The 72089-nt window shown below is 30.0% G+C and overlaps 1 protein-coding gene across 2 annotated transcripts; it reads right to left on the minus strand.

Annotated features, from left to right (window-relative positions):
• Positions 1–15689: 15689 nt before the first annotated feature.
• LOC120779797 (protein CREBRF homolog) lies at positions 15690–55739 on the minus strand. Of its 2 annotated transcripts, none has more exons than XM_040112176.1 (7): positions 55174–55739; positions 18778–20563; positions 18146–18704; positions 17860–18080; positions 17486–17741; positions 17294–17419; positions 15690–16198 (listed from the first exon to the last, which is right to left on the minus strand). In XM_040112176.1, exons 2-7 carry the CDS (start codon positions 20287–20289, stop codon positions 16092–16094), a joined length of 2781 nt encoding a protein of 926 aa, XP_039968110.1. In that variant the 5' UTR covers positions 20290–20563; positions 55174–55739; the 3' UTR covers positions 15690–16091. The 2 variants fall into 2 exon arrangements, with proteins under 2 accessions (XP_039968110.1, XP_039968113.1); XM_040112179.1 differs by lacking the exon at positions 55174–55739 and adding an exon at positions 43207–43231.
• Between the last annotated feature and the right edge of the window lie 16350 nt (positions 55740–72089).

Here is a 72089-nt window from a genome sequence, read left to right on the forward strand (position 1 = left end):
TTTGTATAGAATTTTCCAGAATATTGTAAAAATATTTCCTTTTTGCATAGAAAGTTAATGGATAATTTGAATTTTTTTTTTTTTTTTTTATAGAATTTTTCCAGAAAATTTGAAAAATGTTTGCTTTTTGTATAGAACTTTTCCAGAAAATTTGAAAATGTTTCGTTTTTATATAGACAGTTTCAAAATAATTTGAAAATTTTTTGCTTTTTGTAAAGAATGTTTCAAGATAATGGAAAAATATTTGCTTTTTGAATGGAATTTTACCAGAAAATTGTCAAAATGTTTGCTTTTTGTATAGAAACTTTCAAGATAATTTGAAAAATTATTGTTTTTTGGATGGAATTTTTCCAGAAAATTTGAAAATGTTTGATTTTTATATAGAAAGTTTCAAGATAATTTGAAAAATTTTTGCTTTTGTAAATATAAAACCCTTCTAGATAATTTGAAAAATTTATTTATTTTTTTCAAATACATTATAAACAAAAATTTTTTTAAAGAAAATAATAACAATATAAATAAAAATGCCCTTCAAGTTTTCCGTTTGTATCTTTTACTTTTTTATTTTTTAATTTTTTTTCATTACAATTTTTATCATCAATACATCAAACACCATGAAATTTTTAAATGTGTTTCGATATCCACCTAGAATGTTTTAATTACATACATACATATATGCTTGTGTATATGAAATTACATATATATGCTTATTAATATGTTTGTATGTTTATATAAATATATTTTTTCATGATTTTTAAGCATTATTTGTTATAACTGTTTACTCGTAGCTATTTTTATATAGCAAAGCACATTATCAAATTGGCTGCTTTCTATTTTGTAGCGTACAAAATTAAAAAGAAAATAAAATAAGTTATTTCTAGTGATGCCATAGTTTTAGAAAAACGCTTATATGAAATATTCGTAATGTGAATTTTTGTGCTTGCAAACATAAATTGCTGGACTTGAATACATTACATATGAATAAATGAATAAGCTTAAAGCTGTATTAATAATTATTTTTTTCGCAATTTCGTTTTTATTTAAATTATTTTGCATTCCATTTTTGAAATTAATTTCTTAAAAATAAATTCGTAAAATATTTATTATTTTGAAATATTGGAAATTTGTAATTTTTAACACATTTTTTGCTTTTTTAAGTATTGTTGTTGCAGTTGCTTATAAAAAATATATTATCAAGCTGAATTATAATTATTTTCCAAATATATCCTAAATATATATTTTTTATTCGTTAAACATCTTATAGTTTTTAGTTGTTATTTTTATTTTGTACCACAGTTCTCAAATATTTTTTCATTGCGTACAATATCTTTGTAATTAAACAAAAGCTTTTTGTTCTGAAACAAAAGCGTTCATATGTATATACATATAATATATTTCTGAAATGAAACACAGTTTATTTTTGTCTTACTTAGGTTTGAACCCATATTTTCACAGATTTTTGCGTTTCAAATATATGTAGCTTAGTTTTTTTAACTAAAATACTTTTCACCAAATTCTTAATATAATTTTTTTATTCATTAGAGAATTTTTTGTATTTTGATTTATAGTATTCAAATAAATAATAATTTTTAGTTTTGGAATTAAATTAAAAACAAAAAATTAATTTGGCAAAGTTTAGAAATTTTTTCGAATATTTCTGCTGTTTTTTGTAAAACCATAAAAAAATTAATTTTATCAAAATTTTGAAATTTTTTCGAATATAGGTGCTTTTTTTTGTAAAATTATTAAAAATCAATTTCAGCAAAGTTTTGAAATTTCTTCGAAATATTTGCAAAGTTTCGAAATTATTTCGAATAGGTTTGCTGTTTTTGTAAAACTATAAAAAAAAACTCAATTTTGGCAAAGTTTCGATTTTTTTCGAATATTTCTGCTGTTTTTTGTTAAACCAGTAAAAATTTTGAAATTTTTCGAATATACGTGTTTTGTTTCTGTAAAACTATAAAAAATCAATTTTGGCATGGTTTTGAAATTTCTTCGAAATATTTGCAAAGTTTCGAAATAATTTCGAATAGGTTTGCTGTTTTTGTAAAACTATAAAAAAATTAATTTTGACAAAGTTTCGATTTTTTTCGAATATTTCTGCTGTTTTTTGTAAAGCGATTAAAAAATTAATTTGATTAAAATTTTGAAAACTTTACGAATATGCAACGTGCTTTTTTTGTAAAACTATAAAAAATCAATTTCAGCAAAGTTTTGAAATTTCTTCGAAATTTTTGCAAAGTTTCGAAATTATTTCGAATAGTTTTACGGTTTTTGAAAAACTATAAAAAAAACTCAATTTTGGCAAAGTTTCGATTTTTTTCGAATATTTCTGCTGTTTTTTGTTAAACCAGTAAAAATTTAATATGATAAAAATTTAGAAATTTTTCGAATATACGTGTTTTGTTTCTGTAAAAATATAAAAAATCAATTTTGGCATGGTTTTGAAATTTCTTCGAAATTTTTGCAAAGTTTCGAAATAATTTCGAATAGGTTTGCTGTTTTTGTAAAACTATAAAAAAATTAATTTTGGCAAATTTTAGAAATTTTTATGAATATATTATATTTTCAATATTGTAACACTGTAAAAAAAAACAACAATTTTGGCAAAGTTTTGAAATTTCGAATATTTTTGCTGTTTTTTGTAAAACTATAAAAAAAATAAATTTTATCAATTTTGAAATTTCTTCGAATATATTTTCTGTTTTATAAAATTATAAAGAAATCAATTTCTGTTTGGAAATTTAACAAACATGTTGCTTTAAAAATAAGTTGAAATATTGACAATATCTAAGTCGCATATATTTTTTGGGAAATTTTTAATTTTTTGTAAAACAAAAAAAAATAAAAATTTTGACAAAGTTTTCGAATTTGATATTTATAACCAATACATTAAAATAACAATTATTATACAAACATATAGCCTGAAAAATAAATTGACAAATAATAAATATGTTTTTTAGATACAAAATATTTTTTTTAGATAATGTGAAATTTTTTTATAACTTTTTTTCAAGCTTTCCGTTGTTTTTCTGAAGAAACAATTTCAAAACTTTGTATAAGTTCATATTTTCAAAAAAATATAGAAAAATTTAAATATGTTTTTTCTTAAAATTATTAAAATATGTTTTTTTTAATAAAAATTGATTTTTTTTTTCTTTAAAAATATAGTTTGGCAACATTTTGAAATTTTTTTTTTAAATAATTTGCTTTTTTTTTGTAAAAGCTGAATTATTATGCAAATAAAAATATATAACTGTAAATATTTTTTGTGTTTAAATTTTTAAATTTTCAAGAAAATTTACACAGTTTTTAAAAAAATTATTAATTATCATGCAAAAAAAATATATGCCTGCTTTTTTATCATATTTTTTTTTGTTATAATGATGAATAACAAGGATATACAAGGACAAGGATATAGAATGGCATATTTCAAACAATTTTTTTTTTTATTGAGAAAAGCTGAGCACACGGTGCAAAAAATCAAATTTGCCTTTATAAATAATTGCAATCCTTTTTTAAATGTTTTGCTTTTGCCTTTTTTGGATACCATATAATATTTTAGTTTTATTTTATATAATCAACAACTATGAAAAAATGTTTGCCAGCGATGATTTTTTTTTACACTGAAACACTTTATTTTATTTGCTTGCTTATGTATATAATGTTTTTATTTTATAGTGATTTTTAATGCTAAAATTTATTTCATATATTATGAAAGTAAGACTTGTTGTTCAGTTCTATTTAGTACCGTTAAGTGTCTGCTTTGGCGAAGTGCATGTGCTACTTCACCTCTCGATAATCAAATTTTCAATTCAATTCTTTTTCATGTATTTTTTTTTTATTTGTTCTTTTCAAGGTACTTGGAATTATTGTTAGTCCCTTCACTTATTTTTTGTTTTTGTGTTTATAAAACAATGGACACTATGTTTCAGGCTTTTGGTTTTCGAAAATTTGTTGTCTCCTAAATTAAGTTGCATAAATTGTTTACATTTTTGGATATTTCAAAAGGTTTTGCGAGTCTGCAGCAAGTGCTGTACAATTTGCTTTAATTCTAAACTTTTTTTTGCATTTTTTTTATATTTTTATGCAAAAATATTTTTTTTTAAGTTTTTTGCAAAAATTATTTTTTTTTAAGTTTTTTTGCAAAAATTATTTTTTTAAGTTTTTTTCAAATATTTAAGTTTTTTACAAAAACAAAATTTTTTATTTATTATTGTAATTAAATATTGAATATTCTTCATTGCAATATTAAATTTCAATTTCCATTTTGTTGCTTTGCTGCTCTTTTATTAAAGGCTTTTTAATAATCTTTGTCTTCTTCTTCGTTTTTGGCTTGTGTGAAGTTGAGCTCTTGAATTTGATATTATAATCCCCAAATATCGACTTATTCATATTTTTATGCCAGCTTACATGGCTTCTATGCATGTACACACATACATATGTGTATATAGTTAGATTCTCCAGCATGCAAATCATAAATTATTTCTCTTATTATGTAAGCAGTTATTTCTGTTTTTCGTTTGTATTTCAAGTCACCTTGATATTCTTAGTATACAAGTACATGTATGTTTGTATTCACATATATAAAATTTTAAATTTCTTCAATTTTTCACAACTTAAATAATAACTGCATGTACATACATACGTACATATGTATATTTAGGTCACACATTTTTGTATATATGTTGCATTTTTGTTAAAGTTCTACTGAGGTAGTTCTTTTCGCTTACACATTTGTTTGCTTTTGTTTTTGGTTTTTCATTTTATCTTATTTTACTTCAGCGCTGCACGGTTGCCTGTTGTTGTTGCTTTCTACTTGTCTGCTTTCTAATATTTAAAATGCTATAAACAATTTTTTTCAATTTCTTATGTTTTTATTATTCTTGGTTTCTTATTATTCTCCATTTTCGCTTGATTTAATGAAGCACACTAATTTAAAGCACATTTAACATACTATGAATTATACTTTTAAGTTCAATTTCCCTTTCGAAATTTAAAAATAACCTTAAATATCTAAATATATATACTTTTTTTGAAGTCCTTAATTTTATTTTTAAATTTCATATTGTTATTCATTGTTTTTACTTCCTTAATTCAGGTTCAATATATTGTTGAGGAACTTACGTGCATGGTTTAAATTCTACTGGCTTAAAAATTAAAGAAAACATTTTATTAAAAATTTAACAAAAAAAAACATATCTTATGAGGCTTCTTATGTCAAAAAATATAGATATTTATCAGCGAAACAATTTTTAAAATTTGTGAGAAATTTTATGCTCATTAGTAATACTGCAATTGACTGCAACAACCGTTAGTGAAATTTATAAAACAAGTGTATGAAAAATATAAAAAAATGAATATAAAAAAATATATTTAAAAAAAATATATAAAAAAATACATAAAAAATATAAAAAGACAATTCATAAAGAAAATAAAATTAAATAAAAAAATAAAACAAAATTATAAAAATATTAAAAAATTATAAAAATATAAAAAAATTAAAAAAAATGTTAGAGAAAATTTAAAAAAAATTGTTAGAAACTCAAAAAAATCTACAATATTCCTCCTTTATTAATTTTAATTTTTATTCCTTAATCAAATTTGTGCTATAACTAGCGATTTTTGAAATTAATATTGAATTAAATAAAATTAGTTTTTAAGAAAATAAAATATATTTTTTAATAGTAAAATTTGAAATAATCGGTAAATTCAATTATAAATAATTTTTACTATAATTAGTATCTCTTAATAATTAAAAACAAGAAATAATTTCTGTTTAATTATTTTTTATTAGTTTTATTAGATTTAAAATTCAATAAAAAAATTCCGTATAATATTTATTTCGGCATATTTTTAACCAAAGCCAAACCGAAAATTTAATTGCTATAACGACTAAATTTAAACAAAAGTTAAATAACAAATATATTGCCTGAAAAATTCATTTAAAAATATTGATTTTAAACATTTTTTTTAATAATATTAAATAAATAATAACTGAAATTTTAAATTATTTTTTCGAGTAGAAAAACCTTTTTGGAAATATTGAATTTGTTAATTTTTTATAAAATACTCCTTTTTTTAACATTTAACAAATTCTTCATATCCAAATAACATTTATTCCTCCGAAATTATAATTTTTCATATAAAACTACTACTTAAAAATGTTTAATTTTAAATTTTTTTCAAATAAAATTTTTAACTTTTTTATTTTAATTTAAGTTTTAAAAGGGAAAGTAGAATTTTTTAAATTTTTTATTTGCAAAGCTTTGGAAAATATTTACGTATTCGAAAAATTTAATTTTATTGAACAGAGATTTTATTATTTCGAATAAAAAAAAAATCGTTTGAAAATGTTGAATTTTTTCATTTTTTTATTAAAAAATTTTAATTTTTTTAATAAAAAAATTCATTTGCAAACATTGAATTTGTTTAATTTATTATTTGCAGAAGTTTGAAAAATTAGTACTTATCCGAAATATCAAATTTTATTGTTTCGAATAAAAAAAATTGTATGTAGAAATATTCAATTTGTTAATATTTTTTATAAAAACTATTTTTTTTAATTGTTAAATTTTTATACTATTATTCGAGTCAAAAACTTTTGTTTTTGGAAATATTGATTTTAAATTTTTTTAAGAAAAATATTTTTTACTTTTTTAAAATGTTGAAATTTTAAATTTTTTTATTTTCAAAACTTTAAATATATTTTACATATCCGAAAAAAAAATTTTATTGCTTCGAATAAAAGTAATTTATTTATGAATGTTGAATTTTTTTGTTTATATAAAAACAATTTCATTTGAAGATACATACATACATACATATGTAATTTTTTTATAATTATTTTTTTTTGATTTAAAATTTAATATTTGGAGATATTAAATTTTTAAATTTTTTTTATTAAAAATATTTTTACCTTTTTAAAAATAAATTAAAATTATTTAAAAAAAAAAGATTTTAAAATTTTGAATTTTTTATATTTTTTTGGAATTTATTTGAAAATGTTGAATTTTTATAATTATTTTTTCTAATTAAAAAATTTATGTTGAAAATATTGATTTTTTAATTTTTTTGTATAAAATTTATTTTAACTTTCCGATAAAAAATTAAAAATTATTTCGAACAAACAAAATTTTTTAATAAACATATTTAGTATTCGTTATATTTTTTACAATAAATATATTTTTACATGAAATGTTATTATTACGAATAAAAAAATTTTATTTGAAAATGTTGAATTTTTCAAATTATTTTTTCAAAGTAAAAAACTTTATTTGCGAATAAAGAATTTGTTAAATTTTTTATTTGCAAAAATTTTTACCAATCTGAAACTGAAAAATATTTTTTTATATACATACATATGTATGTATGTACATACATATGTATGTACACACATAAAGGTTTTTGATTTTTCCAAAAAAAAAATAAAACTTATTTTGAATAAAATAAATTTGTTGATAAAAATTTAATTAAACATTTTTCTTAGTAATAAAAATGAAATTTTAATATTTCGAATTTTTTTTTTTGAAGAGATTGACCTTTTAGTTTTTTAGTAAAAAATTTTATTTCAAAATTAGGATTTTTTTACGTATTTTTCAAAACTTTGAAAAATTTTGACACATCCGAAATAATGAAATTTTATTACTTGACATAAATTTTTTTTTTATATATTGAGTTTTTGAATTTTTTTTATATAAAATTGTTTTATTTAAAAATGTTGAATTTTTTATTGACAACTTTAAAAAAATTTTAGGCATGCGATAATGTAGAAAAATATAAAGTATTTTTTTTTCAAAAGTGTTATAAAATTTTTGTGTAAAAAAAACTTCCATCCGCAAAAAAATAAATACTTAAGGAAAATCAAATGTATATGTATATATTTTTTGAAATAGTTTTAAATTTTTGTGCCAAAATTAATTTTTATTAATTGAAAAAATCAGCAAAACTAATGAGAGCTACATACTATGTATATGTATACATACATATGTATATATCAAATATATTTTTTCTATTGCATTTTTTTGTTGCATTACGCCTGTTGGTTTTTATATGATTTAATGCAAAAGGAGCCTCATCATCAATTCAATTTCAATTTTATTACGTTAATTTCTGCTTGCTGATAATTTTCAAGCCAATTTGTTTCTTTGTTTCACTAAATTATGCTTTTTTGCTGCTACTTGTACTTTAGTTGCGGTTTTAGGTTATGTTAGGACCATACGAATTGCCGACCTCTTTATATGCCATAAATTAGCCTGTCAAGTTTTTTTTGCAAATATATTTTTAATATATATTTTTTAATATACATATGTATATGTATATTACTTATATATATGTATTTGTTTCTTATTCCTTATCTTAGTTTCAATCTCTTAAGCCTAGATGCCTTACTTAACCCCCACCACACCTGACCTTTATAGCCTCCACTTTTGTAGTTGACGAATTTGAAAATTCCTATCACTTTTCATTTGTATGTTGTGTGTTCTTATTACATATTCTCCACACATCTCATCACTATACGTTTCCTCTCCTTTCATATTCTTTCGCATATTCCATATGCGTTTGCTTGCCAATTGTTAATTCGAAAACTAAAGCTACTTTGATAAATTTGAAAATCCTAAATCTTAAATATTAAATTTCTAAACATAATGCTTATCTTATTTGTTCAAAATGTATGCTCTCTTATAAACTAATTCCTCTTTCTTTTTTATGCTTTTGAACACTCTCTTATACACTAGTAAATTTCTCTCTTCTGTTTATTCAAAAATGTGTTTCTTCATAAATTCATAAATTTGTTAGCATAACTACTTTAAAGACAACATACATTTGTAAGTGTAGCCTAAGAACCCCTAGAATTCTACAAAGTATTATAATTTTATTTTTCTTCCTTCGCTCTTTAGGCGTGTTCAACTTTTTTCGGCTTTCGTTCGAGTGTGCTCTCTTTGTTTAGTGCTATCCCTGTGCGAAATTCTGTACTTATTAGTTGCCCTTGGGCTTTACGGCGTCTCATAACTTACCACCTGCATTGCAAAAAGGTAGTTATATAACTAAAAAAATAACTTAAATAAAAACATAGAAGCATTGAGCTTCTGGCTTTTGAGTCATGCGTGCAAATGTCCGCATTCTCGTCTTCTCACTATTCATGCACGAACAACAACAATACTTTTGCTCTAATGACAAGTAATACTATACTTAATTAAGCCAATTGAGCCACGTGCTCATCTTAGCTCTAGCGTTGATAAATTTAATTGCAGTTTTCTACTGTGTTCCTACAGGGTATATGAACAAAGAGGTTGTGCAGTTCAAAAATAAAATTTTCGAATTTTTTTCCAATAATTGCAGCTGTGTTAACTCACACTGATACTGTTGCATACTTTCAGGCGCAGCAAGTAAAATATACTACTAATTTTTAAAACAAATTATTTATTTTTATTTTAATTTTTGACTCTTTTTTTTTTAAATCTTAGAACGAACTCTAAAGCTTACTTAAACCCAAAACAAACTTTAGCCAACTAATTTTGATATTAAACTGAACACAAAGCGTTATCTAACAATTAGAGGTACTTAAATGTTGCAAAGCAAGAAGTCCAGTTCGAAATAAAAATTATTTAAAGAATTATATTTTAGAAAAGAAAGTTATTTAATGAACGACAACAACATCAATGAAGTTGATGTAACAGTTGAAAGCAGCAATCTAAAAACCTGGTAACTGAAGTGGAATATAAATTGAATATAAATTCGGGCCTCTTACCGTTAGCTTTGCCAGAGTTGAGGAAAAATTATTTTTTATGACATTTAGCGTAAATAATGTTAAAACTTATCGTGCATATTGCACTCGAAATAAATAAAATAAATACGAATTGAAAATTTTGCAGCTAGTTTTAGGTGTCTTACAAAGCCATGAAGAGATATGATTTCACAACTTTTAGAAAAGTATTTGAGACATTATTTATATAAACGAAACAAAATTTACCAAACATTCCATCTTGCCAATAATTAACGGTAATTAAAGATATAACAGTTATTTTTCAATTTTTTTTGTTTTTCAACATTTTTTTTTTTTGATTACTACAGTAGTACGTTGCTACTTTTGAACTGGACTTCTTTTATATTTTTGTACTAAAAATTCCAAATCACAAATGAGCTGCTACAAAACGCAAATTTAGCATAATTTATGTACAAAACTACTTTAATTTTTTTTATAAAACTAACTAATAAGAGAGTTTGTAGAACAATCAAAGAGCGACCTGCAAAGAGCAAAGTGAGTAGGAACGTCTACTAAATGCGGAAAATTATTTATGTAATTAACATTGTATATAGTTGTAGAGGGTATAATAACGAAATTATTTGAGAATATTTTCAAAAAACTACGTATTTTATAAAAATAAAATTGTATAAAAAAAAAAAAAAAAACAAATATTTTTATAAAAAAATTGATAGAAGAAAACATTAAAATTTTAAAAATATAAATATTTTATAAAAAAAATTTATAGAAAAAAGATTTTTTACAATTTTTTTTTTCATAGAAAAAATTAAAATAAAATTTTTTTATCAAAATTTGTGACTACAGAGTGTAGGAAACAACTTTTTTCAACTATAGTTAGCAACTAAAGTGTTTAAACGCCCAAATCCATAAAAGAGAGAACAGCAAAGCGTAACTAAAAGTAAATAAAAGCACTGAAAGTAATAAAACTCAATAGCATCTAAGTTGTTTTTATGTTTCATATTTTAAAAGTATTTTTTCATCGCATTAAATTACTAAAATTAAAATTTCTATGTATATATAGCGCATGTACTCGTGTTTATGTATGTGTATCGGCATGTAAAGTTAAATTATATATGTATATAGATGTATGTACATATATATGTAGCTACGTATGTACCTATTACAGTAAGATAAAATATATTTTTATTTATACATACAAACTTTTGTCGTTTACTATAATTTTTTACTTCTTTTTTATTTTTAATTTTTTGTATAATATGAAACCCGTTATAATTTTTTGTTGTTCGGCTGTTTGGTTGCTTGATTGATTATTTGATTACTGTTATATACATATATGCATATAAATATTTTTTCTTGCTGCTGTTGCTTTGTAGACAATTCAAATAATAAAAATGAAATTTATATTAACTTTATTTAAATAATTTATTATATTATTTTAAATAATAAATTATTTTAAAATATTTTTATTATATTAAATAATATATAGTATAATTTAATTAAAGTCAATAAAATTTTTTATTAAAAATAATATAAAAAGTATTGAAGTAAAAAATAAAAATAAAGCAGTATATAAAAATTATTTAAATAATAAAATATATTTGCTTATCGAATGACCTTTTCTTCTAAAAAGTTTTAATTTTGTTAAAAATTTATATTGTTTCCATGAAAAATCATATTCTGCTTGAACATTTTTAAATTACTTTGAGATAAAAAAAAATTTATTTATATAAATAATTAAAGAATGTAAAAATGTTTAGTTTTTGCTGTTTTTTGTTTAAAAAATATAGTACACAAAAAATAAAAAAATAAAAAGTAAAATTATTAAATAATATAACGTAAAGCATTTAAATGGTGCTGTAAAAACAAAAACAAACAAAAAACTCTTGAAACAAAATAATAAAAAAAAAAAATAAAAACAAAATAAAAAAAAATAAAAACATAATAAAAAAAAAAAATAAATAAAAAAATAAATAAAAAAAATAAAGTAAAATAAAAAAAATAAAACAAAATTAAAAATTAAATATGTAAAAAATATAACAATATTAAAAAATATTAAAAATATAATTTGAATATATTAAAGGGAAATACATAAAACTATTTCGAAAATTACAAAAAACTAAGATTTTAAATTTATAAAATAAAAATAATTAAAAACGTTATTAAATTTTTAAAGCAACTAAATTATTTAAAATTTATAAAATGGTACCTTTTTCAAACTAACAAATTTACAAAAAAATATTAAATAAAAAAATCAACAAAGCGGTTGAGTAAAAAAAAGAAACCGATTAAAAAAATAAAATAAATAAATAAAACAAAAATATTTAAACACGCTATTAAATTTAAAAAACAAATAAATTATTTAAAGAAAGAATTGTAATTTCTTCAAACTTAAAATGTTAAAAAATAAAAAGAAAAATTAATAAATTTTAAAAACTAAAAAAACGAATAATATAACATTGCAAAATAATAATGATATTCAATTTGAAAACATTAAATACCTTTTTAAAATATATTTGTTAAGAAAATTACATAAAAGATAATAATTAATATTAAAATTCAATTAAAAAAAGATGTTAAAATAAAAAATCGTTATATCTTCAAAATAAAATAATTATTAGAAAAAAATAAAAATTAAATTGTTTCAGCAAATTAAAAAACAAAATATATAGTGGGTAGTGTGAAAAGCATATTTTTTAAATTTCAATGTTTCAAAACACCATTTTAACTAATTTCAACAATTTAAAAACCCAAAAAGCAAAAAAAAATAGTTGATATTATGAATATATAATAAGTGATTTTAAAACTAATTTTTCTGCTTTTTCTTTGCCACACCTTCTTTACAAATAATGTAGTCAAACTACTAAACATTAAAAAAATAAAATAAAGTAAAATGCATTTCAACCATATTAAAAAGTAGCTTCTGCATAAAAATATTTTTTTATACATACATATGTATAAACTGTTTTATTTTAAAATTTTTTATTTAATTTAAAAATATTATATTTCATTTATAAAACATTCAAATGCCTAACCCACAACAGCAACAGTGTACATATGTAAAATCTGGCGCTGATCAGCTACACTCAGGCACAAATTTGCACAAATTTCTAACAAATATTATTAAAAATTGCTTGAAATAACATATTTAAGTAGATATATGCATATATACACAAAAATATATATGCATACATATAACACGAAACAAGTATTTTGCAGCGCAGATAAATGTAGTGCTTTTATTTTATTGAAAAAGTTTAGAAATTCGCGCACGAGTGTTCCTCTTCAGCGGCAGAAATTAAAAACATATATATTTTAGTAGTTTGCTTAAGTTTTTTTAATATTTATATATTTTTTTATATTTTTATTTAGTTATATAATTTATTTCAGCAATGCATTTAGTTATAAAAGTGAGTTTTCATAAAAGACAATAAAGTATTTCGCAATATTTGCTAATTTTCACTGACAATTTTTGCTGCTTGTATTTATTTTATTTGTTTTTGTTTTTGTTATTTACTTTTCTTTTTTTGTATGTGCCGTATTGCAATATATTTGTTTGTCGTCTTCGTATATTTGTTTATTTCCCTTTTTTGTTTGCTGCTAAACGCTTGCTATAATTTAATTCACATTTAATTGAAAGCAATTGCGTTAATTAAACAAAATTGTTGTTGTTTTTCAATGCAAGATTTACAGCAGATGCGCACTTGTCGCTATTTATGTGTGCTTATGTAAAATATGTATAAATTTTAAAACTTTTAAATTACATTAAATTAAGCAGAACTCAGCCAGTATCAGCTTGTAAATAAAACTTATAAATAATATTTAATTAAAATTAATATTTCATTAAAATTAGGCATAATTTTTTCTTTATTATTATTTATTTTCGAAGTATGTATATATGTATGTTTAAAGAATATAATTGTAAAATTAATTAGCATAATTAGAATTATATCACCCTGTATATGTTGAAGTTCATAAAACTTATAGTTAATTATAGCATTTGTATATTATGTATACATGTTTTATATATATGTAAATATGTATGCGTGTTTGTATAGGTGCATTTACAATTAACTGCTAGTTACGTATAAACTAAAGCAACCAAATACCCATAATTATATAATGCAAACAATTACATAATGTTACCTAAAATGCAAAATAACGTAACAACACTTTTCAAAAGTTGGCAGGCGAAGGAAAAACGATGTAATAGTAACAACTCACATTGAAGCAAAATTTGAGTTTTGGTTATATAAGTTATTTATATATTGGTTATATCTGACAGTGAGAAGTTAAAATTTTATGATACATGATGCAATAGAAACCACACAAATTTAAACAAAATTTGAGTTTCGGTTATAAAGTGGGTATATATTGGTTATGAAATGGTTATATATTGGTTATGAAATGGTTATATATTGGTTATAAAATGGTTATGTATTGGTTATAAAATGGTTATGTATTGGTTATATCTGACAGCGTAAGCTGAAAATGGCATTGTGAGCTATAAAAAACTCAATTGCTATTTTTTCATGATACGTTGTTTTGCATTTTAGTTGACGATGTGCATATTCAACGGTAAATGGCTTGTTTGCATTTTTCAATATTTTTGCTTATTTATTATTTAAAAAAAAAAATTTTTTTTTGGTAATTAACATGCATATTTATAATGCAAGTCTTTATTAAATTATGAAGGTAGCATTGTTATAATAAATTTTTAATATTAATATATCTGCATATTTATTAAAAAAACAGCCAACTCTTTTAGCAAGAGTTTTTCGGCTTTGCATCGTGCGTTCGTGTTTAAGTTCGCTACAAGTTGCGTGCAATAAAAATTAAGGTACATGTAGGTGTTTTCAACAAAATCAAGATTTTTTCGCAACAAAATCGAAATTTTTTCTCAATAAAATCAAGTAACATGATGTTCAAAACACAACTATTAATGCATAAAAATACACTCATAGCTGAAATGAGCGCTAAATTACATAACAATAATATTTATTCATTGAAAAATGAAACACAATAAATAAAAGCTAAGAAATTATGCATTTTGCGCAATATTTTCAAAAAAGTTTTTTTACATTACTTTCGGCATTTCTGCTGTTTTTCACACACGGCGTCACATACATGCGTGTGCATGCGTGTGTTTATGGTACAAACAAAAAACTTAAACGCAAAACAGTAGCAGCCAAACTAAACTTAAAAATTTTTCATCAAATAATTCATTATATTTGTTAATGATAATATGTTTATGTGTGTGTTTCATTTATAAAATACAACTATTATTAGAAAAAAACGCTTAATATATAACATGCTCTATATATATGTATATATAATGTGTACATATGTACGTATATGTATAGTTATGTATTTAAAAATATGTTTTAACAACTAAGTGCACGGCTCATAGCAGCGCATGCGTTTGAGTGCGCTTTCACGGCGCCACTGCACAATTGGTTTCGTTGACGTTCAGGCGCCTAAAAGTGCACCAACACATTGTTAAATGTGTGTGCGTGTGTTTGCAACAAATTTCTTACGTTTCTTTGCTTATCACTAGCTTGAATTCATACTTCCATGCCTAACTCACTAAATTTTTATATCGAAAATAGTAGTTTATTTCTATATATACATACATATATGTATGTTTGTTTGTATATATAGGTATGTGTGTTAAAAATTTCTGCAATCATTTGCACGTGAAAGCAAAACTTAAAAAATCCTTAAAGCCTAGGCATTTATACATATGTATGTATATAAACATAACGTTAGTTTGTAAGCCAACAAGAACATTTATATATATGCTTCCATGTAGTTATATAGTATATATATAAGTATGTTTGCATGTGTGGCTCATATTTAATTATATAACGCGCCAGACAGCAACAACAACCGCTTATATTGTTTTACATCCGCTCATTAACCATTACTTTTCACCGCATAACATTAGCACTTAAAAGCTAGGTTATATATATGTATATGTAAATATATATGTATTTATATAACTGTGGCCTCTTTCGTTTACATTTAACAACTTTTTTTACATAAAAACATGCTTTCTGCGTATTCCTTGTTATCAGTTATGCTCTACCAGCTGATAATCTTCTTTGTAACACAATTTTTCCGTAACCGCCGTAAATTCTTCACTTCATTCGCCGGTAAGCATTCACACTTCACTTTCACCGTTGTTTGTGTGCAACTGTTAACTCTTCTACTCCTCGGCTACAGTTGTCATTACAATATGCTTGCTTTCGTTTTTACTCTCCTCACTCTTCATCATATCGCCTTTCATTTTCACTTTTGAGCCTCCAATATTTATCCTTAATAGCTATTCACATCTTCGATTTTTCACTTCTCGTTTCTCACGCTTCTATGAGTGTTTTAGATCCTCGAGACCGCCGTTTGGTACGCCGCTCTTCACATTCTCCAGCACTTTGTTCACGAAGTCAGTGGTATCGCCAGCTATACGCAGACCAGCTGGAAGAGTGAAAGGGAACTATTTAGTATAACAACGAAAATATGGTAACGACCCTAAAATTAGTCAGTTAAGTAACTAATGATTCCAAGTTAAGTCTAGAAAGTAGTCACTATGATCTTTGCTTCAATTCGCACAACAGCCGGTTTTGCGTTGATCTAACCTGTTGTTGTTATTTTTGTTGTAACGGGTACCTAATCCCGATAGAATAGTAAGGATTAGATAAGTTGACATCGACGTCATCCAACGGTAGGCCCAGGAAACGTGCATTTCGACGGGGTTGGACCATAGGGAGAAGGGTGTCAGATGTTTGGGGTTAGCAGGACATGCAAAGAGGTGTCTATTGTCATGCGGGGGCTCATTGCACGCAGGACATATATATGCCAGGATCTATTCTGGATAAATAAGACTTTAACCTGCTACAGTATCCAGAACGAAGCTGCGCAAGGGTCACTCTCGTTTCTCGCGGCAACTCGAGTTCTTCGTCTACAATGGGTGTGGTTAGACACCAAGTACGCCATTCACTGAGAGGGAGTCGGTGAAGGTGTTGGAGCCATTAACACCTGTGAATGGCGGTCAGTGCATGTCTGAAGTTAGTTGCGTCCGAAGTCTTGTCGGCGTATTATTTTATGTAGTCAACGTAGTTGAGGAAGGACCTCTTCATGCTCCTAAAAGACGGTGCTGCTCCAAGCAGGTGACTGCAGGGATGGCGGAAGAGAGTAAGTTTGAAGAGGTAGCCGTTCCCATTTGATCTAACCTCGTTTGAATCGGTAAGAGTATTTTTTAAGATCTTTGTTTCAAAAATTTTTATTATTTTACATATTTATAGGTTAGGTTAACACCGAAATTGAAGAACTGATTGAAGTATTAACTCAGGAAGTCATAAATAAATTTAAAATTAGTCAAGATCTCGAAATATGTATATTATAATTGATGTGAACCAAAATGACCTAAAACTATATAGAAACGGATAATTTATAAAAATTTCTCTTCTCGCTCTTAAATGTAACATCTCGTAATATTCTTAACCACAATAACTTTCCCTGCCCTCAAAAAGTGTACTTTTCACAGTAGATCTTCCATATAACCGTACTCACTTTGTGCCGTTTTGTAGATCTGTTCGATTCGCTGATTAATCGCCTCGGTGTGCTCGACATTATTTTGATTTTGATATTTGAGCGCCAATGCTTGTTTCAATTCGAAAATGCCATTAATTAAACGTTCTGTAAACGAAAAATATTCGGAATAATTACTGTGAACTTGTGGCTTGAAGCTTGTCGAATACTTACTGTGTTCAATTTCCAGTCCAAAAAGTTTGATTTTGTTCGCCTCGTGCTGAGCCTTCTTTTTGAGCCGGCAAGCGCGCGAGGCCAACTTATTTTTCTCTTTGCGCGATTTCGGACGCACATTGAAGGGCAACTCGGACACGGGTGTCATGTCGTTGATGGTGCGACCCAACTTGTCCAGCTCCTTGCCGATGACGTGCAATTTGCGTGGATTCGGCGTAAGATCATTGCCATCACCCTTGCGCGCCTTGCCGCTGTGCTGTAAATATGTAAGAAAAATGCCGTTAGTACGTGGAAACCCATTAGAGAACTATAGTTAATAGCAGCCTGCATTAGAACTGCTGCTGTGGTTCGATGACGCAATTGGTTGTATTTACTTTGAATACCTTGATACCACGCACGGAACAATTAGGGCTGAACACCGGATCGGTGGCCTCGTTCAAGACGTGCGGATCCTCCAGACGTGACTGGAATACAAGCCGTTTGCCCTTGGGCCCCTTAGCTTGCACATTGTACTGCCAAAAGTAGCGCTCTTTGCCTTTACCGCCTGACATGTGGCCGGAAATGGTGGTGCGCGAGTCGTCCTCATTATCAGAACCTGAGTGAGAAACGGAAAAAAAGTTAATAAATGTGCTCTAAATTTCTAGCGCACACTGAACATACCATCGCTGGATAGGTCATCATAATTATCGCTGTTGTAGTCTGTCGACGCATCGTCATCATCGTCCTGCGAGAAATCAATACCATCCGGCGACAACACGCTGCCGGTGCTAAGCGACGAGAACGATTCAGCCTCGGCCAGCGAGCCAGTAGACAGCAAATGCTGTCGCGGTTCACGTCGCATCCAAATGTGTTCGAGTCCGAGATGTGTGGGCGCCGATGAGGACAGGCGCGATATGGATGTATCACTAGGATATTGGAACGATTTGCGTACCGAACCACCAGTGCTGCTGCCACCGCCAGTGGTGCTGCCGAAACCGCTACTACTGCCACCGCTACTGGGGCTGAGCGCATTACCAGAGAGCAGCAAGTGACTATTTCCCGGCACCGACTGGCCCAACAAACCGGCACTGCTGCCATTGACACGATCGGGCGACATGGAGAATCCCTTCTTCTGCAATTCCAACATGTTGCGCGACTTCACCTGCAAGCTTTGTGAGCGATTACCATGCGGCGGTGGTGGTGGCGTAATGGAATTCAACTGAAGTGGCGAATGCGAGGCCTGTTGGTGGAAAGGAACAAAAAATTATTGAAATTTAAATCGGCCTGTGTAACTTTCTAAATTTTGGACTCACCTGACTGCCCGGAGAGAATGAGTTCGAGCCCGAACTGCTTAACTGATGTTGCTGCTGCTGCTTATTCGGTGTGCTATGGTAGATTTCATATGGACTAGACGAATTGTGGTGGTTATGGTGTGTGTGTATGGCGCCACCAGCACTGTTGCTGTGCTGTATACGTGGTTGTTGTTGTTGCTGCTGCGACTGCTGCTGTTGATGTTGCTGCTGCTGCTGCTGAGCCGTTTGCAGTTGTGTCAATTGTTGTTGCTGTTGCTGCTGTTGTTGCTTATGCATCTGCAACAACTCCATTGGTGGTGCACCACTAGGCGAGGCCTGTGGACTATTCAATTGCTGCAAATTGTTTGAGCTATTATTCTGTTGAGGCGATAGAATGAAGTCATTCTGTCCAGCACCGCTGTTCAAGAGCTCATCAAAATTATCGATCACATCGAGGAAGTGTTCATCGGGTATATCACCGAAACCGGCAGCCTGTATCTCAGCCTTATCTATGGGAAAAATATAGTCCTCCTCCAGTGTAAATGGTTCATGTTTGGTGATGATAGCATTGCTGATGTCACTCCACATCGCGCTCGAGTTGGGCGTGCCGGTGACATCGAACAGCAACGAATTGTTGCCATCATCACCGGAGCGTATGCTATCATTCAGACCCAGCAGCGTGCTGGCCGAGTCCACGGTACCAACGCTGCCAACTATGCTATTGCTGCCGCTGTTGCTGACCGGCGAGGCGTCGGCCGCATAAAAACCGTTGGACGTGATGCCGTGCAGTGGCGAAGCAGCGCCCAAGCTGACATCTTGCAGCAGCGTTGGCGACAACGAGGCAGCGTCCAGCGAGGCGACATCCAAACCGTAGTCGGAGAAATCGACAAAGAGACGAGGCTGTGAGTGCTGCAACGATTGTTGTTGCAGCTGATGTTGTTGTTGGTGCTGTTGCTGTTGGTTATTTTGTTGTTGTTGTTGTGCAGACATCATGGAAGAGATTTGGTTGTGATTATGGCTATTGAGATGATGGGGATGATGCTGCAAGGGACTTGGGCTGGGATGATGATGCGAATCTCGTTCTTGCGTCCAGGGATTATGACTCTGATTTGGATTATTACTGCGCGGTATGCTTATGGCGTTGGTCAGCATCACATTACTGCTACCGCTGATGCTGCCGCCACCAACACTACTACCAACGCTGTTGCCGCCGATACTGGTGAATGTGTGCTGCGACTGTTGCTGTTGCTGTTGGTGTTGTTGGTCGTTTGGTGTGTTGGCGTTCGAATTTGTATTCGAAAGGTAATTGGAATTGGAATTGGGACTGGAGTTGGAATTTGTATTGAAAACGGTATTCACATTCAGCTGCTGCAATGGGCTAAGTGCGGGCAGCGTCGATGTGCCGAAGAGTAGACTGGAAGTGTTGCTGTTGCTCAGCGCCAACGAGAAGATATCACACTTTAGTGGATTGCTGCTGTTGGACGAGGTGTCGAATAGATCGGTCGACATGGAAAATAATTGATTCTCGGTCATTTTACGACAAGTGCTGACACTGTTGCGGCAGCCGGTGCATAGATTGCGGTCACTAGGACGCTGCGCTGCTGCTGTTGCTGCTACTGTTGTTGTAGTATTATTGCTGGTGCGTCGATTTGTAGCGACACACACTGCTACTCGGCTATTAGACGATATGTGTGAGACGACTAATGTAAAGCCTTTGTTGTCGGCTGTGGTTGGCTGTTAATTAATGGCGTTGGCGCCGACGCCGCGGCCTGTGGTGGCTAATAACCGGCTCCTAGTAGAGATTGAGCTGTAAATAGAAACAATATAATCGTTAGTTTATTTTTAGCTGGGTAATTAAGAGCAAAACTGACATAAATTACTTATTTCTTAATAAAATATTAATGAAAGAATTCTTTAATAATAGTAATAATAGTATAAAATTAAAATACGATTTAAAAATCAATAAAACAAGAAAAACCCTTCACCGCAGCTAAAATACCTTCTCACGTCGTGTCAATCTGAATATACCCTGTCCGGCTAAAAAAATACAAGAAAATTGACAGCTGTCAAATATTAATATTTTCAGCTAAATTAAGTACTAACATGTTGATTCAATTAAACCATTAATTGTCTCACTTAACTGATCTAATTAAAAAATGTTATAGGAATCTCTATAAAATAATACGAAATGCAACCCTGCGTGTATATAAATCTTAATGCGCTACAACTTCGAAAATACTAAGAGATTGCCTGCTGCCATGCATTTATTGAAAACTCATTAAGAATATTGAAAACTGTTTGGCCTTCTCACTTTTGCACAGTTATGCTAGGAATTAAAATGCCATTAATGAGCGGCTGGTGCAGACAGGGCGTGGTAACTCACCACGCAGAGATCAAGTTCATTAAGCAAGCAAATCGCACGCCTAACTAAATCAATCGCCATTCAATTATTTTTATTTTAATGTGTACAGCTACTATATACAGTTATATTTGCATATGGAAAGTAATAACAATATGAGCTATAATATAGAGTACACAAAAGTTTACTGCGACAGTTGGACAAAATGAAGGATCAAGTAATAATCTAATCTATTTATCCACGTTTGCTGATTTTTATTGCTCCAATAGAGATAGACGATGGATTAAATCCGCAAAAACATGTTTAGATGTTCCAAAAGCTACTTTGCATATAACCTACAACTGTACGTCTGATCGAAAATATAGATATAGTTTATTTATGTATCGATATATTAGTGTAATTTACTATAAATATATTGTAATATCGATTATAATCTAGTTGTTCCAATATCTTTTTTTTATGTTATCGATTTGGGTACCACACTCATTTTTAAAGACCAATCAAAAAATTATTTATGTTGTGCATTAATAAATAAGTTAGTTATAACAATTTATTTCGTTAGATCAATATAAAAATATCGATATTTATACAATTATATCGATAATTATCGATAAAACGTAATTAAATTATATGTTTGTTAGTGCAGTTATCAACAAATTTGTATTTTTTTGATACATATCTAAACGATCGATATTTATGCGACAATTAATCGATAATTATCGATAAAACTTTACTACTTATAAATGTGTTTCTTAGTAATGTTATCATCATGATTCTATTTCTATTCTATATCGATACAAATTTACTGATCTAGTGTGTTTCTTAGAGGGGGTGTTTTTCTTAGAGGGGGTAAGGTTTTCATGGTAAAAAAATTATTTTTTTGCGAATTTATTTCGCAAATATGGATTGAGTAATTTTATTCGGACCTTTTGTACATTATTGAGCATACTATCGATATTTATGTAAAATTGATTAAATTTACTGCTTACTTATGCGTTTCTTCGTACTGTTTTCACCTTATTATATTTTTCTCGATACATTTCTAAACTATCAATATTTATGTAATAATTAATCGATAATTTTCGATAACAATTAACTACTAACAAATGTGTTTCTTAGTACTGTATCACCACGATTCTATTTTGTTCGGTAAATATCTAAACTACCGATATTTATGTGATGATTAATCGATAGTTATCGATACAAATTTACCACTCTTATGCGTTCCTTAGTATACTTATCACAACGATTGCAGTTTGCTCGATAAATAACTAAACTATCTATATTTATGTAAATTTATCGATAATTATCGATAACATTTTATTTCTCCTCCGTGTTTCTTAATATAATTATAGTCATAAATTTGTCTTAAAACATTCGAAACAATAGTTCATATGGCAACCTTGTTTGCAACATTCCATTTAAAAGCCATAATCTATATTTAATGTCTATTATAGATGTTTCAGCGTACGAACGAAAATGTATCTAAACATAGAAATAATAAATACACGCGCCGCAAAGTGTGATAATCCATAAAACAAAGAAAAAGCAGCAGAGTACAGATCAGTCTGTCTGGGAGGAGCGAGTGTTTATTATTTACTGCTTCATGTTATTTTTCAATTAATTTGCCATTAATAAAAGCGATATAAAAGCGTGCAACATAAATATATTTATCTTTTGTGCGTGTGTGTGTATGTTCATAGCCCATAATTGCGCTCTGCACAGCAGACGCCAAGAAAATTGTAAACAAATTAAAAATTGCACTCGAGAAACGTGTCGGCAATCCACGTATGTATGTGAATGTGCAGCTGTGTGTATGTATGTTTGTATGTATGCATTTCTGTTGACAAACAGTTACTTAACTGCTTAATATTGTATTACCAACTAGACTGTCATTAGCATTTTTGCTAATTTTATCTAGCTTGTGGGGAAAACATGCTGAGGACGATTGAGAGTGACGCTGAGAGAGTGAATTCGCGGAGGAGAATGTGTTAAAAAATAATAACGAAAAACAAAATACTCTAAATGTAAATGTAATTGAAGTTGGTGGGCAAACACTTGAGATGCCGCATGCCAATGCAGCGAGTCAATGTAAATATGTATACATATTTACGTGGGTAAATACAGACAGTTGAGAGTAAAAAAATTTCAAAAAAAGGAGGAAAAAAAGAAAAGTCAACACGTGCCAATATAGTGAGAAGCACACACACATAGACATGGGGATCTAATTATAAGTATATTTATAATGCAGTTGAGTAATTTTATCAATGCAACGAAATGCGCGGGTTTTAGCAAAAACAATAACAATGTAAATAAACACAGGCATTCAAAAAACGGCATGGAATCTTTGTTTATAGTTTGATAATTGGTTTATTTAAAAAATTAAAGATAGAAATGGAATAGAAATAAAAGTAGAACCGATGACTAAAAAATAAATATATAAACAGTTCCTATAATTTTCCTCATAAGTACATATATACATATATGTATTTTTTAATAGTTTGATAATAGGTTTTATTAAAAAATGAAAGATAAAACTGGAATAGAAAAAGAATTAAAATAAAAAACAGATGACTAAAAAATAAATAAATACATATATAAACAGTTTATATAATCTCCCTTATAGTATATGTATTTTTTAATACACAATAGCGCAAATAAAGAACTTTTTGTTGAATTTGATCAGCCAGTTTGTATGGCAGTTATATGCTATAGTAGTTCGATTTGAACAATATGTTCAGGGATTGAAGCCTTGCCTTAAAAAATAATCTCTACAAAATATCGTGAAGATATCTTGTCAAATAAAAAAGTTTTCTTTACAAGCATTTAATTTTATCCGACCAGTTTATATGACAGCTATATGTTATAGTGGTCCGAACTGAACAATTTGTCCAGAGATTATAGCAGTGCTTTACACAATATTCTAAGCAAAATTTCGTGCTGATATCTCACGAAATAAAGAAGTTTTCCATACAAGGTTCTGATTCTGAGCGTTTACACAGTTTGTATGGCAGCTATATGCTATAGTAGATAAATATTGGTAGCTCCGACAAATGAGCAGCTTTTAGGGGAGAAAAGTATGTGTGCAAAATTTCAGAACGATATCTCGAAATCTGAAGAACTAATTTACGAAAAATCGATAATAAGCATACAGCAATATTTAAAAATTTACATACATACTTACACAGTTGAATTATAGTGAAAAAATGGAAATTATAAAAATTCAACAATTTATTGTGTCTGCTGTTGCCCGTAGCTGCTGTTGTTGTTGCTATTGTTATTCATATAAACAGAAAACGTCTAAGTGGCGCATGGCACTCGCTGCCCCCAAAATGCACTTACAGCTGCACAGCTTTGCAATTCATTGTCAGGGCTATGCACAGCAAATGTATACATCTATATGTTTGTACACTTATTATATGTACATATGTATGTGTGCACTTTGCAGCCGCCATCAAAAAAAAGCATCATTTCATGTTCATCATACGCCCCGTTGTACCGCGACAGTTTTATTGCCGTCTGCGGGTATCGATGTCAATAGGAGTGCATATGCACGAATGTATGTAAGTGTACATAGCACATGTGTGCGTCAGCAAATATTTTCATATTTGTTGTAATTTTGTTTTTGCTTTGCACCGCCGTCTGCAATGCAGCCAATGCAGTTTTTTCGCGCGCCCGCTCAATTGCAAGCAATTACTTTGACGATTTGTTTTGTTCGTTACGCCCGTTGTTGCTCGCTTCGTTTGCCATTTCTCGCTTGCTGGCTGCAATTTATTGCATTTCGTTTGTTTGCTCATTCTGCAATGTTGATGTTTGCACTTCTCCGCTTTGTTTTTTTCCGCTTATTCTTGTTTCTGGCTTTCGCATTTTAATTTGTTTACAGAATGTTTTGTTGTTAGTATTGTTTCACCGATGCAGCGCGTGATTGTAATTTGCATTTTTGCAATTCATGTACACACGCTTTGAATTTGCGCGGCGATGTTTCGAGTTGGAAGCGATGACAATAGTTTTTACCGCTTGAAATAACAGATTTCTTAATGAACTAATTGCAAAGCTGGTAAGTGGACTTTAAAAACGAGAGGCTTAGAGCAGACAACGGTTGTTGTTCTTATATAAAAATATTTCACTTATATAATCCCAAAATTGACAAGTCTTAGCCAGAGATAAATCCGATTTCGTTCAGGTCATTACCGTGAGAACGAAAGAGATGAGACATCGTATCTTCTGTTGCAACGCCGGCCATTTAGATCACTCAAAATTTTTTATAAAAGATGATATCTTATTAAAATCAATTTAAAAAAGAGCTATATTCCCTTCTTCGAATCGCTCATATTTGGTTCGATTTATGACAATTATTTCACTTTTGAGACGGTTTCGAACAGGTTAACTGGAAAGTCCCCGACCTGACATATACATAGATGGCGCTACTAGAATTAAATCCATATGATTTTAGTTAAGAACTGAAAACGATGAACGCGGTCCAGAAACGAAAGACCATTAACACTGACTATTACATAGCGTTATTGGACCGATTGAAGGACGAAATCGCCGAAAACTGGCCGCATTTGAAGAAAAAGAAAGTCACCAAGACAACGCACTCTGCCACAAGTCGGTGAACACTATGACAAAAATTCATGAATTGGGCTTCGAATTGCTTCAGCATACACAGTATTCTCCAGATCTGATCTCCAGCGACTGTTTCCTGTTCTCAGATGTGCGCTGCGAAGAAATTTTCGCCGAATCAAGAGCTGATCGACGAAACTGAGGCCTATTTTGAAGCAAAGAACAAATCGTATTACAAAAATGGTATCGAAAAGTTGGAGGGTCCTAAGTAATGATTATTTCAATTTGCACTTTTTTTCGAACTATTTTCGTGTTGAATTTTCGGCATTTGATTTTAGTGAAATTTGGGGTTTCCGTAATTTCTTTAGCTTCGCCTTTGCATTGTCTACCTTTTCCTACCTTTAAACAAATTCCACAGGGTTGATTGTGGTGCTTTGAATCAATTTATTGTCAATTAGGTACTAATTGTACAATTAGTTGTTCAAGCTGTAGCAAATTGAGACCAATTAATGGTTAAATTGTTGAAGATTCCTTAACTGCTCTATTAAGAGTCTGAACATGGTATAATATAGACATATTTGTCAGAAATTGAAGTGAGTGGTTGTTCTAAAAGAGAAGTTCAGCGATAGCTATCATTAAAAGCCATTACTACAAACGCTGTCTTGGATTTAGAATAATGATAAAAAGTATGTATGTACATTTTTAGTATTCTATTAGCTGATTGTTCAATCTCTTGAACGAATGCTATTTAGATTGTGAATTGCTGACATGATTGAACTTACATACATGTTAGTTAGTTGTACGATCATCACTAGTTCCTGATCTGAGAACCTCTATTTTCATATTAGTACATAAAAATTTATCAGAAGCAGTTTCAAACGCATTTTAATTTAATAAGCCATCTATATGTAGCTATAGTATACATATATGTATATATGAAGTACTAATTAGCATCGGTTGCTCAACACTAGTTCCCACTAAAGAATTGTTTTAAAAACTACTGAGCTCACGTACATACATATATACCTTCCATGAGATAATTACTAACGAAAATTTGCCCTTTAAATATTAAAGGTGATTTGATGGTGAAATTTGATGACTGAAATGCCATCACCAAGGCTTTTAATAAACAAATTTTACTCAATTTATAGCGCTTGACTCACTTAATTATTTAATTACAAACAATTTGTTGATGTCACTTACATATTTACTAAAAAAAGTAAATATTTGCCAAAAAGAAGCGGTAATTTGCAAGAAATTCAAATTTATAACTTATTACACTAGCGTGTTAAAAAATATGCCATAAGATCATAAGCATAGATTTTTTCTTGGAAAGTTAAAACAAAAATTAAAAAAAAAAATTGGAGTGTAGAAAACATTTATTTGTGTTTTTTGGAATCTAAATGGATTCTGGAGATATAGTTTTAAATAAAAAAAGTAAAGAATAAAAATAAAGGAAAGCAAAAACACGGTTTAAAAATATAACTTTTCAAATTCAATTTTCGGCATAGAGTTGCAAACTATGGAAAAAATATAACTGAAAAAAGTAGAGAGCGTTCGTGCAAGTTTTAATTCAAATATATTTTGGCCTAGAGTTGCCAACCATTATTATAAATAATTTATTTAATGAATTTTGGTCTAGAGTTGCCAACCATTTTGTTAGCAAATATAAAATATTTTAAACTTTTTTCATTTACACATATAATTTTTAGACATAGAGTTGCCAACTATGGAAAAAATACTGAGCAAAATGTAAGTCTACTTGGCACAGAGAGCGTTCGTGAAAGCCGTTCGTGCAGGCCTTAATTCAAATATATTTTGGTCTAGAGTTTAATTGTTTATTTATAAAATTTTAGTCTAGAGTTGCCAACTAAATTATGTACTATTTTTGTTTATTAAAATTAATTTTTATTAAATAAATTTTGGCCTAGAGTTGCCAATCATTTGGGTATAAAATATAAAGTATTTTCAATTTTTTTTTTCATTTACACATAGAGTTGCCAACTATGGGAAAAGAAAAACTGCGAAAAAATGTAAGCCGAGCCAAGTAGGAAACGTGCGTGAACATTTTTATTTTGGTCTAGAGTCGCCAAACTTAATAAATTTGTTGTTTTTTTATTAATTATTTATTACAATTAATGATTTTTCTAATATATTTTAGTCTAGAGTTGCCAACCATTACTAAATTATTAAATGCTATAATATTATATTATTTATTAAAATTAATTTTTATTTAATATGTTTTCGTCTAGAGTTGCCAACCATAACTAAATGCCATATTCTTTGAAATTATTTATTAACATAAAATTTTATTTACTTGCCTGGTCAGGGCAAAAAATTAATCATTTCGAAAGCTTACTCTTTGCCTTTTTTGGTTTTGAGTTCTGAGCAGAAAAAGAATTAGATTTTTCTAAGGAAATATATTGCCAATAATTTAGTATTTAATTGAGTTAATTCATGCTTTATTATTTTTTAATATTTACTATTATTTAATTAATAAACATTTTGCTATTTTATTCAATAACAAACTATAACGATCAATGTTTGTAAAGCGAAAAAACTAATATATTTATATATTATTGTAATAATTGCTTTTTAAATATATTAATTAAATATAATTGCTCCACAAACAACCATTGGGACTCAATACTTCATGTGTTATTTATCACAATTATGACAGCTAGGAAAATATGTGGCAAAAAGTGGGTGTGTCAACAGACGCCATAAATTGCTTATACACAAACCCAACATTATTAATTAAATTAATTTTTTTTTCTAGAATTTCTTCCCTAACATGCATATCATATACATCTGTAAATGTTAGAAGACTTTTGTTGTTGTTGTTGTTTACATGTGCTTCATTCTTCAAAAAGCGAGCGGCCAAAACAATATTGATGACGATGGTGTGAAGTGGAACGTCGTGCATTATTTGCCCAATGCGGAATATTTAGTTGTAAGAATGAATGATCTAAGCCATTAATTTGTGATTATGAAAACAATAACAAGATTTCGAAAATAAAAATAAAAACAAATTATTAAAACACAACTCAGTTGATATATTTGTTTGTATGTATAGTATATATGTAAGTATGCTTGTATTACAGTGTTATTTCCATAATAACATTAACAACAGACGTCAATAAAAGTACGATTCACAAATTAAGTTATTCATTTAACGCTATAAGTGTGCGCGTCTCTGTATTTGTGTACCCTTAACAGTCGTTTGGGCTTCCGCCATTGATATTGGCGCGTCGGCTGTGATCGGCTGTGACTACGGCGCCCGCACAAATTTGGCACACTTTCACACAGATTGACGTCGGCAAGTCAAAAGTCGCGCGCAACAGCCCGGCATATTACTAAGGCACACATACATATGTATATCAAGCGGATTCGACATAAACAAGATAAACTTTTAATCACATTACTTATATGCAGGCAGTTGATATTGAATTTGTGACAAAGAATGCTACTTCTCTCTAGTCTCATGAATATGAAACTAGTTTGCTTTAGGTGAAATAAAAATTAGTTACATGATAAGCACCTCGAAAAAATATTAAAAAAGAAAACATAGAAAATATTAAATATTTTTAGCATTTCCGCATGTTCGAAAGAATTTCGAATTTTCGAAATAATGTAATAAACATCGAATAGTTTTCTGCTGGATATATTTCACTTGACTTCAAGTTACACGAAGCTTTGTTTATAGGTTATATTTGCATACATTTATCGACGATTATCAGAAATCGGCTTAAGAGTATTCCTATGATTCATAAAAAAGTTTTTAAAAGTTACTATATACATATATTCAAAAAAATTATCTGATAAAAAAAAACACTGAAAATATAAGTTTTTATCATTTTTGCATGTTCGAAAAAATTTCGAATTTTCGAAATAACTTAAAATCATCGAACAATTTTCTGCTGTGTATATTTCACTTTACTTCAAGTTATTTTCGTGTGTTTTGTTTATAAGTTAAATTTGCATTTATTGAAAATTAACAGAAATCGGCTTAAAAGTACTCCTATCATTCATAATAATTTTTAAAACTTGCTTATGTGTCCAAAACATAATTATCGGAAACATGCAGAAGATATTAATTTTTTTAAACTTTTTGTAACATTTTCGAATGTTCGAAAAAATTTCGAAATAATACTTTATAATTATCACACAACATTTCCCCACTGGGCACATTTCATTTAATTTTAAGTTATTTTCATGTGTTTTGTTTAAAGAACATATTTACATTTATTGAAAATTGTAAGAAATCGACTTAAAAGTACTGCTTTCATTCATATGTAAGTTTTTAAAGGTTACTACATACATACATATATACATACAAAAAAATTAAATGAAGAAAACACAGAAAATATTAATTTATTTTCTCCTTTTTTTAGCATTTTCGCATGTTCGAAAAAATTTCGAATTTTCGAAATAATATAATCACACAACATTTACCCACTGGGTATATTTCACTAAACTTCATGTTATTTTCATGTTTTTTATTCTTATTAGCGATTAGTCGACCGTGCTTTTTTATTTATTATTGTGTCTGTTTTTATTATTTTATTTGAATTGAAAGTGCGTCCTAATCTTTTGGCACGATTATGTCAAAACAATTTTTGCGTTCCGTCCAATTTTTTTTTCATAGTTATCTGCCATATACATATCTACAAATATAGTTTGTCTGCAACGTTATTGTTATTTAAAAATATTTTGTTTACAAATTTCAACCCACTCTTCACTATACATATGTATGTATGTATGTATATGTATGTATGCTTCGCCTCTGCGATCACCACCACAGCTTTACAAATCCCTTTAATTTTATTGCTTTTTCTCAATTTTCGTTTTTTTTTTTTGCGAATTATTCGCTTGCCTAACTGGAATAATAGCCACGATTGATCGCTTTACCTGCCTCTGTTCGTCAACCGGTTTAATGAATTACAAATTCTTTCCAGAATTATTCTGACGTGTTTTGTTTATTAAAGGCTGCCAAAACAAGATTACGAAATTAGTTGAAACAGCTGATTTAGAAGCTGCTTAGTAAAAGGTAATAAATGTTGCTTCTACAGGTTTAATTTGTTCTCTAAAAATTATTGGGAATTTCGAGAAAAGTACGTTGGATACAAGCCATATCATTTTTTTCGAAAATTTTTCGCATATATTCGAGATTTTATTTTTTTAATGGTCATATCATCATTCATACAAACAAACAAAAAAACATTCAAGATATGTTACTACATACTATGTATATAAATATTTTCATACAAAATGATGTCAGTCTTAGTTTCAAAAACCCTGTTTTCTTGACATTTTTTGCAATAAATCAGGAAGTCAAAGTATAAAAATATTTTTAAGACACATACATATGCAGTCCTATTTTTAACTGCATAAAATTAAAAAAAAAAAAACATTTTCAAGCAGAGTATACATTTATACATACATATCTGACAAGCAAAAGTCAGAAGTATTAAATATATCGTCGACTGAAATGCAAAACAACGTATCACCAAAACATCGAAATTGTGTTTTTTATAACCAATATATAACCATTTTATAACCAATATATAACCACTTTATAACAGATATAACCACTTTATAACCACATTATAACGAAAACCAAAATTCTTTCCAATATGAGTAGTTTCTACATATTATATCGTTTTTCCTTCGCCTGTAAATTTATGAAATATGATGTTATGTTATTTTGCATTTTAAGCGACGATATGTTTCAAGAATCTCACGGCAATCTATTTTCGAAAACACTGCAATACAAAGTTTTCAAATAAACTCAATTACTAGCAACTATCTATTTATTTACAAAATTTATCTCAAATGTCAGCTAAGAATACGGAAAATTTATGAAAACACTTAGTCATAAAATTCAACAGCGACATTTATGTCATTTATGTGCATACCTGAAGCGTAATTTATGTTGCGCTCATAAAAATATTTATTTACAGGTGTGGGTGCACTATATATATACATATGTCTGAATGTCTGAATGAAAATATGGACTTATTTAAATTATGCTCGCTTTGCCGCAGAGGTGGCCAATAAAAATCATATGCAAGTTCGCTAATTTTATGGATTCACATACTAACGAACATACCTGTGTACTTAGATTGCTGGATTTTTAAAACATGAACATAACGGCGCTTTACTTAAGGTGTGCTGTTAAGACTTCCTGGTCGTTAAATTGAAAATAGCAGGTAGAATGTTATGGCTAGCTGTTAGCATGCTACTATTTCTACTTTTATGTTTCAGTTAGGTGAGAAAAAAAACTTCTGGGTGTATGTTTCCCACATAAATTTCTAAAATAATAAAAAAAAATCGTGTTGGTGTCAGTTTCTAGTTATAATTTGATGAGTAATTTAGTGTGAAAAACAATCTACGAAAAGTTCAGATATTTATATGGATTTACTTATATTGTCACATGAAGGCAAAACATATACTGGATATATTATTCTATACCAGATCATTTCGAAATCGAGACATTTTGTCATTAGACAAATGTTCAATGTTTTTAGCAGTTTTCATTAGAGATCGTATTCGGTGAATCCATTGTTCGGTGAAAATTTTTATAACAAAAAAAATTATAATAATAAAAATTGAGTAACAAATAAAAAAAAAAATTAAGTAAGGTTGGAGAGGTTATGCTAATGACCGACTATAAACAAAAAATCCATATTAAATTGTGACAAAAAAGTGCCCGGAAATTGTAAATAAAACGCAAAGTAATCCCCATCAGATGTAATAAACTTATGCCAACGATTTTTCCAGTCCTCGAAACACTTTTCATAAGCAATTTTTGGGAAAACGGTTTCCATTCCGATGTCCCATGTCTAATCGGCAGTTTAAGCATGTCGAAAGAGACCTGCTTACGGTACTCTTTTTGACGAAAATTCAGCTTTATCGGGACGAGTTGAGTAAGAACGTGTTTCATATTCACTAAAATCCGTAGAACGGACTCGCGAGAGATGTCAAGCTCTCTTGCCATTTCTCTAACACTAGACTGACGATTTTCAAGCACCATATCCTACACTTTTTTTTTAATAATTTGATCAATTGAAGAGATCGAAGGTCGTCCAGAACGAGGTGTGTCTTTGACGATCTTTTCGATAAAGTTGGCATACATAGATCTACAGGTCCTTTGTAATGCCAGAAAGAGTTTCATTATTAATATGAGCTGAAATTTACGTGCTGCAGAAAGTCAACGCTCTTTGCAAAGTTTAATAGAGACTTAATATCTAATCCTGATACTTTATCCAGCACCTTGAACAGCGAAGGATATTTAGGAGATGTAAGCCGAGTTCTAGATAAAGGCGGACATAAACAGAGGAGATGAGCCACCTGGATATCTTTTTTCTATATGAGTAAGCGAAGTAGAAAAAATGAGCGGATATTATTAATCTCAGATCTCAGAGATTGAAGCCGATGATAACCCCACTTGATGAATGCATCAACACAGAAAGACCCTAAAACCTTAGAGCGGCAAAATCTATGGAACTAGATAAGAAAGAGCTTCAAACTATAGAATATTTTAAGAATAAGCACAAAAAAAAAAATAAAATAAATCTGAAACTAAATTGCAAAAATAATAACAGCAACAAATCAAATTCCACATGCCAACGAAAAAGCGGGAAAGAGGACCCAAAGTAAATAAATAACTACAATAATCCTAAAAAAATCTGAAAATAAAAGAATTTCGTATTATAACAAAACGAAGAATTCTACATTTTACGGCATTTTCAAAATATACATACTAATGAGGAGAGTATCAACGCTTGGCATGAATGCTTGAACGGTTTAATCGCCACAAACCAATACTTAAAATTGATTTTTTTTCGCTATTTGGTTTAACATTTCGGATATAAGGTTATTGAACTCGCCCGTACCGAAGGCTGACTACATTCTTTTTTCTGGTATTTACAGCTATATAAGCATCTTTGTATATACACGAATGTTTGTATGTATGTTTGGGGAAACACAATTATAATAAAAATATTAAAATTTGCTTTACTTTGTATGTAAAATAAATTATTTCGAGCATACATATCGACTTAATGAGGTAAAAATATAAATTTGCTTGAAAATTGATATTAAAAGATTAACAAGCACTTAGACATTTAATTATCTAGGTGATTTGGTGAGTATGTGTATGACTTTGTTCATAAAAAAGTGGACCGGCATTATTTTTAGTAATCTGAATGTCAAAATACAACTGTCTGCGATAAAAAATCGATTAATAAAAGTTGAAATGCACTAAATTAGCAATAAATGCATTAGTGTGCTAAATGGTTAACAATTTTAGGACTAAGTAGAAATTTAACGTTACTCAAATAAGCAAAAGAGAAATAAAATAATTAATAGACATAAGTATAAGAAGAAGAAGCGTAAGTATATCGATAACAAGTTATGCCGCAATGACCAGAATTCATGTGTTCTGTAGTAAGATCGTAAGGTCTAACCTTCAACAAGATTTTTTTTGGTAAAAAATATGCCGGTGATACCAAAACAATGCTTATGAGCCGCCTATAGAAACCGATAACGATGAATATACAGGTTAATTCTGCTGTCAAACAAATAAACTGAGTTTCTATGAGAAGAATGAGATTGTAGAGCAGTAAATTACTAACAAAACTATGAGTTTTCCAATTTATATGATTTTTCTTCAATGAGTTATAAAATTTATATGAAAAAAATGTGCCTTAAGGTGTTAAATGGGCTTACGGGTTTCAAAAAATCGAATTAATTATTTATTGTCTAATTAAATTCTACAACACTTCTAGTATATTGTCCTAAATTTTCAAGTTGATCCGAGTAATAGTTTGGGAGATACAGTCTTGAGAACTTGTGCACTCGAGGCTAGATAGGCTAAGTGCGCTGTCTTTAAACGAGTTTCTCACCAAGCTGTGTTTTTGAAGTCGGTTGGCAAGATTTCTTGAGAACTACTCAACCGTTCTTTATGAAATTCTACACAGGTCTTTAATATACAATTCTTAAAGATTTGGACGAAGCACATTTTTTCGATTATAACTATTTGGAAAAAAATGTCGCGAAATTTTTACTGAAGTTTTAATTTTTTTGAAAAAAATTTCTAGGAAACTCTTTTTTCGGTATACCCAACGAAAAAATAAGGTATATATATATGTATATGTACCGCTCGAAATTCTGAAGATTCTTACTTCGTCAACATTATAATCATTCAAAAACCATATTTTACCCAAACGAGTGCTTACATACGATACATATAGAACGAAAAACTAGCTTAGAGCTAGCGAAATATATACAAACATGCACACATACTATACTAGCCACACACGATCAAACTCGCCGGTTGCTGGCCGCATTAGTAGCCGTATTGCAGAAAAAAAAATAAACAAAAGAAAGATAAAAAAACTAGAAAGAATGCAATAAAGTTGAAAATTGGCCGTTTAAGCAGAAGACAACAAAGGCTGAACTGAATGGCAACAAAGAAAGCGCCAAACTTGGAAAAGCAATAACAAAAATGAAGAGATTTCGGTTCATAAATATATATGTACATACACATGTACTATAGTATATACATATGTACATATATGTATATACATACATATGTACGAAGAGCAATTGGGTGATAAGTGCAAAATGTTCGGACTGCTAATTGAAGATCAACAGACAGAGCGAAAGACGGTCAAAGAAACGCTGGAGAGATAGTACAAGATACAAGTATAGAATACATATAGATGTATAATGTACATAATATGTATAATAGAACATGCAATGAAAAGTATATCGGCATAAATTAGTGGGTAACTAAAAAATCTTCATAATATATTATATTTAAGGCTGCTATATACCTTGGTGATGGGATTATTTAAATTCATATTAACAAAAAGTATGAAATATGCAGAAAATAAAAGCTTGACCAGACAGTTTTACACAAGTAAAGAGTAGAATCTTGCTTTACAGTTGATAGCATCGCTTTCGGCTAGACAATACAACACTTATAAATGCTCTAGGGTCGGTGTTTCTGAGATAACTGGGTTTGCAAATGGGAACACTACCAGATTTATAACTGAATTCATTGCAGTAGTGATCTCTAAAACTAATTTGGTAAACTTTTTCATGACAACAACAACGATACAATTTATGTTCCTTTTTAACTAAATTGAAATTCAATTAGAGTGTCAGACACTTAACTAAGTTAATTAGCATTTTTTCTCGCTATCTGTAGCCAGTTTGCAAATCGAAATTAAGGATATGGTAAGTTTAGGCAATTTGGTAATGGACTAAATTAAGGATATGCTAACTTTGGATAATTTGCAAATTGACTAAATTAACTTTGACTATTTGCTAATTGACTAAATTAAGGCTATAGTATAAATATATTGGTAATGGACTAAATTAAGGATATGCTAACTTTGGATAATTTGCAAATTGACTAAATTAAATTCGACAATTTGCTAATTGACTAAATTAAGGGTATAGTAATTTAAGATATATTGGTAATGGACTAAATTACGGATATGCTAACTTTGGATAATTTGCAAATTGACTAAATTAAATTCGACAATTTGCTAATTGACTAAATTAAGGTTATGGTTGGTTTAGACAATTTGCTAATGAACTAAATTAACTTTGACAATTTGCTAATTGACTAAATTAACTTTGACTATTTGCTAATTGCCTAAATTAGGAGGAAAGAAAAATAGCCAGAGGAGAGCTTAAAACAACGCCAGAAGCTGAAGCAACTATTTTTTGCATAGCACTTATATAACATTTATAGGGATATATCCAAAACCCGTTTTTTTAATATATGTAATATATATTATACATTATAACGATTATATTATATTATAACGATTATATTTGAGAATATTCTCCGAAAATTTTAAGTTGATCTGCAAATAGTTTCGGAGATAGGAGCGTATTTGTATGGACTCTTTGACTTGGCGTAATCGGCGCCAAAAACTTTAAACACATTTTTTCGAAACACTGTTTTCAAAGTAGGTGAAGTAATTATTTTCTGTACCGGTTATACCGATCGCCTTGAAATTCTTAAATAACTTTCTCATATACTTGTCGAGAAATGGCTGAAGGAATGCAATTTTTGATAATAATATCTATAACGGTTTTATAATTTATCTAATCTCAAGTGTATTTTGATGCAAATTTATTTTTTGGGAAGCTGCCATTTTGGCAAAAATCACAATTTTTCTATATTTATCGATTATAATAATAATCTTGATCTTAAAAAAGTTAAAACTTGTTAAAAAAGACACTTTTTTCGGAGGTCCTTCTGGAGATCGGCTTTCGAGATCAAGAGAATCCAAAATTTTTCAAATGAATCAATAATCTTGAAATTACTTTAAATTCTTTATATGTTTATTTTTTCTCATTTATTTCTTAAATTAAATGGCTTTTCAATAAAAAAAATTTAACTTACTGGTGCTGCAAGGTAATTTTAAGCCTAAAAATATATGGATATTTATATTTATTCTAATTTAAATGCAATATATTATTATAATTGTTATACAACCAGGTAAAATTTTGAAAACATTTGTTCAAAGATACATATGTACATATGTATGTATTTGTATATATTTTAACTTCATATAATTCTATGTAAGCATTTCTCTGTCGAAATTGTCAAAGCAGTTTCGGCCAGACCGATCACTGAACTAATGGCATATACATACATATGCTAAATAAATAGAGCAGTCATGACATGACAGTGTGGCATATTTTATACATATATGTATATATAAATACGTATATACATATGTACATATAAGTATGTATACATTTAAAAGCTATCAATAATTTTAAATAATATATGTATATAAAGTTATGTAGGTGTTTCGTTTAAAATCGTTCATGCATGTGTTTGTGGACGAGGAAGCGTGACAGTTTATGGCCGCCCGCCATGATGAGACGCCATATTTGAAAAAAAACTCAAAACATTCATATAAAGTGACGGCAGATTAGTGCGGCGGGCATTTAACACAGAAACATACAAACAAACAAGCAAACACAAAATAAAATGTTTAGCGAGTGTCAGTGTACTCAACTAAAATAAACGATGAGCGAATGAAAATAAATATTTCAGAAAATGTTTTTTTCTGGTGAAAAAATAACAACAATAAAATGTAAGCTGAAATTAAAAAAAGAACTCGAAAATGAACCTACCTATGCATAAGTGTATATCTACACACAAGACACCCAAAAAAATGCACACACAAAAATTGCCGAAAAAATGGAATTTTTGCTAGAAACCGAAGCTTGTTAAATAAAAAATGTCTACATGTACGAATCAAGAGTACGAGTACAAAAATAATTAAGCAAAACTAAAAGGCGCACACAAAGTAATCTTAAAAGTTCTGCCAACGTCAACAAAGCCAAGCAGCTGTATTTTCATTTAATGAGCGCGAAATGCGCTCGTAACAAATAAGCGAGAGCGAGCGCACGAATATTGTAAACAGAGCGGGAGGGTGCCTTTATTTATTTATTTACCTTATTATTTTTTGCTTGAAACAAAAAAAAGGTAATCGAAAAATGTCAACAGAGCGGCAAAGTGGAGCTTTCGTGGCTCCCATGACATTCCCGCTCATAAGTTTAGGTGCCGGAGCGTATTGCTCTCAAGTATTAAAAGTGCTTGCGCACTCTTTTACGCTCTCTGTATACTTACATGTCTACTTTGCTTCCTTCGTTTATCGCGCTTCGCTTTTGTTCATGGAATTCTTCTAACTATAAGTCTATGTATTTGTGCGGGAATAACACGATGTGTGATGAATTCAGAATTCAAAACAAAATATAAAAAATAAACAGTATTGACCTTGAGTGTGGGTAATAACTGTGTATACGATTACAAGCGAGCGCAAAATTTAAACGAATCAAATAAAAAAAGGAAAGCTGTTTTGACTGACCGACGACTGACTGAATGCTTGTCTGGCTGTCTGACTCTCTGTGTTGTGAGCTGACACGTTAAACTGCTCAACGATGTCTGAAGTGTAAGTATACACCCGCATACAGACGCATATTACATAAAATATTTATTTATTAATCACTTATAAGTAAGTACATAATACTCATTCCACGCATACTTCCATTGTAATTTGATTAGGCGGGTCTCAATTGAACAAGCTGCTAGAATTGTATAATGAACTTGTACTTTTTTCTTAATAAGTGTGAATGTATATAAGACACTTTATTACATAATTTACGCCACTATGAGCACACCTGAGAATTGTTATAGGCAAGATAATGAAGTTAACTATTTGGACTCGATTCGTTTTTGATTTAATTTACGTCCTTTAAGTGCATTTTAATAAAATTTTGCTGGATTTATTAAATTTTTAAGTAAATTGAAATATAATTAGAGTGTTATATTGCACTTAATTAAGTCAATTAACAATATTTTTCTTCTATATAGCTGTAGGAAGTTTTCAAATTGACTAGATTAAGACTATACTAAGTTTAGACAATTTGCTAATTGGCTAAATTAACTTCGAAAATTAGCTAATTGACTAAATTAGGAATATGCTAACGTTAGACAATTTGGAAATGTACTTGTACTTAATTAAGGATATACTAAGTTTAAACAATTTGTTAATTGACTCAATTAATGATATGCTGTGTTTAGGCGAATTGATAATAGATTAAATTAAGAATATGGTAACTTTAGATAACATGCTAATTGACTAAATTAACTTTGACTATTTGTTAATTGAATAAATTAAGAATACCCTATGTTTACAGAATTTGCTAATAAACTAAATTAACTTTGATATTTTGCTAATTGATTAAACTAACTTTGATTATTTGCTAATTGACTAAATGAACTTTGATTATTTGCTTATTGGCTAAATTAAGAATACCCTATGTTTAGACAATTTGCTAATGAACTAAATTAACTTTGACAATTTGCTTATTGATTAAATTAACTTTTACAATGTACTAATTGAATAAATTCATTTTGACTATTAGCTAATTGACTAAATTAAGAGGTAAATTAGGCAACTTTTTAAAAGTAAATTTTATACAATTGAGCTAAATTGATTTGAAATTAAGAAAATTGAGTTCAAATGAAGTTAATTGTCTTAAAATAAAACAAATTACTCATATTTGCTAATACTTTTATCGATAAGAAGTATACAGATAACTTAGTTAATTGACGACTTTGTATGAAATTGCGGTTAATTGAAATATTTGAATAGCGATTAAGTAAAATTATGTCAATTACAATAAAGCGACTCGAATGAAACTTTTCTAAAAATATACAAAACTAAATTTAATTCGATGATCGATTCGAAGAAGACTAGAAAAGTTTCTACAAGTTAATAAAGTTATATATTGATTTTGTTCACAATTTCTAAATCATGTAGACACATGACTAATTAACTAAATTATGGAGTAACTGAAGCGTTTTCCAACGTTCAGCACTTTCAACACCGAAAACTGCGATATATGAAATTAATTTTAATTTCAAATCAGCAGATAATAGAAAATCAATTTGCTGATAAATTTAGATTTTGAAAGCTCTTGAAAGCTTTAAATTAAATTGCTAGTGATTAAAGAACTAACTAAAATAGAATTAAATGAGGTTAGATGGCGAAATTGATAAAGAATAAAATAAAAAACTAAAATAAAAGCGAAATGAGCAGTAAGAATAATATACAAAGCGTTTTACTGCTGAATGGGTCGTTTGCTCTAGAAAAACCGAGACTCGGCGGAAAAAAACGCAATGAATGAAAAGGCACGCGTTATCTCTAGACGCGCTTTGAAGCTCCGCAATCGAGGCGTTGTTTAATATTTATTTAAAAAAAAAAAATTGAAATAATAAAAGCAAAAAGCATTGACAAGAAGGAAGTGACTGCGAAAAGCATTGCAAAAAATGTACACCAAAGCAAAATGCAAATAACATAAAATCAGAAACAAGCGATTAAAAGAAGCAAACAAACTATGGCTTTTGTTATATGAAACTTTTTGCATATGCGATTTATAACAAAACCGTTCGGATGGACGGGTAAGAGCTGGTGGCAACGATGTGCGTACAATTGATTTAGATTTTCATTCAATTGATTGTGCGTGCTGTGGAATGAAATCATGATTTTACATGCACATAAAAAATTTGATATTTGTTATTTATTATATTCAATATAGCATTATTCTATATATAACTTGACGGGATGCTGACAAACTGATTAGGTTGCCACATACATACATGTTAAAAAAGGCATCCATTAAGTAGCATATTTTTGTATGCACACATGCATACATATGTACTCCAGTTGCAATTGGCTCGCGTTTCGCTGATAAAGCACATTCTTTTCAACATAACCGTTAAAGTTTTATTTAGAAAATTGTGCATAGCGCGAATTTTCTTAGAAAAAGTATATATTGACATTAAACATGTGCATATGTTTAATAAGTGTGACTTCTGCGTATTCATATATACTATTTTTGGTATAATAAATAAGAAAGTTCACTTACTTTTTAATATAATTTAATTTAATTAAAGCCAAAGTTGTCAATTAACTCATTTATCTGCATTATTTTCTATCGTTAAAAATAGTGCTAAATCGGCTTAAATTATCTTTCTATAATTCAATTAAATTCATTTCAACTCAATTAACTTAATTTCAACTGAATTTAACTTAATTATATAGAATTTAAATTTTAAAATTTTCTTAAATTGCCTCTTAATTTAGTAAATTAGCAAATAGTCAAAATTAATATAGTCAATTAGCAAGAAAATTGCCTAAACCTAGCATATCCTTAATTTAGTCGTTTACATTTTGTTGTATTCAAAGTTAATTTAATCAATTAGCAAATTGTCTAAACATAGCATATCCTTAATTTAGTCAATTAAAAATAGCTAAAGTTATTTTAATCAATTAGCAAATTGCCAAAGTTAATTTAGTCGATTGACAAATTGTCAAAGTTAATTTAGTCAATTAGCAAATTGTCAAAATTAATTTAGTCGATTGACAAATTGTAAAAGTTAATTTAGTCAATTAGCAAATTGTCTAAACGTAGCATAACCTTGATTTAGTCAATTAGTAAATTGTCAAAGTCAATTTAGTTCATTAGCAAGTATATTGCCTAAGCATAATAAGCCTTAATTTATGTAGTCAATTAGCAAATAATCAAAGTTTATTGTTAAAAAAGATATTGTTTAGTTTCGAAAAAAATATTTCGCAACTTTTTTCCAATATTAATTTCAAAGCAACCTTGTTTTGTGAACCAAAAAAAAAAAAAATTAAATAAATCACAAAAAATTAAATAAAAAAAATCAATGACAAAAAATTAAAACAAAAAGTAAAAAAAGTCAATAAACAAATTAAATAATATTATTTAATGATAAAATAGCAAACTTTATGGGAAAAAAAATTAGATTTTTCAAACAAAATAGACTTTTTTACCAGTGTAAAATTTGATCTAAAAAACAGTAAAAAAAACTAAATAAATAAAAATAAATTTAAAAAATTAAGTTGACAAAGTTCTAATTGTGTTGAGATGTTAAAATTTCTTACTGCTCTTTTTAATTATTGGCTTTGAAAAGTTTTTTTCTTTAATTTTCGCATATTTTTATAATTAGTTAATTTTCTTAATTAATTACTTTTCTTTTAAATTTTTTTAATATTTTCCATTTCCTTTTGAAATATTCTTTTATTTTGAATATAAATTAGTTAATTTCAAAATTAATTTAATTAAATTAATTAATTTTCTTTAAATTTCATTTTTAATATTTCCATTTCCATTTTAAATAATTTTTTTAACTTTAGCTATAAATTTCAGTTACCATACATTAAAAAGGGAACAAGAAAAAACACAAAAAATCATTTAACTGTGAAATGTGATATATGTATGTATGTATGTTGTTGCTATCGATTCGAAAATGTGAAATGAATTCGCACAAAATATTTACTCTTGACATTGTGGAGCCTCCTTTTTTAATATTGCTACACAAATATTTGTTGTAGATTTTCAAGTTTTTATTGGCTCGACTGCTGGGCAGCTCAGCATTCCAACACAGTTAAATTTGCGTGAAGTAACGAATTTCTGCGCTTAAATCAATATAAATTGATTTTAATTATCGATTCTATTAGCACAATATATTGCAATTTATATGTACATATATACAAGCAAAGGGACATTTGTATGCTTGTACCGCTGGCAATACTGGACAGCTTTAACAATTTTCGCAAAGAAAAATAATTCAGGGTGCCAGGAAAGTGGTTAAAAGCGATACACATAACATACAATTCAATTATGTTTATTTGAATCAGGTAGAACAAGACAGATTTCGTCGACATAAAAAACTTCTAGAGCTTTCACCGATTCTGTCAAAAGCTTTCACCAAAAGCTTTTATACTTTTTTATGATTAAATGATGTTTATTTAAAAATTATGGAAAACACTTAAGTATTTAATATATAAAAGCTTTAAAAAGCTCAGAGCTTCAACATAATGCCAAAATAATTACAAGAAATTCAACTCTAATATTTCACTTATTAACTTTCATTTGTTAAAATTACTTACTTTCTTGTAAGAGTAAATTGGAGAGCCATAATAGTTTTGAAGTAAAAATCAATAATTACCTGGAATGAAAAAAAAAAATTTAATGCGTAAGTAAAAGACGTTCCATTTATGTATTTAAATTCAGTTTTTTGTATAACAAGCTTTCATAAAAGCTCCAAGCTTTTTGTTTGGATACATATACTTTTATTGAATAAGCTTTATAAAATAAATAAAATATCTTTACTTAAGGTTTTGAAGGCTTTCTTTGAAATTATTAAATTATATAATAAACAGGCTTTTAATAGAGCTCCAAAATGTTAGTTTGGATTTTTTAATTCTTGCTTTATAGATTAAATTAAATATTTCTGCTTAAGGTTTTAAAAGCTTTCTTTGAAATTTTTAAATTATATAAAAAACTTTTATTAAAGCTTCCAGAAGTTTGCTGTTATTATTTGTTTTTATTGTATAGAATAAATAAGGTTTGAAAGCTTTCTTTGCTATATAATTTAAAAGCTTTCATTAAAGCTCCATAATTTTTGCTTCGAATTTCTTATTTATGAGGCATATTTCTGATAAATGTAACTGTTTTGCTTAGATTTTGAAAACTTTCTTTAAAATTGTCTACTCTAAAAGCTTTCATTAAAGCTCCAAGCCGTTTGTTAAAATTTTTAAGTTTTAGCTTCTAAAAATAAGTGAAATCACTCTTTTAAGGCTAGAAAGCTTGCTTTAAAATTGTTAAATCATATAATTGCTTGGGAGCTCGCGCCGGCGCTTTAGAACTTTTGATAATAACGGCTATCTTCTTAACCATTTCTCGTCAATCAATGGATTTATTGAGAGAACACTTCGGTGAGCAAATAATTTCTCGTTCCGGGCCTGTCGATTGTGATATCACACCGTTAGACTTTTTCCTGTGAGGATATGTAAAGTCTAAAGTCTATGGATACAATCCCACTTCTATTCAGACCTTGGAGCAAAACGTCATACTTGTCATTCGCCAGTTACCAGTCGAAATGCTCGAAGGAGTCATCGAAAATTGAACTCAACGGATGGACCATCTGAGATGTAGCCACGCAACCAAAATTTGAATGAGATAATCTTTCAAAAATAAATGCCAAATAATGTTCTTTCGTATGACAATAAACATTCCTCATTAAATTTGAAGTTTCTGCGTTTTTTTTCTTCAAAAAAGTAGGAACCCTTGAAATGGATCACGCTTTACAACAAAAACACTGTTGTACAAAAAATGTGTCTAACTGTCGAATGTACTTCACACATTTGCATATCAAACACCAAAATTTGCTGTTATTTACATTTGTGTCTGTATGTATGTGAAAAGCTAACAAGCTATAGCCTTGACGTATGTAATGTACTAATGCAATATAACAACAACAATAGCTAGTAATTTTAATCTCATCAAATTAACTGTTAATGTGGCTGATATTGTAGCATATGTGTGTGTGTTTCTTCACACATCTTCACATCAGCAATCAGGCTTCAGACATAAAAGTAGAACAGTCTAAAAATATGCTGACATTATCTTATCGATCAACAGACACATATGTATGTATATGTATGTACATACATATGTATGTGGATCTATGAAAATTTTGCTATGCTATGAGTTGAGAGGCCTTGTTGATAAGTAACGGTACTGAAAAGCGAAAAAGGGAAAATTTGGGTAAAGGTTAAATGAAGAATTTAAAGAACAATTTATATGAAAGAATACAAGTAGTGAATTAGGATAGGGAGATTACAGTTAGTTGGGGGAGCGCACTAGCCGATGTTTTTGTCTATCTAATTACTTCATATGTGCATAAGTAAAAAATTGGTAAATAACAAATTGATAAATAAATAACAAAAAGCCAAAAGAAGGTTAATAATATAAGATAATTTTTGGGTTCAATTTTTCACCTGAGAACCTTTTTTTTGTTTTGGTGATTGATTTGATTAACATTTCAAACATGCAACAAATTTTAAGAAACTTGCGCTTTATGAGATATAATCAATATATAGCCATTTTATAACCAATATATAACCATTTATAACCAATATATAACCATTTTTCTAACAATATATAATATATAACCGATATATAACTATTTTATATCCACTCTTTTTATAACCGATATATATATTTTTATAACCAAAACCAAATTTTTCAGATTTGGTGGTTTCTATCTTATATCCTTTTTCCCTACTTCAATAAACTTATGGAAAGTGCTGTTATAACATGTGACGATATGTACATATGTATGTATTAAAATACTTTCAAAGCAATAGTAAATAATAATATGCGTTACAATTATAACAAACAAAATCATATTCTTATGAAACATCAAAAGTGATTTCACACGAACAAAAAATAAACTTGAAGTTAACAAAAAAAAAACAAAATTTTTTGTTTAAACATGTTTAATTCCGTCAAAATCGTATAGATTTGTATAAACAGTTTGAAAACGTGTAGTAAATTGCTTAAAAGCATCGCATTAGGCTGTCACCACCTCTGTTGTCAGCGCCGCAACACTCACACGAACCCATGCAAATGTGTTAGCACACTAAATTTGCCTATAGCTAGCGCACACACACATGCATGTACATACAGTGAGTTCAAAAGGAGTGTTCACGTATAGTAAAAATAGTGCATTGCAGCTGATCTTTTAGAAAATTAACATTCAAATTAAATTTTATTTTACGAAAAGTAAAAGTATATTTAATCAAAAACTTTTTAACATAAACAAGCACTTCATTTAATAATCTCCTGTGGTTACAGTAGAAATAAAGTAATATAATTTATGTGAACATTATTTGAACTTAGAGGTAAAGTGGCGATTGAAGTTCAATAACTAATAAATTGGGGAACCGCCGTTAGCTTTTATGACTGCTTTAATATGGTCAGGTATAAAGTTAATTAGATAATATAATATTTCTGGTGAAAGAAGTTATTCAAACTCGTTCAACTTGATTCCAAAAAGTTCATCTATGGTTTTTTGGTCTTTCTCTTTGAACAGTAAACCGTTTTTAACAATCGCCCATAAATTTTTTAATAGGATTCACATCGGGTGACTGAGCTGGCCACTCCACTACCCGAATTCCGTTAATTTTCAAGAAAGATTTTGTAATATGGTCGATATGTTTGGGGTCATTATTTTGCATGTGTAACAAATCATCGAGTACATATCCAAAAATTTCGAAGCTAGGGATAAGTGAATCCTCTACAATGCTAAGATAGTCCTTAGCCCCATTATTCCGTTAATTCGACGCAGTTTTCCTACCTTTCCGCCACAAAAAAAACCCCACACCATATGTGAACCACCTCCAAATTTAAGTGTGCGCAACATATTCTTATCCGTAAGACCGCATCGGTTGTCAAACCATGTCCAAATGCGTCTATCTGAATTAATACGAATAATTTTCGTTTCGTCAGACCAAATTACTAGTTTGAACTGTTTACTTGTCCAGTTTTTGAATTCTTTCGCAAATTTCATTCCAGCCGCTTTGTTCTTCGCTGACATGTTCGGTTTTTAATCATTGGTCTTGCACGCTTATTGGAACTTTTCAGCGGATTTCGAATTTGCATACTCTAGTGCCTAAAGACGATAATAATAACACTTTCTTATCCTCCACTGCGTTTTTAGCTGATTCAGTCATGATAAGACGCCGTAAAGTTCTTTCTGTTGGAGGAGTGGCTTTTTGGGCCTGCCTAAATTTTTGGGTGGTGTGTTGATATTGCCTTGTTTTTTTATTTTGTTGATGACATCAATTGAAATTTTATATTTTGAGCAATCTCTCTAACTGAAACCCCCTCCTGCAAGTCCGAACATACAGCTTTTTGCAAAAAGCGGTTCAGTTTTTTAGTCCTGTCTGAAAATTGACAAAGTTTGATAAATTTGCAATTTTTCGACCTTTAATTTTTGTTACAAACCTTAGTAAATGTGAAATACTTCGCACAATAAAATTATTAAAAAATGCTAACAAATTTAGATTTTTGAAAATTTCTGTATCTTTCAAAAAATTGGAAATCTTTAACTGTTTTGTTTCTTGTAGATTTTGAAAACTTTCTTTCAAATTGTTTTCTTGATTTTGAAAACTCTAAAAGCTTCATTAAAGCTCCAAGTCGTTTGTTAAAATTTTTAAGTTTTAGCTTCTAAAATAAGTGAAATCACTCTTTTAAGGCTAGAAAGCTTGCTTTAAAATTGTTAAATCATATAATTGCTTGGGAGCTCGCGCCGGCGCTTTAGAACTTTTTTGATAATAACGGCTATCTTCTTAACCATTTCTCGTCAATCAATGGATTTATTGAGAGAACACTTCGGTGAGCAAATAATTTCTCGTTCCGGGCCTGTCGATTGTGATATCACACCGTTGGGGACTTTTTCCTGTGAGGATATGTAAAGTCTAAAGTCTATGGATACAATCCCACTTCTATTCAGACCTTGGAGCAAAACGTCATACTTGTCATTCGCCAGTTACCAGTCGAAATGCTCGAAGGAGTCATCGAAAATTGAACTCAACGGATGGACCATCTGAGATGTAGCCGCAACCAAAATTTGAATGAGATAATCTTTCAAAAATAAATGCCAAATAATGTTCTTTCGTATGACAATAAACATTCCTCATTAAATTTGAAGTTTCTGCGTTTTTTTCTTCAAAAAAGTAGGAACCCTTGAAATGGATCACGCTTTACAACAAAAACACTTTTGTACAAAAAATGTGTCTAACTGTCGAATGTACTTCACACATTTGCATATCAAACAGCAAAATTTACTGTTATTTACATTTGTGTCTGTATGTATGTGAAAAGCTAACAAGCTATAGCCTTGACGTATGTAATGTACTAATGCAATATAACAACACCAACAGCTCGTACTTTTAATCTCATCAAATTAACTGTTAATGTGGCTGATATTGTAGCATATGTGTGTGTGTTTCTTCAAACATCTTCACATCAACAATCAGGCTTCAGACATTAAAGTAGAACAGTCTAAAAATATGCTGACATTATCTTATCTATCAACAGACACATACATACATATGTATGTGTGTATGTGGATCTATGAAAATTTTGCTATGCTATGAGTTGAAGGCCTTGTTGATAAGTAACGGTACTGAAAAGCGAAAAAGGGAAAATTTGGGTAAAGGTTAAATGAAGAATTTAAAGAACAATTTATATGAAAGAATACAAGTAGTGAATTAGGGATAGGAGATTACAGTTAGTTGGGGGAGCGCACTAGCCGATGTTTTTTGTCTATCTAATTACTTCATATGTACATTAGTAAAAAATTGGTAAATAACAAATTGATAAATAAAAAACAAAAAAAGCCTAAAAGAAGGTTAATAAATATAAGATAATTTTTGGGTTCAATTTTTCACCTGAGAACCTTTTGTTTTTGTTTTGGTGATTGATTTGATTAACATTTCAAACATGCAACAAATTTTAAGCTTGCGCTATGAGATATAATCAATATATAGCCATTTTATAACCAATATATAACCATTTTATAACCAATATATAACCATTTTATAACCAATATATAACTATTTTATAACCGATATATAACTATTTTATATCCAATATATAACTCTTTTATAACCGATATATAACTATTTTATAACCAAAACCAAATTTTTCGATTTAGTGGTTTCTATTATATCCTTTTTCCCTCGCCTGTAAACTTATGGAAAGTGCTGTTACGTTTTTTTTTCATTTTATGTGACGATATGTACATATGTATGTATATTAAAAATAACTTTCAAAGCAATAAGTAAATGCTCCAATAACCGTTACAATTATAAACAAAATCATTGCTATTCTTAATTGAAACATCAAAAGTGATTTCACACGAACAAAAAATAAACTTGAGTTAACAAAAAAAAAACAAAATTTTTTGTTTAAACATGTTTAATTCCGTCAAAATCGTATAGATTTGTATAAACAGTTTGAAAACGTGTAGTAAATTGCTTAAAAGCATCGCATTAGGCTGTCACCACCTCTGTTGTCAGCGCCGCAACACTCACACGAACCCATGCAAATGTGTTAGCACACTAAATTTGCCTATAGCTAGCGCACACACACATGCATGTACATATGTATAGAGCGGTATTTGCACACATTGCTCGCTGTTTTAATTTCAACCTTTTTTTTTTGCTGAAAACGGTGCACTTCGGTTGAAGGTCGCGGCCGACGCTTGCCAACCGGCAATGACCGATTAAATACACTTGAAATGCAAATGTAAAACAGCGGTGAAGAGCAAGCTGAGTGGCGCTAAAAGTTAGCAAACCATAAAAATTATTAGCAAAGATGGAATTTGAAGAGAGTAAAGAAGAGCGCATAGTTTGTAACTGATTTGAAAGCAATTAAAAAAAAATTTAAATAAATTGTTCAAAGAAAGCAGCCAAGTAAATACTGGGAGCAATGAACGTGAAATTCGTTGAGGAGAGAGAGAGAGAGAAGGAGAAAGAGAGTGAAAGAGTGAGAGGCATGTATGTATATAATATGTATCGCTTTGAAACACGATTGTAATCTTAAAAGGTTTGTGAAATGAGTTTTTAGTAGTTGAGCTTTACAAAACATTATTGCCTACATTTAGGAGCCCACAATTATAAAGATATATATATTAAACTATTCATATTTATTTTACATATGTATTTACTCGTTAATTTGTACACGTTATCACTTTATTATTACGATAAACGTTGCCTACATTTAGGGGAGATCGTTGTAATATTTTTGCTTTTGCTCAGAACAATTATCAATCATGATGAAATATATTTAGATTGCTCTAAGTACATATACATACATATTATTGCTTGAATATTTTTTATCGTTATCTCTTTTTCCTAAAGGGGCATACTACTGCGGTTCGGTAGTACCTGAGAAGTCGTGGATATCGTTTAGTCTAAGTCATTAAAAAACTTACTGTATGTTTAAAAAAATAATTAGAATTTTGTATAATTGTCTTGTAGCCATATTCTTATAATTAAAATTAGAAAAAATGCTTTTTATTTCTATCATACATAGAATACCACCTTAAGATTTTTAATATCTCAGTTTCTAGGTGACCGCATTGCCTACATTTAGGAGAATATTTAATTTGTCTTTAATACAAGAGATAATTCTATTAATTTAGGATACATTTTAGTGCTAAACTTAATTGCGCCTAAATGTAGGCAACAGTTATTTATAATTTTTTCTTAATTTTATTTCTTATAATTGAAAATATTACTGAAGAGTGCCAAATTGCAAAAAGAAAATCTTTTGATGCTACCAAATAAATCGGTAGCTATCGCTGATCCGTTACAATTTTGAGCACATTAGACTAACCCATCTTATTACTACAGTGCTATCTCTCTTGACCTTTTGGGCTGTAAAAACTGTACATCGCCAACATGCAGGAAATACGAAACTCTAAACTGCAATGATGCGTTGTATTAGCTAATTATTTATGCGCCAAAATGTAGGCAATCTTATATTCAGTCTTATTTATTAAAAAAAAAAAAAACAATTATCGCATTGAAGTTGAGGCAATAATGAAGCAGCATGTTATCACCCACCATTCACTAATGCAATCTATAACGAACATACATACATATGTACATATATACGAATATACGCTTCGGCTACTATACTCCTAATCTCAACAGCCGCAGCACATGCTCTTAGGCGTGCCACGCGAATGCGATTTACATAATGAATTAGAGAAGTATGCTTGCAGAAAGCAACAGCAACAACAACATTCATAAAAAACAAAAACAAAACATGATGCAATAAACAACGGGAAATCATCAGCGGTATGCAAACGCAGCCGAAGCGTAAAACGAAATGCTATCAATAATAATAACAACAACAAAGGATACGTCAGCGCAAATCAGCATGTATAACGATAAATGGGCAGCACACACTTGAGCGACAGTCATCGATGGAGCGCATTGTCAACCAAGTGTGAATGAGTAAAATGTTGCTTTGTTTTATTTTTTATTAACTTAATGTACATACATATGTAAGTGTCATTGTGGGTAATTATCATAGCGGGTCATTGTTGTCAGAGGAAGAGATGTAAGGATGTACGTAAATAGCACTGCAATGTTTATGAGCAGAGGAGGCGCGATCACTTGCTATATATGTAATATAATATATATTTAACAATATAAAATTAAATATGTTAAATACATTTTCTACCCAGTAGGAAATACCGATAATACCTCTTTTTTAGAAAATAAAAAAAATCAAGAAAAAACCTGACGTTGTGAAGATATCTTGTCAAATAAAAAATGTTTCTATATAAGAACTTGAAAACTTGTCTGTTAGTTTGCATAGAAGATTTATGTTGTAGTGGTCCGATCTCAACACGATATTCAGTGATTGTAGCGTTGCTTTGGACTATAGCATATGCCAAATTTAGTGAAGATATGCTGTCAAATAAAAATTTTTTCATTACAACAACTTGATTGAGATCGCATAACATTCAAATACTATTCCTTGTTGACATTTTGCTTGGTCGGAAGTAATTCGGAGTGCATCACAATTCGATAATTAAAGAAACTGTCCACATAACCTTGATTTTTTACCTATTTTGACGTGTTTTTTTTGGCTTCTGCTCACCTTTGCCACGATATTCGACCGATTGATCGTCTTTTTCGCGGTCTTAATGATAGACCCAAGACACATCGTCAGTAATAATACGTTTCATGACATCCTGGTAGTCGGAAAGCATTGTTTAACGGTCGTTAACGCGACGCTGTTTTTCGAAAAAATTTAGTGATTTGGAACCAATGTTGCTTTCAGATTTCTTAGGCGCAAATGATCTCTAAATGATTTTCACTGATCCTTTCGATATTCTAAACTTGCCGGTCTGACTGTTAATCGTCGATTCTCAAGCTGCAATTCCAACCAATTCCTATATTTTATTGATGTGTTGATCATCAGTTGATGTTGTTAGCCGTCCTGGGCGTGGTTCGTAGTCGACGCGTTCTCGACACTCTTTGTATAATCTCTATCAATAGACAAGCCACTTGATTACGATTAAAAATTATCACCGAAGACTTTTTCCAATATGCTAAGCGTTTCAGCAGCAGAAATTTGATTCCGCATACAAAATTGAATGGAACTTCTTTGTTGAATAATTTCATTCAACGTAAAAGCGTGGATCTCACTTTAGGTGCATACGTAAAAAAGACAACCGTACACCAACACTAATGATTTTTTTGTTGTGGCTTTTGGCACAGTTGTCTCTGATAGTCATACCAAGAATGGATTTTCGGGCAAAATTTGAATGAAAAAGTCTTACTATTTTTTGCCCACAATAGTATATGCTGTAGGGATCCCATATCGGCGATTCCGGTAAATGAGCAGCTTTGTTTCTTGTGGAGAAAAGAACGTTTGCAGAATTTCAGAACGATATCTCACAAACTGATGGACTACTTCGTTTATATACAGACATACAGACAGATATGGCTAAATCGACTCTGCTCGTCACGCTGCTCATTCATATATATAATACATACATTATTTGGGGTCTCCAACATTTCTCTCTGTGTGTTACAAATTTCGTGGCAAACTACAATAACACACCAAACTCTTCCGTCGCATTAAACCGAAAAATATAAAAAAAAATAACTCAACCATACCCAATAAAGCTTTAATAACATTTAAATCCGAGCGGCTTAAAACCGTTTTAGTGGCTTAGTTTGGAGTTCAAATGTAATTTGCTTAATCACACACAACATTGTAACATGACATGCAGACACTCGGGCAATAAATTGCCTAAAAGAGCCATTTTCCCTACAATCAAAAGCTTATATTTCTTTCTGTGGCATACAAGCCGCATTGGGGCGTGACTGTTGGGCGCTTTTGACCCTTTTTCGATGCCGCCACTTAACGAATGCGAAAAGCAGCACTAAAAAAGTAATAAAAACGTCCAATAGGAGAAAACGAAAATAAATTAAAAGCAAAATGAAGAATTGCTCATTGACATGCGATGCGGTTGGTGGCGGGGCAGCAGTGAAAGCGATTATTGAAATTAAGTGAAAACTGTTAAAAAAAAAGCCGAGAACAAACAAACATATAAATAGCATAAAGGGAGTTTTTATTGATGTGATTTTTTGACTCTTTCAACTTTTAGCTGTGACCTGGCGATGAAGAATTCGATTTCACAGCTGCAGCGGAATTAATTTAATTAATGAATTACATTTATTAAGCTCTTAAAGATTATGGATCCATTGATAGAAAGGAAGATGTGCAATTTTACGCCAACATTCAGCACTAACAACAAAAGCTCTCCCACAAACGCCAATATGGCACAATATATTTGCATTTTCTTACAAAACGCCCACTAACAAATGACGCTACTGCTTGCCCACACAGGTTCATACATAAATAAAGACGCGTATGTCCTTCGGCCACCATTTGCCACTCCCTTGAAGAGGCCAAGTGACGCGCTTCTAAAAATAACCAAATACTAATCAAACAACCAAAAGTATGTGTGTATGTATGTTTCTAATCCAACACACCCACGTAGCATGGCAGCAAAGAGGAGATGCACAGAAACGATTAGGGCCGAGAAGGAGCACAGGAAATCGAAAGCTCCTACGAAAAAGTAGCTAAAAATAGCCAAATCTCGAAATAGCAAACTAAAGCGAAACACGTAATCTGAGTGCTACAGAAAGCATGAATGGATTTGGATTTCGTTTGAAGGATTGCTTGAAAGGAAATTTTGACAAAAATGTGTGAATGTAGGAGTAGTAGTGGGTTTGGTATGGAAAATATAGGGGTAGGTTATAAGAAATAGCAATAACTATTAGCACTTCCGATAACTTTCTGCTGAAATAAATAAATTTAATGAGCAATAATCTTTGCCCATTTCGACTATGATCTAAGGTCTAGTTTTCTAAATTTTCTATAATTTAGAAAATTAATAATTAATTTTCTATAACTAATACATAAAAAAATTATTCTTCCTCTAAATATTATCGATAACATTTTCTTACATATCGTTAACTGGGTAAAAAAAATTATCGATTAAATTCTGAAACTAGATAATATATATGAATATAAAGTAACTTTCTCTAAAAGTTAGTGATATTTTTTTATTTATCGATAACATAATTTTACAGTTAATTGGGACATTAAAAATTGTTATCGATTTACCTCTGAAGTAGGTTTAAAAATACTGTAAATCGAAATCAGCCTCACAAAACGTATTTTTGCTTTAAAAATTATTGATAATTTCTTTCATTTATCGATAACATTGATTTTATAACAAAAGTGTAATGAAAAAATCTTATCGATTTGACTCTGACATAGCATTAATAATTATTGTGAGCCGAAATAGGCTACAAAACACTTATTTTTGATCTACAGATTATCGATAATTTTCTCATAAAATAAGCTGTGAAAAATGTCTATCGATTTATCTCTAAAATAGGTTTAAAACTTACTATAAATTGAAATCAGCTAAAAAAACATTATTGGTATTTTTCATATATACATATGTATACCGACAACATGATACTTCAACCAAATAGGAGAAGAAAAATTGCTATCGATTTGGCTCTGAAATAGGTTTAAAAATACTATGATCCGATAATTTTCTCATATGTCAATAATATGATTATACAAATTGGCTTCAAAATACTGTAAATCGAAATCAGCCACAAAAAAGTTATTTTTGCTTTAAAAACTATCGATAAAATTTTCATTTATCGATAAAATAATTAAGCAAATTGGCTTAAAAATATTTAAAATCGAAATCAGTAATAAAAAACTTATTTTTGCTTTCAAAAGTGTCGATATTTTTTCATTTATCGATAACATTATTTTATAACCAATGTGAGATGAAAAATTGTAATCGATTTGATTCTGAAATAGGCTTAAAAATACTGCAGCTCGACAGCCGCACATAATATATGTATGTATGTACATACATATGGCTGCAATTATAAGGCTCTCAGATATCATAGGCACCATAAAATTCATTCAAAGCCATTTACCTTTTCCCACAAACGCCGTGCAATAAGAAGAAAAAAAACAACGCTGGTCAGGCTTTTAGGCCTGCTGGCCTTGCGCACACCACTTCTTGTCTCGCTGTCCCTGCTGCAAATTTTGTGCTCGAATAACGCGGTCAAACCGAGTTTGCTGGACCTTTCAAATGGAGTCACGCTAAAATGCGTGCGAAGTTCGCGGGAACACACAAAATCACTTATCGTTTGTTATTCTACGTTGCTTCGGTACCGGCTAAAGAATTAGATAATAAGGGTGATGGGTAGAAAGGTCGATTGCTGTGTTGGTGAGTGTGATGAGCTCAAGCCGGTTCACTGCTGCCGGTTTTTCGTTGAATTTTTGTAGTTTTTATTATTATTTTATGCGCCGTTTATAGTTTCGGCTGTTTGTCAAACACTTCCTTGTTTTTCTCTACACTCTTTGACCTCTACTTATGTACTTCTTCTTATGAAATGATGTGCTGAACCAAACACTGTTGTTCGAAACCTTTTGCTTTTTATATTTTTTCTTTCAGCTTCCTTGGTTTCAGCTATTTTTAAACACTTTTTATTTGATTTTAAAGTTTCTTTTTTTAATTTTTCTGTTAAAACCTGCTGTTAAACACCAAAAAGCGATAAGTAAATTTGATATAATTTGTGCGTTTTGTCTATCAAACGCCACCGAAAGTGTGTCAAGCAGCGTTTAGTTGTTACCACTTCTCTTTTGCTTGAAAATTTCGTTAATCTTTGCTGTTCATTTGCTAATTTGCCACCTATTGTGTTTGAACTTTTTATTATAACTACACACACACACATACAAGCACAAGCATTCCGAAGTGGACAAGACATAAAAAGTGTAACTTATGTGTGTGTGTTTATATGTACATATGTCTGTAGGTAGCTTTAAGCGAATGTTCCCTCCTAAACCCGAAATCTCGGCGAAACCGATTTTTTTGTTCGCATATTATACACACACATTCACGCATGCATACATATTTGCATATATGAATATATGTATATATACACCGTGATGATATATTTGATTATAAATTTGTGATAATTTGCCTAACGAGCAAAAATTCAACCTCAAATCCAAATGCCTTATCAAAATTTGTATATTCGATTAACGTTTTGGTGCTGCCTTACTTGTTTAATTCGGTTGAAAGCATTTGTGAGTTTTTTTTATTTTTATTTTTTCGTAACTTAATCGACGCTTTTATGAAGGCCCGTATAAACACACATACAAAAATGATTTTTTTTTTATCTGTTTTATTTTTTTTTTTGGTTTTGTAGGCTACTTATATTATTTACTTTCGCGGTCTTCATTTATTACCACATTTAACTAATGCCTTAACAATACATATTTGTTCCAAAGTGTATACATAACCTCACATTTTTAGCACTACAGTTACGGACAATAAAATAATTCTGGGTTTCATATAGTCTCATAAAGTTATAACGAACCGAAATATCGGAAAAAAGGTAGAAAAAATGTATTTCTTCGGCGAATCTGAAAACAGACTTTTGAAAAAACAGGTTTAATGTTTTGGGGGGGTTAATAGTTCATTCAAATGAGGGCATAACTCCGTAACCATTTGCCGGATTGACTGCGAATTGCCGGGGAATATCTTCAAAAGTATACATATTCGAAATTTACGCAAAAAATTTCGATTTTCTTAATTCATTCTTACTTTTGAACGATTTTCAAATTTTGCATTATTTTTATATTATTTATTTATGTTATAAATATTTTATAATTTATTGGGATACAAATAAATATAATTAAAATAGGTTATTTATATATTTTTAATATGTTTTGTAGTATTTGATATATATTTCTAAATTCTTTCATTTCATTATATTTGATTACATTATATACATACATATGTACATATGTACATATATAAAAAAAATTGCATTACTTATTGAATTAACACTCTCTAGTTTATGTACAATTTCAGCTAATAGAGTGCAAATTAAGCGTAAATTTAATTAATTAGCACCCACGATCCAAAATTTTCTAAACTCTTTTGTACCACTCACTACACACAACACTTCCACTACGGAAAATATGTTAATACTAGCGAACGAAAAGCTAATTGTTTATATTAACAAAGTAAAAGTAAACATGGAAAATGCAAAACTGCCAGTGACGTCATTGCCAAAGCGAATTGACGATAATGTAAATCTAAATTATGCAGTCCATGTTAGTGCTCTCTGCACTTCATTACGGCAATTAGCAATTACTTTACTTTAACGAGTTAAAGAAAAAAAAAATAAAAACAAATTCGTTTTAATTTTTTTAATCTAATAACTTTTAAAATAAATTAAAAATTTTAGAATTAAGATTATTTAGAATTTTCGACATATTTAGAATTTTTAAATTAAAAATTATTAATTTTTTAAATTTTTAAAATTAAATTATTAATTTTTTAAAATTTTTAAAATTAAAATATTAATTTTTTTAAATTCGCTTTTTTTAGTTTAATAATTTTTAAAATAAATTAAAATTTTTGAGTTAATATTATTTAGAATTTTAATTTAAATTAGTTTTCTTTTTTAATTCGTTTTAATTTTTATATATATTTTTTTTAATTTTAATAATTTTTTAAATAAATTACAATATTTATAATCAAAATTTTTGAATTAATATAGTTTAGAATTTTCAATTTATTTAGCATTTTTAACATAAAAATTATTTAGATAATAAAAATAAATTCGTTTTAATTTTTTTTTAATTTTAAAAATTTTAAAATAAATTACAATTTCTAGAATCAAAATTATTTAAAATTTTCAATTTGTTTAGGTTTTTTAATTTAAAAATTATTAAGGAATTAAAAAATAAATTGTTTTAATTTTTTTTTTTTAATTTTTTTTTTTTAATTTTAATAATTTTCCAAATAAATTACAATTTTTAGAATTAAAATTATTTAGGATTTTCAATTTCATTAGAATTTTTAATTTAACAGATTATTAAAAAAAATCTTTTTCGTTTTAATCTTTTTAATAATTTTTCGTTCTATGTTTTTAATTCGTTTTAATTTTTTTAATTATTTCTAAATATTTTTTAATTTTAAAATTTTTTCAAATAAATTACAGTTTTTATAATTAAAATTATTTAGGACTTTCAATTTCTTTTAAAGTTTTAATTAAAAAATTATTAATTTTTTTTTTCATTTTAAATATTTTTAATTATTTCTAAATATTTTTAATTTTAAAAATTATTAAGGAATTAAAAAAATAAATTCGATTCAATTTTTTTTTAATTTTAATAATTTTAAAGAGTCTTAGAATTAAAATTATTAAGAATTCTCAATTTATTTATATTTTTAATTTAAAAAATTATTAAGAAGTAAAAAAATCGTTTTAATATTTTTATTAATTCGTTTTAATTTTGATAATTTTCAAAATAAATTACAATTTTTATGATTAAAATTATTTAGGATTTTCAATTCATTTAGAGTTTTTAATTTAAAAACTTTTTTTTGTTTTTTTTCTAAATCGTTTGAATATTTTTAATTCTTTTTAATATTTTTTCTAAATTATTTTTTAATTTTAGTAAATTTAAAAAAAAAATAAAATTTTAGAAGTAAAATTATTTAGGATTTTCAGTTCATATAGAGTTTTAATAATTAAAAATGAAAAAAATAAATTAATTTTGGTTTGATTTTATTTGATTTCGTTTCAATTTTTTTTAATTGGTTTTAATTTTTTTAATTATTTTTAGTTTTTATAAAAATTATTTTTTTAATTTATTTAGAATTTTTAATTTAATAAAAATTTAAAAAAATAAACTCGTTTTCGTTTTTTTTATCGTTTTATTTTATTTTTTAATTTGTTTTTAATTAAAAAAAAAATGTTTTAATTTTTTTTACTCTTTTCTTTACCATAATACTAAAAATCAATTTTATATGGTAATTTAAAAACTCTGAAAAACGAAACCATTATGCTAATTGTTATTCACTCATGAATATTTAATTTATTCAATATTATTTAAATACAAAATTTTACACAATTATATTAAATTCGAAAATACGAAAGCAATTAGAATTGATTTATTTAAAAAAATTTAATATTTTATTTATCAGTTTTTTTTTACTATTATTGTTATTAAATTTTTATTATTAGTTATTTTCATAATTTCTCTATATTCAATATTAAAAAGAATTTAAATATATTTCGTTGGCAATAATAATTTATTTTTGAATTTTGTATTATAATTTTATCGATTTTTTTCTTAGTTAGAGATTTAACAATTATTTTTTTAATATTTTTATTTGTTTTTTTTTTTAATTTTATTTCTGAGTTATTATATTTTTCTGCTTGCTACTCAGCACAGTTTTATTTTTTACTATTACTTTTATTTATATTTCAATATATTTTCAATTCTCTTTTGCTTTGTTTTTGCTATTTTTGACATTTTCTTTCAACTCTTCAAACATCTCTAACTTTACCTATATTATATTCTAACTCAACACACGAAAACAAAAACTTAAAAATCATAATACAATTTGCTCAATTTCCTCTACCTTTTCAGCACAATTTCGCAAATTCTGAAGTGCTTTCAGCATTCGCGCGGCCTCGCTAAATGCTGAACTGAGATGCCGATGCCGAGCAGAGCAAATGAATATATGAATGAGCGGCGAAAGACTCGGCCGACTGTCTAATAGACTGATATTGAAATGCATGAATGTCTTGCCCCGTGACCCGCCTAAGCGACCCACCACAAATCTCTTATATTATTGATATACATATGTACATACAAATATTGCTATATAAAAATATGTACATGTATGTAAGTATGTGTGTATATATTTTGCTATTGTTGTGAAATTATTTCATTTCGCGTGGTTCTTATTGCTCGAGTCATTTGTTCTATAATATATTTTATATATGTACATACATATGTACATATGTATGTAAATGTTTATATTGTACGAGTATGTGTGTACGTGTGCGTTTTATTTTGCAACTTTTAATATTGTGCTGGTGTTGTTTGTATTGTGGCTTTTTGTAGCAGTAATCAGCATGATTTTCACACACACACACATACATACATGGAAATATAGATTTGTACGTACATACATACATATGTATGTCTATGGGCACAGATATTTATACTGATTATGCCTCACGTTGTGTTTGCACTTATAATCCGTGCATACTTCGCTTAATATTATTTGTGTTTTTTTTTTTTTTTAATCGGTTAAAATTACTTTGATATTTGTTGTTGTTGGCACTGCTGTTATACAATGTTCACTGTATATTATTTGATATTGCCTACTATACACGTTTCAATTTTCTTTGTTTCAATTATTTTGCGATTATTTTTCTAAAAACTTTTTAATCACACACAGTCACACACAAACACAAGCGCAAACGTCAAAATTAATAACAAAACTCAATCACAGCTGTTTTTTGTATACATACACAAGCAATATTTATTTATGTACATGTTTGTATGTATGTAAGTAGTTGTTATCGTTGTTTTTCCACTTCATCACTTCTGCACTTGCTGACTTGTTCGTTTTGCATTTATATGTAATTTTAATTAAGATCGACTTTTTTCTTCTGCACAAAATCGAACGAAATCAATCGAAATTCCTTCGGAATTCACATACTCGTATATACTACATACATACATACATATAGATTTATTTCTCTTTTGCAATTGAATTTCTAAGTTTTTGCTGTTTTCGCACACACTTTATTGTTAAACAATTAGTTTTATTTATGTATCACACATATACACACACATGTGTATGGGCATATAGTATAAGCTTTTCTTTTGTAATTTGGTGAATTTACGCGCGACCGCGTTTTAACGCGTTCAACTTCGACAAACGTTCTTGACCGATTGATAAAAGACTTTGGTCGCACCACTCCAACTGGCCCGAGTTCGCTTTGGTGGCGGCGGCGGCTCCCACACTCGCGCTCACACGAGCCCAAACACACTATGCTCTCGCAGTGGGGCACACTCACCCTCGCTTTTACTCTCATTCTTCGTGTGCTCCACATACTATGTGCTTGTAGGGATCTGCTTTGCTCATTTCGACTGGCTGATTTGAAATTATACAGTATGTGAGCATAAAAATAGTATAGCACAGGTTTTGCGTTTAATGTTAAGAATGTTGCTTGGCCCTGTTCATGGTGTGCCTATTGGAAATGCTTTTGAGTTTATGTAAGATACGAGTATGTTACCGCAAGCTATATTTATCAATGCCGATAGCTCTACTTTTATATCCTGAACAGGGAATCGAGATGAGAAAGCAATTGCAGCATTCGAGAGAACTATTCTCCACAAGGTCTTTGAAGCCGTACGCATAAATGACGAATATTGAAAATGATGGAACCCGAGGTCTTCGAAGTCTTTCGCATAAAAGACGAATATTGAAGAAGATGGAACCACTAACTCAACGGTGTTGTGAATAAAACTAAGCGCATAAAAAATCAACGAATATTTTGGTTTGCTTGGAAGTTGATAACACAGAAAAAAGCTTCTTTGATTAGTGGACATAAGTGGATAGCGGAAGCGAGGTCACCAACACGTCCAATGGAAGGATCAAGTGCTTTGCGATCTTGGAATGTAAAATTTACGTGACTGCGCAAAGAATAGAGGTAACTGATGAAGAAACTTCACTGCTACTGGGTGCCGGGCTACAAAGGTACGAGGGCAATGAAATAGTGGACGAGATTGCCAAGAATGGTATGCGGCTAACATCCGAAAACCTGATCTACATTGGGAAACTCATGCATTGTCTATACGACGATCTCGACAGAAGCATGGTAAAGAAAATCAAAACAAAGCGAGCTACCTGGGTGCAAAACTGCAAACGTCATGTGCAAAACGGTAGATCGGAAGTACACGAAATTCCTATTGGCACTCGACAGAAGAGACTGTAGGAACATGATGGGAATACTAACTGGTCACTGGCTGGTGGCAACACACGCCCGCAGGATGGGGCTGAGAGATCGAGAAGACTGCAGGAAATGTCTAAAGCAGGGCACCAGGGAAACAATAGAGCATCTGATCTGCACTTGTCCTGCATTGGCAAGACTACGCTGTAAGCATCTGGTGTCCACACAGTATGATATGGTGGACGAAGTTTCAATAGTGAGGTCGCAGGGTCTGTTAAAATCCGCGTCAAGCGCAGGCACCCTAAATGATGACTACTGCTCTTGGACTTAGCAACTGAACTCCATTTGGTATCGCAAATGACCAAACTGGTATATGCGTGGGATTTTGGCCTGCCAGATTAATCTAACCTAACCTAATATAATTAGAACCATAAAATTCTAATTATTAACGTGCATACTACCTTGTCCGTATACTGTATTTACCACTCGCCACTCACCGGAAACACTCTTATTAGAAAATTAAAAGCTTTATCAACGACTGCTCTCATCATCCATCCACTGTTTTTCGCACATTCTCCTTTAACCATATTTCGCTCCCTTCTGTATCGTCATGCTGACACACTAACACATATGCTTCCCCATTATTTCATCAACGAACGATTTGTTCGTGTGGCTGTGTCGCTAGCTGCCGTCCTATCTTCGCTCTTGGCTTGTTTACACATTCGTCTTTGTCTCTTTTATTTTGCTTTACACATTTATTTGCCCGTCTTTGTTTTTGTTTTAACATATTTTTCGCAAATGCCTTTCAAATCGGCTCCGTTGCTGCTCAGCTGTTTGCTTTGCTGTGCGCGTGCTCGTACATTTGGCACCCGATCACGACCGCCCCCTTACGACAGCTAAATGCTATACATACACACTCACACACACAGGGGCATTCTTTGCGGCTTCTCTTTGCACTCACCAGCAGTTCTTTATTTCCTTTGTTCGGCAGCGTAAAGTTCTTTAGTCAGCTTTCTTGCAAGCATACAACAACAAAAACTCGCGAGCAAGTATCTCACAGCTACACAAATACGAGTGTATACGAATGTGGTTGCTCATTTTTACTAGTTTGTTTTCTTATGTTATTTCGCATTTTATTTTCTGTTTTTCACCACAATTCTACACAGCTAAACATTCGACGGCTCTTTTCCCATCAGAGTTTTCACAGTTGCCTAGTATTTTATTTATAATTGTTATTTTATTCATATTCGCTTTCTTAGGAATGAGATTATCTCTTATTTTAAACTTCTTTTTCCTATTTTTACTTTTCCACGAAGCCACAAACACTCATCCGTTTGCACTATAACTTTTGCCCCCAAAGGTTTTCTTTGTTCTCCCAGCGATTGTTGTGGAAAAGTTGACGTTAACCACGAGGAAAGGCACAGTGGCTCTGACAGCTAAAAATATGGAACTTTGAGCACGTACTTTCTTTGGAAAAATCCCTTTTAAATCTAGTCCACATTTTCCAGCTCTGTGTTATTATATTGTGTAGTAGAAAAATTCTTTTCGTATAATAGATGTCGTTGCAGTCGTATATCTGCAGTGCTACCAATCACATTGCGTCATACCATATAGTGAAAGGTGAGACACTTAACCAAAAAAAAAAAATCGGAGAAGTTGAAAAGAAGTTACAGCTGTTCAAAAATGAGTGAAAATAATGAATAAGTTCGTTATATTTTGAAATTTTTGTATAAAAAGGGAAGAATGCCACGCAAGCCACGAATAAAATTTGTGAAGTTTACGAAGACGTTGCTGTATGAGTTCGTGTAGCACAACAATGGTTCGCTCGCTTCCGTTCTGGAAATTTCGATGTGAAAAATGCACCTCGCTCTGATCAATCTATCGTTGAAAAATTGAATGAAATTATGGAAAAGATTGACCAGAACCGTCACATAAGCAGCCGTGACATCGCTAAGGAACTTAACATTCATCATTAAACTATTTTGAATCATTTAAAAACATGCTGGCAACAAAAAGAAGCTCGATGTTTGGGTACCACATGAATTGTCTGTGAAAAATTTAATGGTCCGACGGAGAAAAGAGGATCAAATACGACAATAATGTGCGAAAAAGATCATGGTTCAAGCGTGCTGAAGCTCAACAAATGGTCGCAAAGCCAAGATTGATGACTCGAAAAGCTATGCTGAGTGTTTGGTGGGATTGGTAAGGAGCAGCTCCAGCCTAGTCGAAGGATTGATTCTAGCAACCAATCGAAAAAAACGCCCAGAACAGATCAACAGAAAGGGTTTTGTCTTCCATCAGGACAACGCTAGACCAGACATCTTTGATGACTCGGCAAAAACTGGGAGAGCTTGGCTGGGATGTTTTAATGCATCGACCATACAGCCCTGACTTTGCACCATCGGACTACCATTTGTTTCGGTCAATGCAGAACTCTCTTAATGGAGTAAAGTTGGCTTAAAGAGAAGCCTGTGAAAATTACTTGTCGCAGTTTTTCGCCGAGAAATCAGAAAAGTTTTATACTGATGGAATAATGTCTCAAGCGGAAAAATAGCTAAAAGTGGTCGATCAGAATGGCACATATTTGATTCATTAAAGTTTATTATAAATATAAAAAAATTAATTTGAAGTTTGTTTGGAAATACGAAAAGACTTTTTCGACTATTCAATATTTCCACATGTCCAAATGTATTTTTTTTACCGAAATTTTTTTCTTTGATTGTAAGCACTCACTGTCACTGTGCAACTGCTACACCATCTACGCTTGTTGGTGGGTGTCTTTGAAGCTTGTAATTCGAAAATTCTTGCTAGTTTGGTCATTCACTTCTTTTTGGGGGTGGAAATTTTAAATTTTGCATACATTCATAGTATATAGGCGTATGTTTTATACTATATATGTATGTATAAGATGTATATGGTACATATGTATGTATGCCATATAAGAGTTTTGTAGTATTTTATATCATATTTTTATATAAGTATAATTTCAAGTAATGCATATTGTTGTGAAATGCCATCTCCATGTATTTATATATGTACATATATTAGTGTATGAAACAATATTGACAAAATTTTCAATGTTTTCTTTTCGCTTATTTGTTTTGTTGGCAATTCACTTGTTTTGCTTTCCACCGATTTCTCGCCACTTTTGCCATATTGAAGTGGTAAATTCTATCTGTTTCAATGTATGTGTGTGTGTTTAAGACTTTAGCTTTTACATACATTCCATCATTATCAAGTACAGTCGATACGTACAACAAAGCAATTTCATTTTGCCATTTGACATTTCTTGGCGTTTCTACTCACACCTAATACTCGTATTTACATGTTAATTTATTTTTGCTTAGTTTCTGTTTTGCTGACGACTTTTGTGATTTGTTTTCATACTTTTGCTTTCGAATACATGCATAGCATGTATGTTTGTATGTGTGTTATATAGTATCATTCCGTAGTGTTTCCCACACTTTGCCAGACTTGTGCTTATGTTTTGATTGTCGGCATTCTGACGTTTGTTTATTTTCGTACTTGGTTTGGTTTTTGTTATGGCTACTTTTAGTATTTTTATCTTTTACACTTCACCTTTTGTTTGCACAATTTATAATGTTTATATATGCATAAATTTATATGATTATTATAGAACTTTTCAATGTAATTTCAAATCATAATAGACTGAGGCTTTGCAGTTAACGATAAGGCGGTGTTCCAAGAAAAGTTTGTTACGGCTTAAGATTTAATCATCGACACAACGTATGTACTATATATATGTAGAAAGAAGTTTCTATATAAAAATAACCCCAACTTTGCCAGTTAACAATAAAATAAATTTTATAATTAGTTCTTTTTTTTTATTGGCGTAGACACCGCTCACGTGGGTATAGCCGAGTTTACAACAGCGCGCCTGTCATTCCTACTTTTAGCTGTTTGATGTCAATTTCAGATTCCAAGTGTAGCCAGGTCCTACTCCACCTGGTATATTCAACGGGAAGCAGAGGAAAAGGAAGATCTTCATACTTTTGATTTTGAAGATCTTCATCCTTTTCCTCTGTTTTCCTCGGAGGGTACTGCGTCGTATGCTTTCTGAGCTGGAGCGTTTTCATTCATTCGGACGAGATGACCTAGCCAGTAAACCAGCTGTCTCTTAACTCACTGAACTACGTCAATGTCGTCGTATATCTCATACAGCTCATCGTTCCATCGAATGTGGTAATCGCCATTGCCAATACACAAAGGACCATAAATCTTCCACAGAACTTTTCTCTCGAAAACTCGTAACGTCGACTCATTAGATGTTGTCATCGTCCATGCCTATGCACCATAAAGCAGGACGGGAATAATGAGTGACTTATAGAGTTTGGTCTTTGTTCGTCGAGAGAGGACTTTATTTGTCAATTGCCTACTCTGTCCGAAGTAGCGCCTGTTGGCGAGAGTTATTCTGCCTTGAATTACGAGGCTGACGTTGTTGTTGGTGTTGATGCTGGTTCCAAGATTTACAAAATTATCTAAGACTTCAAAGTTTTGACTGTCAACAGTGGTGTGGGAGATAAGTGGCGACTGTGATGACAGTTTGTTTGATTGCAGGAGATATTTTGTCTTGTTCGCGTTCATTATCAGACCCATTTGTTCGCTTCCCTATCCAGTCTGGAGAAAGCAGAACTAACGTCGCGGTTGTTGAGACTAATGATATCAACATCACCGGTGTACGCCGTCAGCTCTGCAGCTAGAATTATCTTCTCCAGGAGTAGATTGAGGAAGTCGTACGAAAGGGAGTTACCTTGTCTGAAACTTCGTTTGGTATCGAGAGGTCCTTCACGATCCTGACGAAGCTTTTGGTATCGGTCAATATCAGTTTACAAAACCGTATTAGTTTTGCGGGGATACCAAATTCAGACATAACGGCACAAAGAGAAGCTCCTTTTCGTGCAATCAAAAACAGCTTTGAAATCGACGAAGAGGTAGTAGGACAGTTTTCTGAGCGCCATTCACTTGGGAGTGGCCAGAAACGATTCTTTTACATATGGCTCAAGCAACTCGCCACTTCCGGTCTTAGACCAAGTATCCTCTGGTTAACCAAAAAAACATCTTTTTGAAGGCGAAAAGGCTAAAGTGAGAAGGCAAAACATGCCTCCCGAGAGTTGTGCGCAGAGTTTGAGCGATACTTTAGAAAAATAATAGTTTTTTTTTAGAATTGCGATCTCAAATTATTGATCGGAGATTTTAGTAAGTGGTTTGTAGTAATTCGAGGGAATAGCATGTTAATAATGTTATAGCAGAGGTTAATAAATAATAACGTCATAATTTCACAAAAAAGTTAATTTTTTTATTTATTTTTTCTTGATTTTTTTTTTTGTTAATTTTTTCTTTATTTATAGCCGCGTTCAATATCTTCTTATATTTATTTTTTATTGTTTTCCATGTCTTAATCAATAATTATTGCAACAAGTAGACTTCTCTCTCGCGTAGCTCTCCGCACACTCGGCATCGTCATTTGACGTAATTTGTTTGTTTACATTTTCAGGTGTATGCAAATGTCAACTTTTATTATGAAATACGCCAATGTGGTCACACCTTTTCATAAACAGCAACACTTCACGCCTGAGCACCTCCCTTTCTCTCAACCAAACAAACATAGCAGCAAAGTAGTTGTTTTTGCAATCACGACAACAAATTCATTAATTTACGTTAGATTTTCACTTTTGTGTTTAAAAGAATTTTTGCATTTATTTTTTTTTTTTGCAATGGATAAATAAGGTTTGCGAATTTCCGAGAATCGCAAGAAAACCAGAAAGAATGTAAGCTCATTTAAATACAGAACATATATGCTAAATAAATAAACAAATATGTATGTTTGTATATTGCAAGCTCAAACATTTGCTCACGCTTTAAGCACTTGCACTTATGCACCGGTTCTAATGACACCATTAAGCTCTTAATTGTGAAGTTATTGAAATTTGTTCTCGAGCAAATCACTTGTCTTTTGTGAATCCCCTCGCGAGTGCATTTTAGGTACATATTCATACATACAATAATTGTTTGTGTTTCCCATAATTGTGTTTATGTGTATTTTTCGAATTCTAAATATAACTCCGATGGCACATGTGTTTCACTGTGAGCATCGCGTGACAGAAAACAGCTGGCGAGTGTGGTAAGCTGAGCGGCGCCTAGCCTGCACGCTGTCAGACGATTTGGCAGCCCACCAGTCGATCAGTTGTGGAAGTAAACATACATATACATACATACATATATGCATATATATATTCATAAATGTATATTCATGGGAAATTTTATGGCGACAAAGCTTTTAATTTTGAAGGGTACAACGAATTCCACTGAATATTTACATTTTCAAGAATTTTTAGATTGTCATCGAAAATTGCCGCCATACCATACAGATGCTTGTCAACTACCTTGTATGTTTTATTCTATAATATCAGTTTAAACTTGGTCAGAAAGATGCCGCTACAACAACACCAGCAACAAAAGAATTTTCGGGATCCCGAAAACTTGAATTTCAAATTGATACGAATCCATTTTTAGTGAAACGATAATTATTAATACAAAACAATTGCATTATTCTCGCATGTAATTTATTTTTTTTAAATTTCGGAGCCCCGAAAATTCAACTTCTCTATTATGAGATTTGTACTATAATTCATATTTTTATGAATACTTCAAGAAATCAATAAGCTTGATACATAAAAATGTGTAAGCATTTGTTAGTAAAAACGACAGAATTAGGGACAGAACTCTTCCGCTGCAACAACAGAATTTCTCGGGATCCCGAAAACTTGAATTTCAAATTTATATGCATCAACTTTTAGTGAAATGACAATTATTAATACAAAACAATAAATATTTTCGCATGAAATTTATTTTTTTTTCAAACTTCGGGATCCCGATTTTTCGGGATTTTGAGATTTCTACTATAAATCATATTTTATGAATAATTTGGGATTTAATGACCTTGACATATAATAATATGTAATCAGTTGATGGGGAAAACGACAGAATTTTTCGGGATCCCGAAAAATTGAATTTCAAATTTTATATGAATACACCTTTAGAAATAATTACTATTAAAAACATTTAATATTCTTACATGGTTTTATTTATTGAAATTTTCAGGATCCCGAAACTCAGTTTTTTGATACTTTAATATTAATATTCTCGCTTGCTATTTTTTTTATAAATTTTCAGGGTCTCGAAAATCAAAATTCTTACTTCTGGGATTTGTATTATAAATAATTTTTGTATAAATATTGTAGGAAATTAATTGACTCTACTAGCTCCCGTGCAAGAAAAATAATGCTTTATTTTTATACAATGCGCCTAATTATAGGCAATACTTTATATACATATGTGACCTGGTCTACAAAAAGGGAGCTAACGTGCGAAAAATTAATTAATTTTTAATATAAGTGTTAAAAATATCTCATCTTCCATCCGAATCAACTAAAAAGTGAAAATTGATTTTTTTGACACCTAAGCCCCCTTTCCGTAGACCAGGTCACATACATATAATGACTACATTTAAGAGAATCAATAGCGGATACACCAAAATGCAATCTAATAAAGAATAAAAATTGGTAGTGTGATGCTTTTAACTTCCATACTGATTCAATTTGTTCTCATAAATATTATTTTTCGGTAAGAGAATTTCATCAGATCATTTTGGGAAAAAAAGAAATCATGGCATATGGAAAAATGAAAGCAATTTTCCTTCATAAACACAGAAAGAAAATTAATTGGAAACATGTATACGTATGTAAGTGTTAGAGAAAGCCCTCGCAAATGAAAGCAAAAGCAAATACACAAATAAATAGTATATATAAAAAAGGGATATAAGGCAAAATTGTCCTTGAACGCTGCATATAAAGTTCAACACAAAATGGGAACCGAACAAGCAAAACAAAATATATAAAAAACAAAACATAAATAAATGTAAATAGAAGTTACAGAGGCCAGTGTGTAATGGAGTACATGGAGGAGCAGGACGCCAACTTTCACATATTTACACCAACAAAATAGCACGAATATCCGCCGAGGTGAAGAGGGGCTGGATTAAAAGCGAAAGTGGGTGATGAGTCAGCATATACGAGGCATATGAGTATTTGTATTTGTGGTGGATATAGGCGATGTGGTGAAATGAAGTAAGGTCAGTGATGCAAGCGGCCGCGTATACATATATGGGGAATGGTGAGGAAAAGGTAGGTTTTAGGTCATTAATGGTAAGTATATGTATGTGAAAGGTTTAGGAATGCTTTTGTCTAGTAAAAACCTAAAATGTAGTTTGAAGCAAGCGCAGAGGCAAATGTGAAATGAAATAAAACACTTTGGACGCCTAAAAGAGACGCGACGTCGCGACAAAACGAAACAGCAAAGCAAAAACGAAGAGGAGAAAGCAACGAAATTTACTCAATGAATTTCGGCAAATAGGAGCTGTTATGGCAAACGAGTAGTGCCGTAAATTTTCCACTACCAATGCTTGTAGCATACGAGCGACAACAGTTGTCCTTAGCAAAAAGCAGCACTGAATGAAGTCAGCGCGCTGTGAGTAGCGTGGTATTGACTCGGGCGTAGGCGTAACGAAATGGCCTTGGAATTGAGTTTACGTTAGCGTTTTCACTTTCTCTTTTCAGCACAACATTAACGTTTGTTTTGTTTTGTCTTTTATTCCTTTTACATACATTTTATTACAACGCATTGTTATTTGTTGTAGTTGTCGTTGGATTTTATTGGACTGAACCGACTGGCGTTGCACACACACACAGCTGCGAATTTTTCGTAAATATTTACCATAACACACACGCTAGCCGTAGCCACAGGCATACAGCAGTGGGCGCACAGTGCGTATACGCAACCTACATGCTGGCTGTAATTATGTAGGACTTGTTCAAGCGCATGAAATACAGCAGCTGCGTGGGCACACAAAGAACTTGTGGACACAAATGAGCCATAAAACGGCGTTACAATAATGCAATATGCGAAAATTAAACAAAAAATGGTTTATTTACAAATCATAGAAGCGTGAAGTGGGTTTGTGTGCTCAGTCAAATGGTGCCACGGGAAGCACAGCTGCGAACTGTACCCACGGCAGTGAAGGTCGATCTTAATGAGCTGTAATCAAATGGACATTCTTCATAATTAAATGTAGATAAGAAATTATTGCAACGAGATATTATGCATGTATGTATGTATGTATGTATGTATGCATGTACATATACATACATATGCACACATGTGTGTAATTAGCAATTTCATCAAAGAGTATATACATATGTATGTACATATGTGATGCCGTATAAGACTATAATGGAAACATTTTTTTTCCAAACATTTTCGTGACAAGAAAGCTCAATTAATTGCTTCAAAAATTTTTTTTCAAAAAATAACGTTTTTTTCAGGTTCGCTAACTACATATGTATATTCAAATTTTTTTTTTCAAAAATTTTAAAATTTTTTTGTTAATAGTGTGTGTTTGTAACAATAAAAAATTCTAAAAAAATATTTAATTTCTTATATGAAAAAAATTGTTGAAAAAAGGCTGTACCCGAGGATACCCATATAACCCTTAAGTTCATACATTTTAATTTTCACCCGAAAAAGAAAGCTAAAGAGCCTTAAGCTCTTGTTTCTGATTGGCAAATTTTTCGATTTTCCTAATTTGCTGACGTTCGCTAGTCTAATTAGCAATTTTCTCTTGAAACCCGCCCCCAGCAATTATTTGCTAACGGCGTAAAAACCGTATCAGAGCTTCAAAAAATCCACATTGAAGAAATTACAAATTTCTGTTTAAAATCACCAAAAAATGTTATAAAATTTCCAAATTTGGTTTATTTATTAATTTAGCTGGTATTACAAGAGCTTAAAAGCTTGCTAAATAATGAAAATATATATAAAGGTAAATACTGAGGTAAAGCAAAGGTGGATGCAGAGAGAAAGGTAAACTCCGAGAATCTGGAGAAAATACAGAAATTCGGGTAGCTTGTAGCGAAAATAAAGAATGTAAACCTTAAAACGGGTAGATAATAGCAACAACAACAAAACGAAGTTGGAGAATAATTATTTTCTAT

This window comes from Bactrocera tryoni, chromosome 1 (genome assembly GCF_016617805.1).
Source record: "Bactrocera tryoni isolate S06 chromosome 1, CSIRO_BtryS06_freeze2, whole genome shotgun sequence".
Lineage (NCBI taxonomy): Eukaryota > Metazoa > Arthropoda > Insecta > Diptera > Tephritidae > Bactrocera > Bactrocera tryoni.

Coding starts and splice junctions, on each gene's coding strand:
- LOC120779797 (XM_040112176.1), bottom strand. CDS start 20,289: ATGACCGAGAATCAATTATTTTCCATGTCGACCGATCTATTCGACACC. Junction 18,705..18,777: donor CATTCTCTCCGGGCAGTCAG/GTGAGTCCAAAA, acceptor TTCCACCAACAG/GCCTCGCATTCGCCACTTCA. Junction 16,199..17,293: donor GATCTACAAAACGGCACAAA/GTGAGTACGGTT, acceptor TCACTCTTCCAG/CTGGTCTGCGTATAGCTGGC.